The sequence below is a fragment of the Lactuca saligna genome, chromosome 5 (assembly GCF_052625555.1).
Source record: "Lactuca saligna cultivar CGN05327 chromosome 5, ASM5262555v1, whole genome shotgun sequence".
NCBI lineage: Eukaryota > Viridiplantae > Streptophyta > Magnoliopsida > Asterales > Asteraceae > Lactuca > Lactuca saligna.
The window spans coordinates 188,369,888-188,441,976 of record NC_136421.1 but is presented as its reverse complement, the minus strand read 5'-3'; the positions used below and the strand labels follow the sequence as shown (position 1 = coordinate 188,441,976).

At 37.2% G+C, this 72,089-nt stretch overlaps 4 protein-coding genes across 4 annotated transcripts; 2 read left to right on the top strand and 2 right to left on the bottom strand.

The window, feature by feature from the left end:
- Positions 1-27,060: 27,060 nt before the first annotated feature.
- Positions 27,061-27,465, bottom strand: LOC145046052 (uncharacterized). The gene has a single exon (XM_078994340.1). It carries the CDS (start codon positions 27,463-27,465, stop codon positions 27,061-27,063), a length of 405 nt encoding a protein of 134 aa, XP_078850466.1.
- A 2,308-nt stretch (positions 27,466-29,773) lies between these two features.
- On the top strand, positions 29,774-33,445 carry LOC144998015 (uncharacterized). Its single transcript, XM_078957857.1, has one exon. The coding sequence runs from the start codon at positions 29,829-29,831 to the stop codon at positions 33,183-33,185; it is 3,357 nt and encodes a 1,118-aa protein (XP_078813983.1). The 5' UTR covers positions 29,774-29,828; the 3' UTR covers positions 33,186-33,445.
- An 11,047-nt stretch (positions 33,446-44,492) lies between these two features.
- On the bottom strand, positions 44,493-46,395 carry LOC145046051 (uncharacterized). Its single transcript, XM_078994339.1, has 6 exons — positions 46,180-46,395; positions 45,959-46,085; positions 45,520-45,873; positions 45,328-45,432; positions 44,926-45,111; positions 44,493-44,697 (listed from the first exon to the last, which is right to left on the bottom strand). Exons 1-6 carry the CDS (start codon positions 46,377-46,379, stop codon positions 44,497-44,499), a joined length of 1,173 nt encoding a protein of 390 aa, XP_078850465.1. The 5' UTR covers positions 46,380-46,395; the 3' UTR covers positions 44,493-44,496.
- Positions 46,396-58,293: 11,898 nt separating this feature from the next.
- LOC145046050 (uncharacterized) lies at positions 58,294-59,145 on the top strand. Its single transcript, XM_078994338.1, has one exon. The coding sequence runs from the start codon at positions 58,294-58,296 to the stop codon at positions 59,143-59,145; it is 852 nt and encodes a 283-aa protein (XP_078850464.1).
- The last annotated feature ends 12,944 nt before the right edge of the window (positions 59,146-72,089 follow it).

The window sequence follows — 72,089 nt, the reverse complement described above, 5'->3', positions numbered from 1 at the left end:
ATTGTGCACACGCATCAAGCATATTCGTTTCAGCGGTTTGTAAACTTAACTCTGTTAATGGATGGTTTCATTCAATCAAATGTTATTCAATGGTTTTTTGGAAACAAAGGTTTAATTTGTTAATCGATTTTAAAAGTGAAAAATCATGTTACAAGTTGATATCAGAGCCTTGGTTTGAGGGATTCAGGTGCACCTTGCAGTGTTTCTAGACTCAAATTGAGGAATGAGAGATTTTCTAGACAAGGTTTTTAAAGAAAATTATTTTATTCAAGGAAAATGATTTTCTAAAATGGTTTTACAATGATTAGAGGATGTGATGTGTACATTCAATTAGAGCTCGGGAAGTACGTTATTCCTAATATACCCATATGATCTTGCATTTGTGTTATGAATTGTTATGCATGCTATAATGCATGTCGGATATCTGTTCGGGAATTGCATTATATAATTTCCTGACATCTTCCATGCCTTATTTCCTAGAGAATTGTTTGTTATGTGCTGCCTGAAGTGTAGATTAATAATGTTAATTTTTAGGAGTATGTTTTATAGTTGTACACAATTAGGATTATATAGTCTTAAATTGATTAATTTAGCCTTATTTCCTGTTCCTTGTTTGGTTGTGGGACTAGGGTAGAATCACTTATTTGACAGTCTATTTGATCATGTATTGTCTATAACTTACATGCATAGGGAAACCAGCAGTGTTGGTAGTGATTTATAGCAAGGCAAGCGAGAGTGGGAAGGGAAGAATCCTAGCGGGAGATTCTAGAAAGTGTAGTTTTATGCATATGGTTAGACATATGCATATGTGTTAGGAGTTTAGTAAAGTGTTGCTAAGTAACTTGGGAGTCTTGGAATAGTCCTTGGAACAAGTACGGATAGTTGCAGAAGGTAGTATTGGCCCATACTATTGAAAACCCAAGATCCATACACCGGTCGGGGTGTGTTTCAGGAATACCGAGGAGCTTGTAGGTGGGTATGCATAGTGTAGGTTTGTGCTCTGTATTAATCCTGATGTGTTCCTGTTATTTTTCAGATTCAAGAGGAAATCTCCCGTGTTGAGGATGAAAGTCTGAGTGAGAGGGATGTCCATGACATCACAGCTGGAGAGATTTTGAGGTTCATAAGAGAGGATTTTCCTAGTTTGATCAACTTTGTAAGAGCTAAGTTGATTTAATAGATGGAGGGGCGCTTTAGGATTCTTCGAGCTGATTTGGAGGCCGGTCGACTCAGGACTATGGAGGTTTCCTTTAGGGAGTTTGATGCTTGTGGAGCTCTTCTTTTCTTTGAGAAATGGGGGCCTATCACCAATATGCATTGGATTGCTAATGTGGAGAGTGCCTTTCATGCTAGCTTTTTCCTGGAAAAGTCTAAGGTCAGAATTACAGAGTGTCTCCTATGAGATTGAGCTAGGGATTGGTGGTGTGAGGTTGTCTAGGGCCTCAAGTATGTGGTTGAGTCTATGTCATGGGAGGATTTTGTCACCAGATTCAAGAGAGAGTTTGTTCGGACAATTCAGATCCAACAGTTGGCTCGAGTGTATTTGGAACTTGAGCAGACTTCAGATTCAGTGGCTGAGAACACAACCCAATTTAGATATAGAGCACTATTTTACCCTTAGTATGCAGTGACAAAGGCAGCCAGGGAGAGAGAGCTAGACTTGGAGACCCAACAGTGGAAGAGGAAGGATCAGATTCATACATCAGTAGTCCTAGTTAGAAAGGCCAAGGTGACTAATGTTCGACCTAGAGATTGAGAGACTCATGGATTTTGCATCAGGTGTAGTCTAGCTTATTAGGCTACTTATGTTCCTCTGAAAAGCTAGAGCAAAGGACGTAATGGATTAAGTCTTTAATGAGAGAAAAAAGATTTCTAGAGGTGGCCACAATGTGGCTAAAGATTTAACAGGACGTGGTGGATTCTTGTTTTGCATTTTTTGGTCTTGACATTCCCACGATATGGCCAAGGAAGGCCCATGAAGTGGCAATGTCCTGCATGTCAACTCTTTTTGTATAGACAAACCCATGTTGTGGCCTAGAGGTCACCACTTTGTGGTGGCTGATGACCTAGTTGGCCGTTGAATTTTGTTGATTATTGACCTTTGACCAGTTTGACATGGGTTCAAACTTGGAGGATTTGAAATTTTGATTGAGGAATTTATCTTTTTTTGGTGCTAGTCGGTTCACGGGATTAAGCAATGCAAGGTGTGAGAGTGTTACGGTGCTTCTCTGGTTCTTTAGTTCTAGGGAGTTTCTCACTATGCCACATATCCCATTTTATATCCTTTTCCTGGTAGCATAATGGTACTGTTAGAGTACAAGTACGCTAGTTCAGTAGGTTAGCTTCTTATAATGCTTTTGTAGTATATTACACTTGGTGTCTTGATATGCTAGACAAGCAGTGTAACGTCCCAAAATATGAAGGTAAAAATTTCATTTTCAATTAAACAAAAGACTCATTTATCATTTCTTCAAACTCTTAAAGGTAATTTATAACAAAAGTAGTTATCAAAGTACAATCCCAAAATCTCAAGGTTGCAGAAAATATGGGTGTATGCACTGCGATCAAGTCGGACCCTTCCCTTTGGAACCGAAATTACCTAAAAACCATAAACCACAAATGTAAACACAAAGCTTATAGAGTTCCCCTAATACCACATACCATACATAACATATAATTTTGTGGTGATTTGTGATTTCCATTTGAGGCATCCACACTATTGGTGCTAGGCTCTAAAACTCCAAGCAATCAACTACAACTACAAGGTAAGTAATTTTACTAGTTTTATTTGATTCGAGTTTCCCATGCCATGCTAGATAGGATAAGAACCTTGGAAAATAGTTATTTGCATGTATCTTAGTCAAACATAGATCCAAGGTTTCTAGGGTTGCATGTACACCATAGGAGTGTTAGAATGCTCAAAACCCATCAGTTTTAATATTTTAGATTCATATATGTTAATTTTTATTGGTTATATTCAACAATAAGCGTAGATCCAGAAGATGTAAGTCTTAGATATCACCGTGCCTCAATTTATGTTGAGCTTGAAAACTATCACAAGGCTGGTGAATCATATGAGCAAATCTTGCAACTTCGTTCTAAGAATCTTGAAGCATTGAAGACAGCAGCAATGGTTTCGACTTTGGACTTAGAAATCTATATATAATATATGCTATTTTCCAATTTCAATGAATGGGTATTAATTAACTTTTTTGGTATTCATAGATGTACAAAGATGTAGTCAGCATGAACGCATTGTCAGCATTCCTGACGATTATTTGAGAAAGAACTCAAAGATGTTGATCTGAGTATGGTTCATTTATTGGCTTCAATGCATATGTTGGGAAATGTACATGACAAAGCTCTTCACCATATTGAGTATGTACAACAAAATTATTCTACTGCTAAAGACTTACATATTGAGTTGTTGGTTCAAGTAGGGATATGCCATGTTCATCTTAGAAACACGGAAAAAGCACCTATATTTTTTTTTTAAAATGGACTTCTTTATATATCATGGATTCGGATAAGAAAAAATGGAAGTATAACGCTATAATATATTTTTTTGTGGAGTGAACATTACTATTTCATATAGTTAGCCCTTGAGTGACTTGTTTCTCTTTGAAACTAACCTTGTTCTCTTTTGTTAGAAAATGTTTGTAGGCTTTCTTCAGTGTATTCACATATCAGACTGTAAATGATTATTCTCACTTAATTATTTAAGTTGATGACTCACTAATGACTGTAAAGAACCATGCATGAATCTGCATTGAAGTACACTTTATGTTAGAAGGGAATGGTGGTGTCAATAAAGTAAGTAAATAATCACAACCATGAAGGGTAATTATTATCATTATGTATTGCTTTTCAATTCATGAACTGGTTTTAAACAAACCTTCTTTATGCAAACTTGGCTTATATTAATAATTAATATGATACTATTTAAAATAAGATTTGGAAAATTTGTGCATTGTGCTAGAACGCCACAAGAAAAGAAGTTGAGACAAGAGGATTTCCCTGCAGCAAACTTTGAAGAATTATTGGTTGAAATGACATATGGAATGAGAAGACAAAAGAAAGGTATACCATCATCTAGACTTTCTTTTCAGTCTTGATTCTTAGTCCTACTATTAGTGTGCGTGTGTGTGTGTATATATATATATATATATATATATATATATATATATTTATTTATTTAATGAATGCATAGTTGTAACATTCATAGTCAGTCTCTTGTTGCTACCTATATAAATTATAGTGAAGTTATGATTTTTGAAGAATATGATTTCTGGTAGGAGGAAGGGGTCAAAGAGGAAAGTTAGTATAGAAATTACACGAAAATTAGGTGATGCATGGTTGTAACATTCATAGTTAGTCTCTTGTTGCTATGTATATATATATATATATATATATATATATATATATATATATATATATATATATATATATATATATATATATATATATATATATATATATATGCTTTTCATCAACATAATTGCTTCTTCTTTGTATGGCTAGTTCGCCTCTATTAAACATGGAGTAAGCAAGTTGTCTCTTCTGTCAAAGGTTAGAATCGTAAATTACAATCAAGACTTGTGATTAGTTGTATATGTCGGATAGTATATTATTTGACATTTTTTGCAACAGCTTTTCAGAGGAACATGCTTGGTGCGTCGTAAAAGGTTGTTTTACTAGCAGTGGGTATTTTAGTCTTTTTAGTTTTGCAAGGGACCAAAACTACAAGTAATTTGACTCAAAAGACCACCGATCCAAAAGAAAATATTGTCGTTTGGACCCAATCCCAGAAAAAATGCATACTACATAGACTATTTTTGTATTTTACTCTATATATAATTTGTTTGTTTGTTAAAGTTCTGGAATAAAAAAGTTTTCTATGCCTAATAAACTTGAAAATATGGTTTTTGGAATAATATCGCATTTAATTGAAATGGTGAATGACGACTGGAAAAGAGAACTCGGTAAGAATTATGATCTTTTATGTTTTAAATTGCTATTTTAACGGATGGTTGGACTTCTTCTGTGTTTTATTGTAACTAGACAGTAAGTTAAATATTATACCTCAAAATTGGCAATTATTTTTTTTTATTTTTTATTTTTTTATTTTTTTTATTTTTTTTTTGTATAATGGTGTTGTTTTTGTTTAACGGTGCATTTTTGTTTATTTGTGCATTGTTGTTAAATATCGTATTTTATGGAACCGGAAAATTTTATTAAGGAAAAAAGAAAACCCTGCCTCACATATCAAGGCAGGGATACAGAAAAATAATTGTCACCACAATATAGAATATCAAGTTCCCCTATACTTCTTTACATAAGTGGATTAATACACCAATCTATCCATTTATAAACATTCTTATTGCTTCTATGCTTAAACCCCATGAACATCGATGACTGAACCATGTCCACAACCTTTGTAGATGCAATCCTTGATTGATAGAAGGTTCTATCATTTCTCGCTTTCCACAGACACCACATCGTATAATAGCATATACCCACCAAGACCTTTTTTTTGGACAGTTCTCCCATGTCGCCGCAAATTCTAGAAGTTCAGATACCTTATCAAATGAGGGAATTGAAATACCGCACCATCTAAATATCCATTCCCAGGTAGTTTTGGCAAAGTCACTTACACACAGTAGGTGGTCAGTTGACTCCTCTGCTAAATTACATTCACCGCACGTAACCTATGAAATATTGATTCCCTGATTCTTGAGAGCCAGTGTAGAGAGGATACGATTTTGAACTATCTTCCAAACAAAACATGAAACTTTTGTAGGAACTTCTTTCAGCCACATAAAGGAATTACCATCTGAACCAATGTTAGCATTTTCAGCCTCCTTCTTCATGTTGTAATAGAGAATTGCCCATTTGAATCTAATTCACATGACCATGAATCACTACTTGAGTTTAGGTAGGTTGATTGAAGTATTTGCCTTAGTTGGTTCACATGAGGTGAATCGGGTTGGCTAGACAAGGACCATGGAAGCCCACCATCATTTATTAGATCGAAGATCTTTCTTTTCTTATGCGACTCTATACAATATAAATCGGGAAAAACAAGTTGTAGTGGTTTGTCACCAATCCATTCATCCTTGTAAAATAGCGTACCCTCTCCAAAATTAACCTTTCTTTAGATAATAGTTGTTATTGGAATGCCACGTTTAGCAAACACAAACTTCATTCTAGCAATATTGTTCCATACTCCTGTTGTTAATTTATCAGATAGTGTAACATCCTGGAATAGCAAGAGTAGAGTTGGAAGACTAAAAATGTAAATTTTGAAGGGCAACTCGGCGAGTCCATGGATGGACTCGGTGAGTAGGGTCGCGACTTGGTCGCGAGTCAGGTGGCCTACTCGGTGAGTCCAAAGATGGACTCGGCGAGTAGGTGCTGAGTGGAGAAAACCCTAAATCCAGGGAATGAGCCCTATTTAAAGAACATTATGTCCTCTCCCTAGCCTCTTTGACCCCCCTTGAAGTCCAAAAACCCTAGAAATCGTGGTTGTGAAAGATTGGAGTGCATTTGGAGCTTGGGGAGGTGTTTGTTGAAGAAATCTTTAATGAGAAGAGGCTTGGATCATAGGGCTTTGCTTGGATTCGAGTTTTATTGCAGTTGGGGCATTCTTTTGAGGTAATATCTCGTTCTTGGGTTGTGTTCTTCTAGATTCTTCATTTTTGGGTTGTGTGGGAAGCTTAGATTTGTGGCATCTTGAGTTTGAAGGATAGATCTGAGGTTGCTACCTCAGATCTGGAGTGGAGAAGGTCTTAAGAGCATTAAAGTCCATGTTCGCTTCGGAGCAGGCTTAGATTTCCTGATATCTGAGTATGCTAAAGAGGGACATCAGGCAGTTTGTGTCCGCGCAGAGGTGCGAGACCTTGTTGGAGTTGCAGGAGGCCGCCAGGTGGCGTGAGTTAGAGATTGAGTTGCAGATGCGTGAGCTGAGCCAAGCTCCGGTTCAGTCGCAGCCGGCGACGAAACGGTCTAAGACCGTTGATTCCAGGATGGGAGATCAGGGCAGCCACATTTGTGGAAAGTGTGGGAGGGGTCACGCCGGAGTTTGTCGGTCCGGTGGTGCATGCCGTAAGTGCGGAAAGGAGGGGCGCTATGCGAGGGATTGTCGGTAGTCAGTGCTGGTTTGGAATTTGAGGATCTATTATCATTGTCATCAGGTTGGTTGAGGATCAACTGCCCACAGCTTGTTGCAGGACCGGTGCAGGCTCCAGCACCGGCTACTCTGAGGATCACAGGTGGAGGTCAGGGTGGAGCGAAGCGCCCAAGGGCTTAGGTTCGTGCTTTTTAGCTTGCAACGGAGGAGGTTAGTGTTGGGTTTTGAGCATTCTAACACTTCCTAAGTGTACATGCAACCCTAATAAACCTTGGATCTATCTTTGTCTAAGATACATGCATATAATTAATTTTTCCAAGGTTTATATCCTAGCTAGCATGGCATGGGCAACATGAATCAAATAAAGCTAGGAGAAATACTTACCTTGAAGTTGTAGTTGATTGCTTGGAGTTTTTGAGCCTAGAACCAATAGTGTGGATGCCTCAAGTGGAAATCACAAATCACCACAAACTTGGAACTTTGAGAGAATAGTCACTACTATCATGAAATTTGCCCTCACCTCAACAGGTGTCAACTAGTATCATTTCAAGAACCAAAGCCTCCTTTATATAGTGTGAAGGATTAGGGTTACATACCTAAAACCCATGTCTCTTCATTTCTATGAGATCCATGGGTTAAAGCTCCATGGTGTATCCATGGACTTTTCCATGCAAGCCTAGCCCATTCCAAATAAGCCTTAGCCCACACAATAAACATAGAAGCCCATATTTAATTAGTAATATCTTTGATCTCTAAATTAATCCTAGATTAATTATAGATCACTACTAATTAAATAATATGATCTTATATTAATATATTAGAACTTATATATATATTAATAAATCATAACTTGTACTATTCTCAAATATTATCCATAAATTGTTCGGGTGAAGTGCAACCCAAATGGACCATGCCGGGTCGGGTCAAGTACATTCCAAATATAGTTATGAACTTAGACACTATATCCAACAGTCTCCTACTTGGATAAGTCTAATAACTATAGTTGCAAGTATGACTTCAGGAACCGATCAGCAATCGTAGCTCTTTAAACTCTGTTGAACTAGAACGCACCATTTAAGATAAGTGATCATATAATCCTCTGTTCTAGATATCAGCCGGACAAATACCTGGAACATGGTCTTGCTGATTGTCCAGCATTTGTTTCCCGATTTCCGATTTGTTTGACATAGAACTTAACTGAACACATCAGTTTACTTCTGACCGGGCCCGGTACATAGGTCAAAACATAATCATCGAGGGGCCTAGATATCAACTTCTAATCCAAGAAGGAACAGATAAACTTTGACTCATATGTTTGTTCAACCACTCACTGAATTACACACAAAGGCACGTTTTATAACATCGAGTTACCAATGCGTTTTCGTACAATCAATGCATAACCAACTTGTAAGTAACAAATCATATCTCTAGGTTTGAAGACTTATATGATATTACCTTTTCACGATCACTCGAGATAGGATTCCATGAAGTGAGTCCAGTGAGCGTGGGTTGAGTCCAATGCTTAGAACTTATGAGCACTCATGATTGTTGTAGCCATGTCCAACACCTTAGACCTCTGCAACCAATCATGACAGTCTTGATTCATACCTACTTTCGACATATGACAGACTGTGGAGGTTTGAATAATATGATATACCAAACATAATTATTTTGGAAGTCAAAACATGCAAAAAGAAATAAAGTAAACGATTGACAAGAGATAGCAACACTTTACTCATAAATAAAACACCTTTTATTCACCATCAAATGTCAATTACATTTTACAAATTTTATAATTTATCTAACTACTAAAAACTTATATCATCCTTCAGCCCTATGCTCCGAGCATGCTAAAGATGCTTAACCCTACTTAGTCCCTTCGTGAGGGGATCTGCTGGGTTCTCATCCGATGATACCCTCTTCGCTATGAGGATTCCTTCTTCTATTCGATGTCTGATGAAGTGATATTTTCTGTCAATGTGTCTGGATCTCCCATGATCTCTTGGTTCCTTGGCTAAGGCAACCGCACTATTGCTGTCACAGAAAATCTCCATCGGCTCTTTTATAGTTGGTATAACTCCAAGGTCTCCGATGAAGTTTTTTAGCCATATGGCCTCCTTTGCTGCCTCGCTTGCTGCTATATACTCTGATTCACAAGTTGAATCAGCCACTGTCTGCTACTTGGAACTCTTCCAAGTGATTGCTCCTCCATTTAAGGTAAAGACCCAGCCCGACTGAGAGCGGAAATTATCCCTATCAGTCTGGAAGCTAGCATCACTATACCCTACAACTCTCAAGTCATCACTCCCACCGAAGGTAAGGACCCAGTCCTTAGTCCTTCGCAAGTACTTGGGGATATTCTTTACCGCAGTCCAGTGTTCCTTGCCAGGGTTCCCCTGATACCTGCTAACCATGCTCAAAGCAAAGGCTATATGAGGTCGAGTACACATCATAGCATACATGATCGATCCTACAGCAGAAGCATAAGGTAGTCGACTCATTTCTACTATCTCAGCCTCAGTACTAGGGCTTTGTGTCTTACTCAATCTGGCATTACTCTGAATGGGTAACTCACCTTTCTTGGAGTTATGCATGTTGAATCTTTTCAACACTTTGTCCACATAGGTGCTTTGACTAAGTCCAATTAGTCTTTTACTCCGGTCTCTCAAGATCCTTATCCCTAGGATATAGGCAGCTTCACCAAGGTCCTTCATAGCGAAACACTTCCCAAGCAAGGACTTTACTTCCTGCAAAGTTGGGATGTCATTTCATATGAGTAGTATGTCATCCACATACAATACCAAGAAGCTGACTATACTCCCACTAGCCTTGACAAAAACACAAGATTCATCTTCACTCCTAGAAAATCCAAATTCCCTGACCTTTTCATCAAAGCAAAGATTCCATCTGCGAGGTGCTTGCTTCAATCCATAAATGGATTTCTCAAGCTTACACACTTTATTAGGGTACTCGTTGCTGACAAAACCTTCTGGCTGACTCATGTAAACATCTTCAGCCAACTTTCCATTAAGGAAAGCAGTTTTGACATCCATTTGCCATATTTCATAGTCATGAAATGCAGCTATGGCTAACAGAACCTGAATAGACTTAATCTTGGCTACTGGAGAAAAGGTCTCATCATAGTCCACTCCAGGAATTTGAGAGAAGCCCTTTGCAACCAGTCTAGCCTTATAAGTGTGTACTTTAGCATCCATGTCGGTCTTCTTCTTGAAGACCCATTTGCACCCTACAGTCTTACGACCTGGTACATTCTCAACCAAGTTCCAAACTTGATTGTCATACATGGATTGTATCTCGCTATCCATAGCCTCTTTCCATTTCGCAGACTCGGGGCCTGCCATGGCTTCCACGTAACTGTTAGGTTCATCCATACCTACTAGTGTCTCACCTTCCGTAGTAATATGAAAACCATAGTAGTGCTCAGGCGCATTCCTAACTCTCGTGGAACGTCTCAGAGGTACAAAATCGTCAATTAGCTCAACAGGAGTTTCCTCCTCAAGTTGAGGGCTAGGGTTTGAAGTTCCTTCACCACTTGACTCTTGAAGTTCTTCAAGGTCAATTTGCCTCCCACTGTCTCCTTGGCTTATAAATTCTCTCTCTCGAAAGACTCCTCTTCTTGCTACAAAGACCACATTATAACTAGGTCTGTAAAAGAGGTAACCAAAGGATCTTTGTGGGTAGCTGATGAAAATACACCTCTCGCTTCAGGGTTCTAGCTTATCATGAGACTCGCGCCTCACAAAAGCTTCGCAACCCCAAATCTTGATGTGGTCTAGTTTGGGTACTTTACCAGTCCACATCTCGTGAGGAGTTTTGGAAACTTTTTTTGTAGGGACTAGATTAAGGATATGGGTGGCGGTCTCTAAGGCATACCCCCAGAATGAGATTGGTAGCGAAGCTCGACTCATCATGGAACGAACCATGTCTAACAAGGTTCGATTACGCCTCTCAGCCACACCATTCAACTGCGGTGTCCTGGGAGGTGTCAATTGTGAGACAATCCCACATTCCCTTAGATAGTCGAGGAACTCTCAACTAAGATACTTACCACCACGATCGGATCGAAGCATCTTAATGTTCCTGCCCAACTGATTCTCGACTTCCTGTTTAAATTCCTTAAACCTTTCGAAAGTCTCTGACTTATGCTTGATTAAGTAGACATATCCATATCTACTGTAATCATCGGTAAAAGTCAAATAATAACGATTAGCATCCCTTGTGGTATGTTTGAATGGTCCACACACATCTGTGTGTACAAGGTACAACAAACCTTCACCTCTCTCACAAGAATCTGTGAAGGGTGACTTTGTCATTTTTCCAAGTAAGCATGATTCGCAACTATCATCTGACTTTAGGTCAAACGACTCCAATACTCCATCTCCTTGGAGTTGGCCTATGCGCTTCTTGCTTATATGTCCAAGTCGACAATGCCATAATGATGCTTTATCCAAGTTATTATTATTAATAGAATCAATACACATCACATTATTTCCTAAGTTATCAACCAAAGATACTGTTTCATACACGCCATCACAAGGTAATGCTTTAAAATAAAGAACATTATTAAAGAAAGCATCAATAGAACCAACTTCATTATTAAATGAAAAGGTAAAACCTTGTTTATACAATGCATGAAAGGAAATAATATTTCTTGCCATTTCTGGCGAATAACAACATTTATTCAAATCTAAACTAAACCCACTATTTAGCGATAAAGTATAAACTCCAATCTTGGTGACAGGTGTAACATTCCTATTCCCCATGATTAAGTTTATTCTTCCTTGCTCCATATTCTCACTTCTTCTTAGTCCCTGCAAGTCACAACAAATATGAATACCACAACCGGTATCAAGGACCCAAGATTTAGAATGGGGTGAGTTATTAGAAATGATAGTGTAAATACCTGCATGGTTGGGTTTAACTTTCCCATCCTTTACATCTTGCTGGTAGTTTGGGCAGTTTCGCTTCCAATGTGCCTTTTCATGGCAATAGAAGCATTCAACCTCTTTTGGGTCAGAAGAAGGAGTGATGAAACTTTTCTTGGTTCCACTTGAAGAAGAGCCATCAAGGGTCCTAACCTTGGTAACCTTCGAAGAACTCTTTCTCTTCTTCCCTCGTCCTTTCCCGATTGCCAAGACAGGGGCGGAGGTTGTGGAAGTAGGAGTAGTAACAACCGCCTTACCCTTAAGACCACTTTTTGCGGTCTTTAAGAGTCCTTGAAGTTTGCTGAGTGTGACTCTTCCTTGTTCATGTGGTATGTCATGCGGAGTTGATCATAACATGAAGGTAAGGAGTGGAAAATGATATCTATTGCAAGCTCCTCAGGGAAGTTCACATTTAGCTTCATCAAACGGTCCACAAATCTTTGCATTTTCTGCATGTGGCCCGTGATGGGTTCACCATCCTTCATGCAAGTTGTTATCATGGAGGAGATGATTTCATACCTCTCTTGACGAGCACTTTGATGGTATCTTTCCATCAAGTCTTGGTGCATCTCATAGGGGTAGAAATCTTCATAGGATTTTTGGAGATCCGCGGTCATAGTGGCCATCATGATGCATGCCACTTTGGTGGCATCCCTTTCATGTGCCCTAAACTCAGCGATCTCTTGAGGAGTAGCAACTGTCTCATCAATCTCCTTAAGCTCCTTATCGAGGACATATTCCTTGTCCTCGTAGCGAGTAATCATTCTGATGTTTCTGATCCATTCATTAAAGTTGGATCCATCAAAAGTGACTTTCCCACATAAGTTCATAAGAGTAAAGGAGCCATTGGGATTAGAGCCAGAAGCAGTAGTGTTTGCAGACATCTGAAAATGAAGAAGGTTTTAGTTTAGATATAGAGATAGTCCTTAATAAAACACCCAAATGTAGTATTAAGGCTAGGATCCAATCACAATATATTATAACTTAGAAGAGGTATGCCATAGTCTAAGTAATAACATATTTGAAAGGTAGGTGAATGACGATTCACCAATTTCCACCAAAAAACGAAATAGTAAATATTAAGTTTTTTTTTTTGATTTGATACTTTGAAATTCCTAGATTCTTTTGAGATTCAATGAACTTTTCAAATGCATGTTTCAATCTCGAGTGTGCCCTCCAAGTTTTGTGATTGGGATGCCGAGGATCACAAAACGAGGTGTGAAGTAACCATGCAAACTACTTGGTACCCTTAATAAATTACCCCTCAATCGATGTGCCGGTTAACCACACACGCTCCATCGATACTATGATAAATATTAAGTCACCCTTTACCTACCTTGTTAAGTCCAAGTTAGTGTGCCGGTTAACCACACACGCTCCACTAACGACTTAGACAAAGTGTAAAGTGTAATTTCATGGATTAGCACCTTATTCACATTTTTCCTAAAGTAACTAAGATTGGGAATTTAATAAAACATTTAGTTACTTTATAATATTCATCATACTTTTAACGAGAATTTATAAGTCCTTGTCTTACCCGTTCGGCTAACGACCCTCAACCGGTCAAGCAAGCGGTGGGTGAGAGTGGACACCCATTAAGTTGCCATTTTATAGACAACAACCTTATACCCACCTTATAGACCGGCTTCGTGAATGAGGCGTACTAGCGGTAAGACGACTTTGTTCTTATACATATATATATATATATATATATATATATATATATATATATATATATATATATATATATATATATATAATTATTAAATCATAATAATATAAGTATAAGGGTTGAATTTTAACTTTTAAAATTCTAAGGTTTGGAACTAAAGTTTTTAATATGACTTTACTTGTTCCAAAACTTGAGGGCAAGTTTTGTAAACTTTCAAAACTTTTCATTTCTTGTAACTTATGAGTTTAATAGAGTAATAAAATGAAGACTCTTCATTTTTCTAACTCTTGTGTTCTTTTAATGGTTTTTTTTTTAATCCAAGTGACTTTTGGTTTTCCATAACTTGAGGACAAGTTATAGACTCCATTAAAACACATTATGATCAAAATTAATCTACCACATAGGTTACAAATAATTCCTATGATCATCTAAACATCATAAGAACAAGAACATGAATATGAACACTTTCATGAATCAAAATCACACTTAAACTTTGTAATTTTGATAACTAGTTGTTGTAAATGAATTAGCAATGACATTACACCATCTAAAACAAGTTTTCAAGTACCAAAACAGTCTAGGGTAATATTTCTAATCCATTTCCAGCAACTAAAGTCGAAAATCTGCACTCTGTCGACCCTACTCGCCGAGTGCATGAACCTACTCGACGAGTAGGTTGAAGATACAAGTGAACTCGACGAGTCCCCCCCCCCCCATGGACTCGACGAGTCCAGCAGTCAGACAGCAAGTTTTTCGACTTTTTCAACTATATTGCATCAAGTATCAAACAAACAAGCCTAGGCTCTGATACCACTGTTGGGTTTTGAGCATTCTAACACTTCCTAAGTGTACATGCAACCCTAATAAACCTTGGATCTATGTTTTTCTAAGATACATGCATATAATTAATTTTTCCAAGGTTTATATCCTAGCTAGCATGGCGTGGGGAACATGAATCAAATAAAGCTAGGAGAAATACTTACCTTGAAGTTGTAGTTGATTGCTTGGAGTTTTTGAGCCTAGCACCAATAGTGTGGATGCCTCAAGTGGAAATCACAAATCACCACAAACTTGGAACTTTGAGAGAATAGTCACTACTATCTTGAAATTTTCCCTCACCTCAACAAGTGTCAACTAGTATCATTTCAAGAACCAAAGCCTCCTTTATATAGTGTGAAGGATTAGGGTTACATCCCTAAAACCCATGTCTCTTCATTTCCATGAGATCCATGGGTTAAAGCTCCATGGATTATCCATGGACTTTTCCATGCAAGCCTAGCCCATTCCAAATAAGCCTTAGCCCACACTATAAACATAGAAGCCCATATTTAATTAGTAATATCTTTGATCTCTAAATTAATCCTAGATTAATTATAGATCACTACTAATTAAATAATATGATCTTATATTAATATATTAGAACTTATAATATATTAATAAATCATAACTTGTACTATTCTCAAATATTATCCATAAATTGTTCGGGTGAAGTGCAACCCAAATGGACCATGCCGGGTCGGGTCAAGTACATACCAAATATAGTTATGAACTTAGACACTATATCCAACAGTTAGAGCAGTGCCGCTTGCAGTTACGGGTATGTTTCTTCCTTGTTGTCTTGTTTACTTATGATTATTGTGGAGTATCGTTTATCTGCGAGTCTCGTTGGGTGGTTTTCGTTTTGGTATTCCTTGTTCCTTTAGAGTTTGGCATGGTTATGGGGTAGTGCTTCGAGTTTTCGTTTTGGTATCCGTTGTTCCTTGAAGGTTTAGTATGGATATGGATTAGTGTTTCGGGCTATCATTGGTTATCATTCGTGAAGGTTATTAGTGGAGATGCGGCGTTGGTTTGAATGTCGGGTAGCATCGGCAGTCTGAGGAGTGGTTAGCTGAGTATTGAGTACTTTTGGGAGGAAAAATCAGTGTGGGAATGCGTTTTGCGAAGGTTGCTAAGGCTAGTGGGAATCAGTCTGCATGTAAGCGTTGGAATTTGTGCAAGGTTAATTTTTGGGAGGTCGGTGATGGTGATCGGTGGTTGATAGTCAGTGTCTTAAATGGGGGAGAATTGGAAATTCTCCGGATGATTAATAGATTGGAGAGTTCTTCGGAGGATCAACGAGTATGAAAGGTTGTTTACCTGCATGGAATTCAGTAGTGTCTCGGTCAGCCAACGACATTGGTTGGTATGAGTAAATGGCAGGCGTGCGGGGTGGGATACAGACCAAGAGCTTGATTGTGCAGGGTCTGGGATCAGGTCGGGTTCGAGTATGTATGATGGAGATAGAGTTCGGAACCCCTGGGGGGCTAGAACAGTATGCATGGGAGGATTTCCCGAAGAGGTAACTCGGAATGTTGATTGCTAGTTGAGCGGTCCGGATAGACTGAAGCCCAATAGGCGTACCAGTCAGGCCGAAGGCTCGGTGAACGGTCAAGCTAGACTGAAGGCCCTGGAGGGCGGTCCAGGTCTGCTGAAGGTTATGAGAGTGGTCCAGTTGGCTGAAGGCCTGATAAGGCGGTCCAGTCATGCTGAAGACTTTGTGGGTGTCATTATATCGGTGCGAGGTAATGCATTGAGTATATTGCGATGTGTTAGAATCAAAAGGTCTGGCCCCGGGTATTGACCTTGATTAGTGGAGATGGTGCATGGACTCGAGAGTCCTTGCAAGCAGATTCAGGGCATGTGTGTTGCATGGATAGCGGTTATGCTATAAAGAGGTGGTGTAGCGTTAGGTGAGCACCGTGGCTCTTGTCATGGTGACGAGGCGGTCAAGTGGTTTTCCTTGGTAAGGAAAGAGGGAGGAATGTAATTCTGAAGGGGAGTGCAAATTCACGGAAGTGAAAGCGGCAGTGTAGAGTTATGATCGGAGTGGTCCAACGGTGGTCACCGAGCAGCATGATTGCGGTGGTGGTATGGAATGACATCATGATGCGGTATCTGTTGAGGACGTGGAAGGGATTCCGCGGGTGTAGAGTTAAGAGGCTCGTAAGGGATGCAGATATGGAGTTTTGGGTTCCCAGTTTGAGTTCGGTAAAGGATTTATGTATCAGTGGTTCATCCTGAGCGATGTTTTGAGGGTCGTCAGAGTGATGGGTTTCCTAACCCGAGGGTGCTAGAGCTAGTTCAGCATGTGCATTCGATTGCAAGAAGAGAACTCATGGGAGTTGCTCTGAAGAGTGTGTCTTTCTGTCAGCATGGAATGGATAGAGTTGGACTCGGATCAGGAATCAGGTTTTGCATAGTTATTATAGCTCATATGGGTCGAGTAATGGTTGTGATTTGGAGCTGTGATGCATCATGGGTGGTACTCAGTTGTTGTGTGTGGTTATCAGAGGGTAAAGTCGGTGCCCGGTTTGAGTTGGTGGTCAAGACACCGTTAGGAAGGAAAAAGTGAGTTCGAGTTTCAATGGGTATGACTTGAGGGACCTAGTCCGGTTAAGGCCAGGTGGCGTGTTGTGGGAATATTTTTGGAGATGAGTTGCCGTAGGCTTCGAGGACGAAGCCTAATTTAAGTGGGGGAGAATTGTAACATCCCGGAATAGCAAGAGTAGAGTTGAAGGACTAAAAATGTAAATTTTGAAAGGCAACTCGGCGAGTCCATGGATGGACTCGGCGAGTAGGGTCGCGATTTGGTCGCGAGTCAAGTGGCCTACTCGGCGAGTCCAAAGATGGACTCAGCGAGTAGGTGCTGAGTGGAGAAAACCCTAAATCCGGGGAATGAGCCCTATTTAAAGAACATTATGTCCTCTCCCCAGCCTCTTTGATCCCCCTTAAAGTCCAGAAACCCTATAAATCATGGTTGTGAAATATTGGAGTGCATTTGGAGCTTGGGGAGTTGTTTGTTGAAGAAATCTTGAAGGAGAAGAGGCTTGGATCAGAGGGCTTTGCTTGGATTCGAGTTTTATTGCAGTTAGGGCATTCTTTTGAGGTAATATCTTGTTATTGGGCTGTGTTCTTCTAGATTCTTCATTTTTGGGTTGTGTGGGAAGCTTAGATTTGTGGCATCTTGAGTTTGAAGGATAGATCTGAGGTTGCTACCTCAGATCTGGAGCGGAGAAGGTCTTAAGAGCATTAATGTCCCTATTCTTGTGTTGTTGATGGAGCTATCTTGTCCCAAACCCCAAACCCTAGAGTAAAAAGGCCTAGATCTCTTTGGATTCACGTAAAGTTTGCCACTTTACATGATGGATGGGTTGTAGGAGGATAGATCTATGTTTTGGATCAATTGCATGGCCTGGAATACTTCTGTTTGGATTCAGACCGGTTGTACTCGGCGAGTCACAAGGGTGGACTCGACGAGTTGCTTGAAGATGAGCTGGAACTCGACGAGTTGGATGAACAACTCGGCGAGTAGGTTGAAGATAGCCTTAGACTCGGCGAGTCTGTTCTTGGACTCGGCGAGTCTTGTCGAAGAATCCCAATATTTTCTGGTTGAGTCGAGAATCGGTGAGTCAAGGGATGACTCGGTGAGTTTGGTGTGAGTGGACTCAGAGTTGTTGGACTCGGCGAGTCTCGGGGTGACTCGACGAGTTAGGTCGCGGGTTGAGGGAAGTTCTGAGCTTGGGGACTCGGCGAGTCATCGGGTTGACTTGGCGAGTAGAGTCAGTCGGGGGTTGACTTTGACTTTGTCCAAGGTTGACTAGTTGTCTTCCGGGGGTATTTTGGTAATTAAGGGTATATATTGAGTTGAGTGTTTTGGTGTTCAGTGGAGGAGTTCGTATTGGAGTTCGGAGCAGCGGGATCTTATCCTTTCAGCCGGCAGTTTCGAGGTGAGTTATCCTCACTATATCGACAGGGTCTAAGGCACCAAGGCCGGCCCTATATTGGATTGTGATTCGGATATGGTTGTTATGTTATTTCTTGACATGTTTGCATCCTGGTAGCTAGGATGGTATATGCTAGAGACCTGATTAAGGTCAGTTTCCCGATATGTAGAGTGATGCTATGCTAGTGACCGGTTAGGTCGGTAAACTGGTTGGGGTAATGATATGTTATGTGATATGCTTGATCGGTTTGTTGACTATGACTGTTATATGATTGTATGTTATATGCACATGGACTAGAGATGGGTTGAGGCGGGTCCTGCTTTGTGCTGTAGGCCAAGATACCCAGGGCGAACCGGTTGTTCCGAAGGCCCAGCGAGCGGTCCGGATAGGCTGTAGGCCCCACGAGGGCGGACCAGATGTGCCGAGGCTCGGAGAGTGGACCAGGCCGACTGAAGGCCCGATGCGGGTGAACCAGTCATACTGTAGACTCAGAGAGTGGACCAGGTGGGTTGAAGGCCCGGTGCGGGCGGACCAACCACACTGTAGACTCGAAGGACATGACTAGACTCGGAGGGTGGATCCGGTGGACTGAAGGCCTGATACGGCGGACCAGTCACATAGTAAACCCGATATGCATGGTTGTTCTATGTTCTGTTATGTTATGTATGCTTTTTATACTATAGGCCGGAAGGCAATATGTTATGGGCCGGAAGGCAATATGTTTTGGACCAGAAGGTCGTAGCCTGGAAGGGCATATATGTGGTCGGTATTTTGGGGGTATCACACTAAGCTTTCGGGCTTACAGTTGCTGTTTAATGTTATTCAGGTTCTTCAGGAGACTATGGCAAGGCAAAGGCGTGATCGTACCGTTCCTCGCGTTTATGAAATGGACCTGGGAATACTCTGATAAATAATGTATTGAAAACCTTTTTGTAATACTGTTATTAAAATGAATTGTTTTGAAAATTTTAAATTGGTTGGATTTTTCGGTCGTTACAGATAGCTTATATGTTGATCTCATTCCCAAGTTTTGGATGCTTGAGATAGCTTTGTTCTATAGAGACCCTTTCTCCATCTTCAGTCTCCACCACCATTTGCAAATTAGAGATATATTGAGATCTTTTTATCGCACCTACACCAAGGCCTCCATCCTCCTTAGCCTTAGTGATCTTACTCCACGACACCCAACTGATTTCCTTGTTATCTTCCGATCCTCCCCATAAGAATCTACGTCTAAGCTTCTCCAATTGTGAAATCACACCTGAAGGGGCAACAAAAACAGAAAGATTGTAAGTGGGTAGATTGCCCAACAACGATTGAATCAGTGTCAGGCGCCCTCCAAGAGAAAGATTTTTGGCTTTCCAGTCCAAGAGATTTGCTTGAAATCTCTTAGTTATAGGTTTCAAGTATGACTTTATATTCATATTTTCTCCAACAAGAACGCCCAAATAATTGAAAAGTAGGGAAGAAGTCTCACATCCAAGTAGATGTGCCCATATAGATGTTTCTTGTGATGAAACTCCAATCCCAAAGACTTTAGACTTATGAGAATTTACCTTTAGACCAGAGGTAGCATGAAAGCATCCAAGAATCAGAGCTAAATTTCTGATGTTTCTTTTAGACCATTCATAAATGAATACCGCATCATCCGTATGGAATAAATGTGAAATCATTGGTCCATTGTTAGGAAGTTGTACTCCATCAAAAATACCTTTTTCACACGCAGTTTTCGTGACCGCGTTCAATCGTTCCATAGCCAAAATAAACAAAAAATGAGAGAGCGGATTCCCTTGTCGCACGCCTTTAGTAATATCAAATTCGTCAGTCGGGGACCCGTTCACGATTACAGAAGATCTCGAAGCCCACAAGCAACCTTTAATCGAAGTTATCCACTTCTGACCAAAATTCATTTGTGCTAGAGTCGATTCAATATATTCCCAACTCACCGAATCGAAGGCTTTATCAAAATTGACTTTAAATCGTAATGTTTTCCTCTTTGACTTGTTAGACCATGAGCATGTTTCATTCACTATAAGACGACAATCAAAAATGTTTCATCCTTCCACATATGTTGTTTGTTCTTCTCCAATGACACCACCTATAACCACTTTGAGTCGCATTGCCAGAACTTTAGAGATTATTTTGTATAGACAACCAATCAATCTTATGGGTCCATCATTCAATTTCAAAGGATCTTTGTTCTTCGGAGCCAACGTGATGAGACAGGCGAAACAACCTTTAGCTAGAACTCCATGCCGCTCGAAATGTTTAACGAATTCAATTATATCCTTCTTTAGCAAATCCCAATAAGTTTTAGTGAATTTGAACAAGAACCCATCGAGACTATGGGACTTTTTACTGCCACAAGACCAAACAACTGTTTTAATTTCTTCATCTGAGAAGGGGGCCTCTAATGTGACATCCCCAAAATCTCGGCCAGAAAAGAACGATTTCATTTATGCTTTTTAAAATAATTTTCAGAGTAAATCCTTTTAATTTTAAAAGAGATGCGGAATTTGTTCCCAAAAACAAAACATGATAAAATAGATATTTATCAAAACATTTCATAAAGAAATATGATTTCATTGCATAATCAAAAGTCGGGATGTCATGTTCCGATACAGATCATAAAGCATAAACGATAGCATTACAAGTCATTCAACAAATATATACATATACAGACTTGTAAACAAAACAACTTGATGTTCGCCCATCTTAAGCTATTGCGCCACTTCCTGTAAAATAAATCAACTGAGTGGGTCAGGCTTGGGAGCCTGGTGAGCATATAGGGTTTTCAACCCACAATAATTATATTTAATTTCAACAATCAACAATAAACCCGATTACCCATTCTCGTTATCCTCACCTTACGTTCCTAAAAATAACGTCTATTATAAGGAACCTATTTCAGGATTTTTCATCGGGACGGACATCATTGCAGAGGGGCTTCCTCAACAATAAGTGTCCTAAAGGCAACCATGTGGGGGATAGAGTACACCGGTGAACACGTCGTTCACAACACCTACAGGTAATGAGCCTGCTAGTGTTCCACAGGACAGTCTAGAATAGTCCGTGGTCGTCATCCATACTCTGCTGAATGACTAGAATAACACCAATAACACCGAGGCCTCTCATCTGTTTATTACACACCAATTATCTACCCATGTTCTACCCTAACATATTAGTAGATAAAAATATACATCTTTATACATAGTTTAAAAACCTGTATAACATGCTTTAAGCAATACATATTCCACATAACAGATGAGGCATACACACATAACACGTATTTCATAAAGAATACATTAACCAAAAACTCATAGTGTCCTGTGGAACGTATCAAGGAACGGATTACAAACCCTGTTCATTAAATCTATGAATGTTGCTGGAGCATTGGTTAGTCCAAACGACATAACCAAAAACTCATAGTGTCCATATCGGGTTCTGAATGCAGTCTTCTCTATATCCTGCTCTCTTACTTTTAGCTGATGATATCCTGACCTCAAGTCGATCTTTGAGAAATAACTTGAACCTTGTAGCTGATCGAATAGGTCATCAATCCTCGGCAACGGATATCTATTCTTTATTGTTGCCTTATTCAGCTCTCGGTAATCAATGCACATCCTCATGCTTCCATCTTTCTTCTTTACGAATAACACCGGAGCTCCCCAGGGTGATGAACTAGGTCTAATGAAACCTTTGTCCAATAACTCCTGAAGTTGCATCATTAACTCCTTCATCTCCGTCGGTGCTAATCGATAAGGTGCTTTTGCAATTGGCGTTGTTCCGGGCAACAAGTCAATACGAAATTCTACTTGTCGATCGGGCGGTAATCCAGGAAGATCTTCGGGAAATACTTCCGGATAATTACACACAACAGGAATATTTTGCATCACCTTCTTTTCCTTCTTAGCATCGATCACGAATGCTAAATATGATGTACATCCCTTGGTCAAACACTTTCTGGCTTTCATTAGAGAAATGATTCCAGAATTTACTCTGCGTTTATCTCCATACACCATAAACGATTCCTTTCCAGGCGGATTCACTTTCACTATTTTCTTCTTGCATAAAATTCCGGCATCATTGGCACTAAGCCAATCCATTCCCAAAACGATGTCGAAACCATTAAGTTCGATAGGCAATAATTCCTCGTGGAACTTATTCCCATTCAAGTCGATTAAGATGTTTTTCATACGATGGCTAATAGGTACAAACTTGCCACTAGCAACTTCGATTAATAAAGCATTATCTAGTCTATCAACAGGCAAAGCTAGTTTTCTACCAAATTCATGCGATATAAAGGAGTAGTTGGCTCCAGAATCAAATAAAATTTGGGCAGGCAAATTGTTAACGAGAAAGGTACCTGAAGCGACATCAGCTTCATCTTTAGCAGCTTCCAGTGTCATCTGGAATGCTCTCGCCTTTGGCTTTGGCGGAATGTTGGGTCTTGCTGCCTCCTTCTTCTTTGGACAATCCCTTGAGATGTGCCCCTCCTCACCGCAACCATAACAAACATTCTTGGTGAAGGTGCATTCGTTGGCATAATGCCCTGGCTTTCCATATTTGTAGCATGTGGTTTCCCCGCCACACTTCCCATGATGCTTCTTCTTGCACTTGTCGCACCATTTCGCCTCTACCTTTCCTCCACTTCCTCTCGAACTAGACTTCGAGAATTTATTTTTCTTGCTGGACCCTGAAAATCCATCGATTTTCCTTTTCTCACCAACCTCTGACCTTTCCAGACCTTTTTCCCTGATCTGGGTCTCAACATTTCTAGCAGCCCAGATGGCAGCTTTCAATGTGGTTGCTTGCTTAACCATTGGACCATAGTCCACTGGTAGTCCAAGGGCAAACTTGTTGACCTTAGAGAGTTCTGTAGGCACCAAATATGGGATAAACTTCATCTTTTCCGTGAAACTTGTAGCGTATTCAGTAACGCTCAATTTCCCTTTCTTCAAATTCTGAAACTCATTACTGATTTCCAGAAGGTCCTGCTCGGAGCAGTATTGTAGCTTTAGTTGTTCCACAAAGTCTTCCCAAGACATTTTGCTTGCTTCTCCCTTGGGCATAGAGTCAGCTAACAGCTTCCACCAACTCAACACACCAGATTTTAGCAGAGGGATCGCAAGAGCGGTCTTCTGCCTGTTGCTGCATTCGCAACTTTCAAACATAGTCTCCATTTCGGAGACCCAGTTCATAACTTGCACCGGCGTCGGGCTTCCGGATAGGCATGGTGGTTTGGATGCCATGAAATCCTTATACTTGCACCCACGACCATCATTTCCTCCATACTGGTTATTGCGTCTAACCACTGGTTGTTCGTCTTGACCAATGATCCCACTAAAGTTTTCTCCTTCAGACTGCCCTCCATTCTCCTCGGGCTCTTCCGCTTGAATTGACGGTTCTTCACGATTCTGCCTAAGCAGGCGTCTTGTTTCTTCCATCTGACGATCCAACATCATTTGAATCATCATTTGTACACCAGCCATTGTTATCGGCTCAGGTGCAGCAGCTACGACAGGTACTTGCTCGATTACAGGCGGTTGATTCCTGTTTTCATTATCATTTCCAACTCCGCTTCTTGTTCTCACCATTTTGATCTATACACCGAATAATTTCACCTTATTACTCCAAACGATTACATGCTAGTTCTAATATCGTACATATACGCTTAGAATCCTAAACACATAAACCTTCAGATCCGGTTGGCAATAAACCGTAGATCCGAACAAATAATATCATATATGGCAACATATAACATTTAGCACATAAAAGCATTTTAGGCAACTTTCCTAAAATAAACTAGTGCTTGTTCTAAAATCCAACAGACACACACCTCGCAATTTCCACTTAGCATCCTAAGTTTAAGTCTAGAAATCCTACAAATTCCTAGTTCGCTTAAACTAATGCTCTGATACCAACTGTGACATCCCCAAAATCTCGGCCAGAAAAGACCGATTTCATTTATGCTTTTTAAAATAATTTTCAGAGTAAATCCTTTTAATTTTAAAAGAGATGCGGAATTTGTTCCCAAAAACAAAACATGATAAAATAGATATATATCAAAACATTTCATAAAGAAATATGATTTCATTTCATAATCAAAAGTCGGGATGTCATGTTCCGATACAGATCATAAAGCATAAACGATAGCATTACAAGTCATTCAACAAATATATACATATACAGACGTGTAAACAAAACAACTTGATGTTCGCCCATCTTAAGCTCTTGCGCCACTTCCTGTAAAATAAATCAACTGAGTGGGTCAGGCTTGGGAGCCTGGTGAGCATATAGAGTTTTCAACCCACAATAATTATATTTAATTTCAACAATCAACAATAAACCCGATTACCCATTCCCGTTATCCTCACCTTACGTTCCTAAAAATAACGTCTATTATAAGGAACCTATTTCAGGATTTTTCATCGGGACGGACATCACTGCAGAGGGGCTTCCTCAACAATAAGTGTCCTAAAGGCAACCATGTGGGGGATAGAGTACACCGGTGAACACGTCGTTCACAACACCTACAGGTAATGAGCCTGCTAGTGTTCCACAGGACAGTCTAGAATAGTTCGTGGTCGTCATCCATACTCTGCTGAATGACTAGAATAACACCAATAACACCGAGGCCTCTCATATGTTTATTACACACCAATTATCTACCCATGTTCAACCCTAACATATTAGTAGATAAAAATATACATTTTTATACATAGTTTAAAAACCTGTATAACATGCTTTAAGCAATACATATTCCACATAACAGATGAGGCATACACACATAACACGTATTTTATAAAGAATACATCAGATCTATAAGATAGAAGAGAGTGAATATACACTCACTCGTATAACAACCAAATATATACACATAACACGTGTTTGATAGGAAATACTTCATAATATTGCGTTGGAATGAAAATAACTACACACTCACTTGATCAAAAGATGATCGGGCAGCACTACGGCTTGCAGAAGAGGTGTTTCTCCGTAGATCTGGAAGATCTTCACAAAACCGGGCTCCTCGCGGGCAGCGTTTCGGCTCGGGAATAACGCTCTTCGGGATCCTCGGGGCTTCGGATCTTACTTCGGGGCTCGGGAATATTACCGGGGCTTTGGGGTATAAACAGCATGCAAAACGAGGCAAAACTTAGAGAGAGGGAAGAGTTTGAACAAGAGAAAATGGCTGAATTCGAGTTCTATTTATAGGCTGTTGGGTCTGGGATTACGCGAGGCGTACTCAAATTACGCGGGGCGTACTCGGGTTACGCGGGGCGTACTTTGACGTCACTGCGTGCGTCGACTGGTGGCACTCGAGTATCGGTCAGACAAGTTGCAACCGACTGAGTACGCGGGGCGTACTCAAATTACGCGGGGCGTAATTGACTTGTCAAACTTCTAAATTGCGTAAGTTTCGCATACGAGCTCCGTTTTCGACGTTCTTTATATCCACGCGAAGGTCAGACTATACTCTACAAATTTCATTTAGACTCCGTCGGCTAATTTTTTACTTTTATTTTTATTATTTATTTTTAGAAGGCCGGGACAGAAAAACTTCATTTTAAATTCATAACTTCTTCGTCTGACGTCCGTTCTCGCCTAACTTTTCATTGTTTCGCCACTAACAACACGATCTTCGACTCTCATTTAGATTGTTTCGGCTAAAAACCGCTCGATCTCAAATCGAGTATTCGGGCTGCATACTGCCACGTCGAAACTTCAGAAAATCATAACTTCCTCATACGAAGTCAGATTTGGGCGTTCCTTTTATGCACGCTCTCGGTTTAATGAAATCTACGACTTTCGTTTAGATCGCTAAGGCTAAATATCGCTCTATCTCAAATTCATATTTTACGTCACTCGGCGTCGTGCCGGTTCTGTCTTGAAACTTCGACAGGTCATAACTTCTTCGTTATAACTCGGATTTTGGCATTCCTTATATCTCCGGAATCCTTGTTTCAACCACTACAACTTTATGCAAAGATATCGGGCGTATCTCGCACTTTAATTTTGATGCTTATTTTATTCTTAATTCGTTAAATTATAAAAATCAAGAAAATAAACACATAATTCACATAGTTCACAAATAATACATTTTTATTATTTCAAATTTAGTTAGAAAGGTTAACCTAGAGTATTACATTGCTAAAAATGGCAAGCCCAGAAACACGGGCGTTACATCTAACAAACTAACGTTAGTGGATGATATGGATTTGAGGTTTTCATTCGTTGGTTTAGGTCTTAGATACCATCGTTCAGAAAACTTGTTTTCGAAGAATAGGAAGACCTCGCGCAGTTTATCGCATTTGGTTCTATTTTCCACTCACCATTTATTAGCAGCCCATTTATTATGTTTTTCCTTTTTTTTATTATCGACAAAGGTGTGAAAGAATTTAGAACTTTCATCCCGATCCACAATCGATTTTATTCTAGATTTTTGCTTCAAGTCCTGGGCATTATTTTTTTCCGTCTCAGATTTTTTTGGAATAGGTTTCTACTCTCCGAGATTTCATCATCACTAAGAACTCTAGATTCAACACTTTAGTCTAGCTCTTGTAAACGATCTTTAAACTTTTTAAGATCAGATAGTTCCTTAGGGTAATCCAGTCTCCTCCATGCCTTAATCTCATTTTTCAGATGTTTTAACTTAACCGCCAAATAGGAGTCAGGAGTACCGTAACCTCTAAATTCCAACCATGCTTGTGTGATTGTCTCATTAAAACCATCTTTCTGAAACCAAGAGTTGAATAGTTTGAACGGAGGAGGACCAAATTCCACCACTTCAGTAGTCAACAAAACCGGACAATGATCTGAATTTTCTCTAGGTAGAGCAGTGACTATTGAGGAGGGGAAAGCATCAGTGAAGTTTGAACATAAAAGTATACGGTCTAACTTGCTAAGATTGAGTTCACCACTACAAAAGTAAGTGAATTTGTTCCCATCCATTCTATGATCCGTAAGACGAGTTTCGAATATAATCTATTGAACTTAAAGGTAGATTTAGCTCAAAATTGAGAGTAAACTCTTTCCTCTGGTCTTCTGAAGATGTTAAAGTCTCCCATGAAGATCCATATGCCTTGTTTATCATGCTTGATTTGAACAAGGTCACTCCACAGTTTCTCTTTGTCTACGACCAACTGTGGACCATATATATTTGCTTTTTCTATTTTGTCTCTCAATCCTCTCCAGTTCCCAATTGTAATAAGAAAATAATGGGATTTTATGGTTTCAAAGCAATGGAATAGAGAATTATCCCAAATACTTACCAACCCACCAGATCTACCATGAGATCCAACACCATCGAAGTCGAAGTTACCATTACCCCGACATCCTTCCACATTAACATCCTCCAAGTTAACCAATTGGGTCTCTTGGATGCAGATAAACGATAAACTATGTTGATTTTTAAGATGTCTTACCCAACTTACTTTATAGTGCTAACCAATACCTCTGATGTTTAGTGTCAAGCAATTCATTAGACACCAGCATGCTCACATGATTCACCCATAATTTCAGCAAGAACTAGGCTATCTACCTCAACATCAAACCCTAATTCATACCTTATGGCGACTGTTTGGATCTTCTCTTTGGTAGCTGTAGACTCTTTTGTGATTTCATGAGTTTGTCCTAGCATATGATGTCTACCTAAGCTATGATTGAGGTCTGGAAGAGGAGTGGCACCTAAAATTGTTTCACCACCAAACAACGGGGGGATAGAGCAGAAATAGGCTTGGTTTTTTTCGAAGGATCTATTATTGAAGTCCAAAGGTCTAATCCTAACTGAGAATGAGAAGGGCCCAAAACAGCCTTCCTGGCTAGGGATTTTAATGGCCCAATTGGCATTGACACTGGCCAAACATTTAGCACACCAGATTCAAGGATTGGATCAACACATATATCAAAATTGTGCTCAATATATTGTCGTCGTTTCCTTGATTCTATCGACGACGATTCCCTAGGCAACAATTCGACTACTACCTCCAAGTTGTTAGTCGTTGAGTCCACGTTTTCCCGAGCCGACGGCGGCGACGGAGGAGATGGAGGCGGGGACGACACCATCGAAGAAGACGTATTAGAATCTTTTTGTTTTTCTCGTTCACCTGACGCACACTTTTGTGTTCTGAATGATTCGGAGGATCGAACTCGAACGAGTACCAGTACTGATCCTCAAATTCGACAATAGCCACATCGAAGGTTTTACCATATGCTGAAATCTTAACAGCATCATTGATCTTTAAATGGTACTCAGTGAGTATACCAATTTTAATATAAGAGTAGTCCACCCTAGAAGAAATATCATTGAAGTTCGAGATAATGCGACCAAAATTTTTTAATATTTGACTGAAATTGTCTTCACTCCATAGATTTATTGGTAGTCCATTGATCCTGATCCAAGCTACTCTATTAGTGTTTCGTTCGTCCATATACCTTTATCTCATCCAGTTAAAGCAATACACCCATTTGTTCTTGTGTTTAAGAAAGGCATCAGCTTCGACTGATATGGGAAAATGATGCACAACCTTTAGACCACCCATGTACTTGATTTCAAAGTCTTCATCATTTCACATCTTCAGCAAGGATTGGATATGTCCAAGATGATCGAATGATTTTGCTTCGCCAATGAGAGTTCCTTTCTTCAACCAATTCGGCATATGATGTACCGACTGTAGTTTAATTGGATTCTGTACCCAAGGATTTTGACACCGGTTACGGTTGGCATCACCACTTACTAGTGACACTTATAACACTACGAATTTTTCAAAGTGCAGTTTGCACCATTTTCACCATTTTCTAGTGTGGTGGGGAACCTAACCAACAAATAATGATATTTTTGATGTGGTATTTGATGGTGCAGTTCGTTACCCGCACCAATTAATAATATTGGTGCGTCTTATTAACTCACTTGTGTACTAGTGACACTTATAACACTAATATCTCGAGGAAAACAACCCCACTGGCCCACAATTTGCAAATAACTATTAGTGAGCCAGACTTTTATTGTTAAGCTCTATGAATTAATTAATAATTATGACCCGATGGTTACATTACAACATGCTTGAATATATTCGGATCTGCTGGACCGCTACTGTTTTTGTGCGTCTGTGTAAAGATATTTTAGAAAAGATGTTTCTTTACGTGGTAACATGTAATAGATCCATGATGTGTAAAGTGTACTTTTTTCAAGATAAGGGTTAGTGGATGCTTTAGGCAAAAGCAGAATTTGAATATTACGTGTTCTGTGCATGGAAATGGCATATATCTATAAATCTTGACCTCATCATTGGTGTCTTCATGAAGAAACAGTAATCATGAGTAAACTATGGATGGGTGGGCTCTTTCTCCTCTTCACTTTTGCAACCACAAACCTCACTTCTGGATGCTTCGAACACGAGAGGGCAGCTCTTCTTCGATTCAAACACAACCTGTCGGACCCTTCTGGTCGACTATCATCTTGGAATGGAAACAACTGTTGCAACTGGCAAGGCGTTGACTGCAATAATGCAACAGGATATGTTACAAGGCTTGACCTCGGAACCGATTCTTCTGATGAGAAGTTAGAGGGAAATGAGTTGAATTCGTCTTTGGCCGAGTTGAGTCATCTGAGTTACATTGATTTCAGTGGGAATTATTTTGGTGGCAGCCCCATTCCTGAGTTCATCGGATCGCTGACAAAACTCAGGTATCTGAATCTTTCTTCCATGGGCTTTTCTGGCATCGTTCCTCACTCTATTGGAAATCTATCGAATTTGCGGGTACTTGATCTGAGTAATATGGAACTAGTTGTTGATGAATTCTCATGGTTCTCGAGTCTTTTATCACTCAAATCTCTTGATCTGAGTGGGCTGAGCGTTGTTAATGCTCCAAACTTACACAAAGTGCTGTTGTGTATGATTTCTTCTTTACGAGAGTTGAGCTTGTCCGGGTGCAATCTTTCTAATTCTCATTTCCATCGCATGCATCTTGAATTGAATCTTACGCGCTCTACCATTCAAACACTTGATCTTCATTCCAATTTCCTCCAAGGCCAGTTCCCTCTGTTTTTACGAAACTTGAGCTCTTTACAAGTTCTTGATCTTTCATTCAACCAACTGAATTCTTCAATCCCGTTCATGAACAACGTTCAAGATACTGGGATCTGTGGGTTGAAGCGGTTGGATCTTTCGTACAATTCTATGGGAGGGAGGTTCACGGGGCCATCAACCAATGTATCCGAATGCGCTCAATTTTCTCTGGAGACACTGAATTTAAATGACAACATGTTACTTGGTGAAGTCCCATCCTCACTGGGTAGACTTAAAGCCTTGAGAGAGTTGAATCTTGGAGGGAACGAGTTAACAGGAAACATCCCTGAAGTTGTAGGAACTTTAACAAGTTTGCGGGAATTACGTCTGGATGATAACCATTTAACAGGTTCGATTCCGATTTCTATCAGAAACCTGCTGCGGTTACAAAAACTAGATTTATCTGTAAACCTTTTAAATGGGACGATTACATTCCTTCCGGGAGAACTGTCAAATCTAGAAATCCTGTCTGTCAGAAACCACCATTTTCGGAGTATCCAAGATTCTGGGCTCTGGAGACTTTGTCAGTTAAAACACTTGGATCTTTCATTTAATTTTATAGAAGGGGAATTGACTGGGCCATCAACAAATGGATCCGAATGTGTCCAATTTGATCTGGAGACACTGGATCTACATTACAACAAGTTTGGTGGAAAAATCCCGACATCACTAGGAAGGCTTACGTCCTTGAGAAAGTTGAATCTTGGATGGAACGAGTTAACAGGAACCATCCCGGAATCTTTAGGAAATTTAACAAGTTTGCGGGAATTATATCTACCTTGGAACAAATTAACAGGTTCGATTCCTACATCAATTGGAAACCTGCTGTTGTTACAAGAACTACATTTATCTTGGAACCTGTTGAACGGGACCATACCATTCTCACTAGGACAGCTATCCAATATAGAATTTGTGTATCTCTACTACAATTGGTTGTCTGCACTTCCATTATCGCTTGGAAACCTCTCAGAACTCAGGCATCTTGATATATCAAATAACCATTTACAAGGGCCTCTTCCTACCATTGGACGACTTTCCAAACTTGAATATCTAGATATATCGAACAATTCTTTATCAGGTATAGTCACTGAAGCCCACTTCACAAACACATCAATGTTAGAATTCTTTGATGCAACCTCAAACTACAGGTTGAGGTTCAAGATTTCGCCCAATTGGAAGCCTCCTTTCCAAATATCAAGCCTTCGACTTGGATCTTGCAAAATTGAATCAGAATTTCCAGAATGGATTCGAGCACAAACATGTCTTGAATATCTAGACCTTTCCAATACTAGTATTTCTGGACCTCTTCCAGATTGGCTTGGCGATTGGCTTGTCGAGCTTCCTCTCTCGTTCCTGGCTCTCTCCAATAACTTTCTCAACGGTCCATTGACAAACCTTGTATCCAGCCACAGCCCAAACTGTTCTATAGTGTTAGATATATTGCTTCTTAAGAACAACCTCTTCAATGGATCAATTCCAGATTTATTGTGTAATATGATGTCATATATAATGGTTCTTGATCTTTCTAGAAATATGCTTTCTGGGACTCTTCCAAAGTGCTTCGGACTTCTTCCAAACCTGCAGGTTCTGATATTAAGTTCTAACCAGCTCTCGGGTGTCATTCCAAGCTCTCTCGGGAATCTTGGGTCATCGCTACAATGGTTATCTCTAAACAACAATAGTTTCCAAGGTGAACTTCCAAAAACTCTAGCAAATTGCACAAGTTTAGCTTTGTTGGATTTGGGTGAAAACAGATTCTCTGGAAGTGTACCAAAATGGATTGGTGAAAATATGAAGGAGCTTGTTGTCCTCAGGCTACATAAAAACAGCTTCACAGGTCCAATTCCTGTAGAGTTGTGTGAAAGATCCACCCTCCAAATCATGGATCTTGGAGAAAACAAATTAACAGGAACCATCCCTCGCTGTTTCAAGAACTTAAGTGGAATGATCACAGGAGGCCACATCAGTATTTCTTTTTCACGCTCATACGAACTGAGTTTAACCCAAGTAATGCAAGGAGTTGTGCTAGAGTATACAACGACATTGAGTTACGTTGTCAACATGGACCTTTCGTGCAATAAACTGGTGGGGGAAATACCCAAGGAGTTGGTACTTCTTACCGGATTGCTTGGTCTTAACCTGTCAAAAAATCAACTCACTGGTCATATTCCGGAAAGAATTGGTGATATGAAATCGTTAATGTCTCTTGATCTTTCCATAAACCATCTTTCAGGGATGATCCCACAAAGTCTGTCGGCATTGACGTTTCTTAGCCATCTGAATTTGTCACACAATAACTTATCAGGAAGAATTCCAACAGGAAGTCAGCTCCAGACACTCATTGATCCATCCATATATGCTGGTAATAATGAGCTTTGTGGTAGTCCGTTGCCGATCAAGTGCAGCCATGATGATGTCTCAGAAATTGGAAGAAGTTCTGAGGAAGATGAAGCCGATGATGGCGATGAGAACATATGGATTTATGGTGCAACAGGTGGTTTCACAACCGGGTTTATGGGAATTGTCGCAATTCTGGTGCTTAAGAACAGATGGAGACTTGCTTTCTTCAATCTTGTGGGTTATTGCATCAGCAAGAAACTGTGAAACTTAGAGGAAAATTACAATGCTTGATCAAATTTTCAGATTTCGTTTCATGTCTTGAACAAGGCCTTGAACACAAAATAAAGTGGAGTTAAAGTGGAGTAGATCGAGCAACTCGTCTAAAAGTTCATGGTCCGATGGGAACTTATGTAAGTTTTTTTGTTGTTGTTCTATGTAAATGTTAAATGCTTTCTATGTGGTGTCAAGTTTGCCTAATTAAGGTTATGTTTGAGTTAGTTATAATAAAAAAGGCATTTGGACAATTTTCTTGACATTTATTTTTTTATTTTTCCCAAAGATTTCCTACCAACATGTTTGAGACAACATTCTAACGAACATAGTCATTTAGTGATAGTGATAGATTTTCAAACAATTTTTGACAAATTTCGTGGTTAATCAGGCTGTAAATAGTGCAGATTTAAAACAAAACATTTAAAATCCAATTTAAAAAAAAAAAAAAAAAAAAAACATGCAGAAAAATCTAATACAAAAGTTGACTAGTCATCACAATTGTGCATCTGAGTTTCTAGAACAATACCCAACAAACTTACAACTAATGCCCAAGTCCGCCCACATAGCTCTCTGCATAAGCCACTATTGAACATCATTTATAGCGATTATACCCTATCAAAGATATGTTGTGTAATGCTTATGAGTGAAATTAAGAAAAGTAGACCACGTAAAATCTAGGAGTTTTGTTCTTACCACTGCTTTGTGTAAGCAACTCTTGTATTCAAGAGGTGGTGAATCTCAATCCATCCAAACTTGTATTCTCTGAGGTTTCTCTTGTACACTACCATTTGTAGACCTCGTGGGGGTACCTTTCAATGTTTCGAGCGCTCTGCCTTAGAGAATTGAATCAATATCTGCATTAAGATATAAGATTAATTAAACAACTGCAACAGGATTTGAATGTTCCAAAAACAAGTACGCATGCTCAAGAAAACAGTAAATAAAATGGTGAAAGTACATCATGTTTTCTATGTTCTTACCTGAAAAGACTTCAATGGCTGGCCAATGTCGTATTCTTAATGAGGAAAGTTCTTTGCGTGTGTGTGTATATATATATATATATATATATATATATATATATATATATATATATATATATATATATATATATATATATATATATATATATATATATATATATATATAGTGTATTACAACATTCTACTTAATAAAGATGTTAGCTAATCTGCCAAATTAGAGTTTTGGTTTGTTTAGGATGCGTCGAGTATTTTGATCGCATTTATATGCCAATAGATAGGTATAAGAAGTAGAATAGGGTTATCTCTACTTTAGTTAAAAATACAATGTATCAACCAATTTAACACATAAAAAAATCATGAAATATGTTTAATACTGAATATTGTTCATCTTCCTCGTCTTCAATTCCTTTATGGTATCAGAGTCTTGGTTTTGCTTCTCAAACTTTCTACTCTTCAATAGTTTTCTCCTTTTTTTTTTCAAATTCCTAACAGCCTTTAGACAGCATCAATCTTCTTTTCCTCTTCAAGAATCAAGAAGCAAATTACAGTCAGAATCAACTTCAGCATCATACAAAAATTACAACCAAAGGCTTCTTCTCATCACCCAAAATAAAGAAGCAAATTCAGCAGTCAATCATCAATCATGAAAATACATACAAAATTTTTTTACTTTTTTCACTACAAGAAAAGTCCTTATTAGTGACCAATTGTTTAGTGACGATCTAAAATTTTATCACTAACAGCATCATTTAGTCACCAGGCATTAAGTCATCATTGAATTTTGGTAATCCTACAAATTTAATGACCAATTCCATGTGGTGGTCACTAAATCGGTCACTAAAACGTGAAAAGAATTAAAATGTTTTTTTTTCATATCGTAACAACTATTAGTGAATAAAAATAATGGTCATTATGTTAGAGGCTTAGTGACAAAAAATAGTGAATTATAAAATGAAAACAATTATAGTGACCACAAAATAGTAGTCACAATTTTCAATTAAGAATTAAACAATATATGATTTGGGTGTTGTACGTTATGCAAACACAAAAATACAATGGGGTGGTAAATTGCAACAAGCATCAGGCAAGAAACGTCTTATGCACTTCCAAATAAATGTGCATTACCTAGTTGTACTTGTTGCATAACAAGATATAACTTCGGTAGGATTTAGCAACTTTAGATATGTAAAGGAAATATTCTTGACAGCTCATAAATATGGAATTTGTGTGTCTGAACTTATGGGATATGTACGTTGGTGCACATGATTGCTTTAAAGGACACATGCAATAAGGGCTTATAAGCATTTCATGTTCATGGAGTCTGGTAACCATTTGACTGTCAACGAGTACCAAACAATCGACTAACCTAAACCCTTTTACCAAACATATTTACTATACTACCCGGAAAAAGTTGAGATCATTTTTTCATCGTAACGTTCAAACTCAGTGGAAGGGCATCTCGCTTCTCGTCAACAGATCAATCATCATAGTTTACCCTAAATCGACATACTAACATCCAGCGTCGCCGGTCCATCATCGTCTACCTATCGTCGTCGGTCCATCAGTGACTGCCTATCGCCATCGGTCCATCGTCGCTCCATACCCTCCCATCAAAGCACCTCTATTCTCCACTTGAAGTCAAATAGGTAATCTTTTCTCCACTCTAACCATCGATGTAGCTACATCTATTACTCTCATGTTACATACATCACTTTCCTGCTAATCATTTGTTCAATTTTGATAGGAATTAGATGGTTAAATACTATAAGGGGTAAATTAGGAAATTCATCTATGTTGGGCTAGGATTATAATAAATGGAGAGAAAGATCATAGTAGGGGATGTCGAGAAATTTGATAGTGTAATACTTTGTATTGGCTCACAAGCTTTCGGCTTAGAGAGAGGGAGATTCCCTGGGCAATCTTTTAGATTGTGTTATCGTTTAATCAATTAGTTCTATTTCATCATCTTCTTTCTTTTCAATTTTTCTCAGTTTGATCCTATTTCATCAAACCCTAATTTATGTTCTTCATCAGATTTCTAATCAATCGGCTCCCCAATTCCATTCTAGCAAATACTAATAGTAGCTAAAATCAACACAACTAGTAACATGAATTTCTCAACAAACAAAAAAACTTGATTTCCTATCATTAAATTAGCACATAGTTTACAATCAGCTGCATTTTTGTTTATTCATCCATTCTACCAAACTGTTGAATTCGAGCCATGCTATGAGGTTGTCTCCATACCTCTCTTTCAACCGTCACATGGGAAATCCAAATTCCGTTCATTATCAACACATATCTCTTAAATTATAAATCTTATCAAGGTTTTTTTATTTGGTTGTTCTGGATGATATAAAGCAAAACGTTCTAAAGAAGATTATCTCTTCCAACTCTATAACATCTTGATATTTTTTCATTACATGAGATAATGTTATTAGGGTTTCCCCTTGAACCTAACGAGCTTTTGGCAATATATGGACTAGTTAATTGGACAATGTAATCATGTGCTTTTGTTTCTTATATTGAAGATCCTAAAACTACTCTAAACTATCAATTTGGATTGAAGATGCAAAATTTGCAACATGATTTACTGATCATGAATGATTTTGGATGGCTATAGGTACTTTACTTGTTTTTGGTGCAATCAATTTGTAGAGTTCAAACCTTCCACTACAAGGAAAACGATTATTAGCGGCGAAAAAAGTCGCCGGTAATAAGTGGGGTTGTCGCCGGTAATAGCAATAGTGGCGACGCGTCACCGGTAATAAGTCGCCGCTACTGTTTCGTCGCTATTGATGAAATTGTCGCCGCTAATGATGCCTGTCACCAGTATTAATGTGTGTCGCCGGTAATAGTGTCACCGGTAATAACAATTTTTTTTTATTTTTTTAATTAAATATTTTGGTTGCCGGTAATAATATCGTCGGTAATTATATAACAACATTCGATTAAATATCAAAAATAATATTGTCGACGCTAATTACATAACAAACATCCGATTATAATTAATTGAATATCAAAAGTGATAATATCCGATTAAATATTAAAAGTAATAATGTCGCCCTGTATTAGTGTCACCGGTAATTACAAAAAACAACCAAAGTTTTACAATCTATGAAGTAGCAAAGGGTGACAACGTATGCAAATAAAACTCATCCCTACGTACCATCATCTTCATTCCCATCATTTTCTTGATTATTTTGGGATTGAAAAAACGAGTAAAGCTCATCCCTACATGTCGGGTCGTTGAGCATCGCACGAAGATTTTCCAACTACATATTTAATAACAACATATATAAACTTATAAGTTAAATTATCAAACGTAAACAAAAACTACCAAAATACATTGTTATTTTTAAACTAAGACAAAAAAAAAAAAAAAAAAAAAAAAAAAAAAAAAACCCGAAGTATGTTGTTATTTTTTGCACTTGGGACAAAAACCTAATTACCAAACTTTTTAGCCAATAATCACCACAAAACCAATATTACCAAATCAACATGCATTTTACGATGCTAAAGTAGATTGCTAATTCTAAACTAAGACAAAAAACCAAAGTACGTTGTTATTTTTTGCACTTGGGACAATAACATAATTACGAAACTTTTTAGCAAATAATCACCACAAAACCAAAGTAGATTGTTTTACCTGTGATGGTTGTGATGGTTGTGGTGGTGGTTGCGAAGGCTGTGGAATCGGTGGGAAAGCAGAAGGTTTACGACCAATGCCTCTAATATGCCACATCGCTCTCCTAATACTTTTTCAAACGCAACTCTTTCTTGAGTGGGTGTTAACTGACTTTCACCTTGAGTTTGTTCTAACAGCTCTTCAAGTAACCGATTCCGTAACTCCCAAAAGTGAGTAACAATTAAGTATAAATAAATATTTAATTATATGATAAAATTATAATTAAATACTTACATATTGTTGTTCCGCCTCAGCAGTAACAAATAGACCATTATTATCGGTATGAGTTCTGTGAAACGTTTCCACTCTCTTAAAGTTCTGTTTAACTTTAAAAATTAGATTATATTTTAAATAAATAATTACATGTATCGTACGCTACCTTCTTAACACTTTGCCATAATAAAATATCGAATTCAAAGTTCAAACCCCCCCAAAAAAATATCCAATTCAAACATGAATATGTGTATAGTACCCTAACAATTTTATAACATTTACATAATACATAAGAATATGAAATTCACATATTTTTACATACATATACCACATATACACAAAATACAAATACATTCACATACACACAAAATAGCATCCTACTTAAACCAAATACACATAATTTCACATATATAGATAATAACATCTTAATTATACCAAATACAAAAACTTCACAATTATATACCACATTTACAACAAACATACATACATTCACATACACACAATAACATCCTACTTATAACAAATACATATAATTTCACATATATATAGATAATAACATCATATATATATATATATATATATATATATATATATATATATATATATATATATATATATATATATATATTCTACCAAATATTGATATACCACATACATCAAATATCATATATACACAAAATTTTCACATACAAATATCAAATATACACACAATTTTCACATACAAATACCAAATTCACAAAAAAATTGAAATACTAGAACCCGTAGTGGCAGAAATCAACTGGTAATAGATGTAAAAACTGTTATTCACCCGATGAAGCTACAAATCCAAAACCTGGGAGCCATCCAAAATGTCACAAATCACTTCAACAATATTTGCAAGGGTAACATACAAATTAAATTACCAAAACTTAGAAATTTAATCAACATTTTTTCAGTGTTAATATACAAATTAACAAGGAAATTATCAAAGAAATTTTCAAATCAAATTACCTTAATTTCTTCAAGAACTTGACTTAGAAATTGGTCCCAAATCACACCTTAATCCCTAATACCCTTAATATGCACAATGTATGGAGAAATCAAGATGGAAGAAGAAAATTGAAGATGAACTCGGTAGAAGGTATAAGGGGCGAAGGAGAAAAGGGCAGCAAACAGAAAGCAATTAAGAAGAATGAAGTTTCTGCGTGCGTTTTTTTTTTTTATCTGCGTGAAGCTTTACCAACGACGCCTTTAGCGGCAACTAGTAGGTTATTATCGGCGACTCTTATCAATAGCGGCGACAATCTGGAGGGAAGGATACCACGTCAATTTTTAGTGAACTATTAGCGGCGACAATTTCAACCTTTAGCGGTGACACATATGTCGCCGGTATTAGGTTAGTTCGGATAAGGGACCCTAACCGTTGGATTTGATATTGATCGAATGGTCTAGATGTAATGGAAGGGGAAGACACGGATTCGGGTGATTACTCTTTAGCGGCGATGCTATTACCGGCGACAAGGGGTTTTAGCAGGCGACACTCTCTAGAGTCGCCGCTAAAAGCCCCTGTCGCCGGTAATAGCATCACCGCTAAAGAGTGATTTTCTTGTAGTGTTCCCTCTTGGTTGATTTCTTTATAATTTGTGGATTGCAGGTGACTTTACTTGTTTTTGTTCAAATATGGTTTTGCCATCTCTATTCGTTATTGTTGTAAGCATTTCTGATTGATCATGAAAATAGGTGATTTGCTTATTTTCAAATATTACTAATCTTCGTTTTACTTGATAAAAGAGGTTTAACTAACCAATGATTTTGGGTAAATGTATTCTTAGCGGTTGGAACAAGAAACTTGAAGAAGCTAATCAATGATCTTTCTTTGGATATTGGCAACAATGCAATCTGTAATGGCAGGTTCATACTAACTTATCCATCAAATCTTATCATCTGTGCTCAGTGCTCAAGTAAACAATTTCTTATAGTTGCATCTTCTTCTTTGTATGATAATTTAATGGAACATTTTGTTTATGCAGCCCAATCTTGTTTAGTTGGAGTTAAAGATAACATAGGAATTGGTAAATTCCTACACCTCATGTCTCATTTATTATCAAGAACATTTTAATAAAAAAAAAAGTATTAATTTCTCTATAGGGAATGATGCTTTGTCATATACAACGTTGGATTTTGCAACTACAAAAATGTTGTATGAGAATGTATTCAAATGGATTGCAGAAATTAAAGATTATAGTGATTCCATTGGCAACAACTTGTGCTTTAGGACAACTTAAGTCACACATGGGGTAATACATGTATTTCAGATTACTGCTTTCTCTTTTTCTCCATTAAGAGTCTCTTTCTTTTTGTCCCCATGAAGCCAAAAACAAACAATTCCTTACCCTAGAATGCTTTTTACTCAAAACCTATGGTTACATTACATGAGTTGTGTTTTGTGATTCAAGAACTTTAGTGAGTGATGCTGAAGAGATACTAACAAGGCTCTTGATAATGACTAATGAATGGTCATGCTTTTTGGCATCTATTTATTACATATGCTTTTTGGATATTAATTATTCGTTGAAGAATGCCTTCCATTCACTTGTAACTTCTTATGAGAACCTTTAACTTATTATTACAACCTTCATCATTTTGGGAACTTTTATAAAAACATTTAAAGCGTCATTCTCGCCTTTGTTTGATGAGATGTCCTCATATTTGATACTTATGTGGGTAAGTTCTTTTTGCCGAAGTTTTTTATTCACTTATTCAAGTTATATTTTTTTAATATATAATAATGACTCCCTCTTTTATCAATATAAGGGCAAGGGAAAAAACAGGTGAAGAAAAAAGGATTGTTATTTTCATCTTTGATGATGTGGCTGAACAGTGTCGTGAAGCAGTTCTAAATCATAAAAATATCCATTTTTGTACTTGATCATGTCTACTAATCTATCATTTTTAATTAAATTTTTTTATATGTAAATATGTATTACAATACATATCTTCCTTTCCTTCTAGAAGCTTGCAATGATGAGAATCCTGATGTCTGCCAGGTCAGCACGGTTATCAATTACTGATTCAGGTTGTGTGTTCTTATAATTTTATTTTTTTATTTTTTTAGACAACTATATATGGACTTGGAGTGTGTGCAGAGTAATATGGTTATGTTATAAAACCATAATTTAGAGGTACATAATATAATACACAACATTTGTTTTATTTTATATTTACTTGAACTTTTTATATTTTATTTACTCAAACTTTTATACTTTATTTTTTTTTATTTACAGAGGCAATAAGACACCCTAATGCTCTCCACCCTCGGAATGTGATGGCATATGATAATGCAGTTACTGCTTTAGGGAAAATATGTCATTTTCATCATGATAGTACTGAATCAACTCAGGTATGTTCATGATTTATTTATGAAATGTGATACTTGTTTTTTCAATAAAGTACATATATAATTTAAAGTTTGCACAAATTATTCATGCATGGTTAAGCTCTTTGCAATTAAAGGAGATCTTATTGAGGCTAAAGTAGTCCATGAGCTACTTTGTTCAATGGACGAAAGGTATGGGGGTGTATATAATACGCTTTGATAACGATATTGCTATTTATTTGACTCAATCAATATGCTTTGAATTTCTTAATTTAAGTTGAATTATTGATTGAATGATTGATTAATTTCAGGAGGGAACAATGCTGATGGACAGGAAGTCAAAGTTTCTTGAATCTGAATATGAGAAGGTGATTGACTTCTAAATATGTTTATAGATTGATATAATATTTTTATATTTTCATGGTAAAGAAGAGGCTGAATTTATCTTCTTTAAATATCATTGTATAATCCTACTTTTATACAATTCATATGTATATTTACCTTTTCGTCATTTATGTATTATATATTATGGATTTTTTTTTAAGTTTGAGAATAGTTTATGCTTGTCATTTACTTTTTAGTGATTTATGTATTTTATATATATGCGATTATTTGTGTTTTAACCTTTTAGTCATTTATATATTTCTATGCTAATTATTTAAATGGGTTAAATGTAATAAATAACAACCTAAATTAGTAACGACTTTTTATGGTCACTGATTTGGTAAATCAGTGACCACTTTTATGGTCACTGATTTGACAAAACAGTGACGACTTTTATTGGTCACTGATTAGATAAAATAGTGACGGTCATCATTGATTAGTGACAACATTTAGTGACGACATGGGCTGTCACAGAATTAGTGACCAGAATATTTTAGTCACTATTTAGTGACAAATTTTATATTTTAGTCACTAATCAACTTTTGTGACGGACCTATAGTGACGAAAAGTGACCACCAGAAGTTTGGTCACTAAAGCACTTAGTGACGACTTCTTCCATTGTTAATGACCATTTTGTTTTCATCACTAATTGACATTTTTTTTTGTAGTGTTTCTTACTGAAACAAAAGAATCCAAGAAATCAATTATTTACTTCTATTAGAGATTAGAAACGTAGTTACTACAAATCTACTAACAAAAGCGTCGTCACAGAACCGTCGCACCCTGGCTTTGGAACCAGAGGTGTTGAATCGGGCAATCGTATTGTTTTTTTTTTTTTTTTTTTGTGTGTGTGTGTGTGGCACGACACGACACAGTTATATGTAATAGGATGCCATATTTTTATTTACTAACATGAAAATTACCTAATTATAACATGACAAGCAAAACAAAGAACCAAAGATAACATAAAATAATAATTAGTTTATTTAATTCATACTTAATCATATAAAACACAATAAACACGACAAGCACATGTTTATATCGTGTCAAAATTTGAACACGAACACAACCCGATGCAGTTTTTTTTACATTGGACACAAACAAAAATTTGTTGAAGTTTGAGGGAACCCTTATGTAGTTTAAAGGTTGCTTGTCCAATATGAGAAATTTTTATTCTGCCTCAATACTGGATTAATTCTATAAGAGTTAGCCGAAGGTGAGGCCGACCCATATGCGGTTGTTGGCTGTAGATTTGGACCTTGAGGCCCATAAGTGGGAAATATGTTTCCTGTCCAGTAGATATATATTGGTTGTGAATTTTGATATCTTGAAACCCATAACTGAGAACTACAATCAATGTCTCGTAGACATCCCCAAGCACTTGGACAAGCAACCCTTAAATTAAAAATCTCTTGTCCATTTTCCAACTTCTACAAAGCCAAACCCATTCAATTTTCAATAAAGCTAAAGATCTGAAACGAGTAAAATGCAGAGTTGAACTACAACTTGTTAAAGACAACTACCATCCGGAAATATTCGATTAGACCCAAATACAAAGAATAAGTAACTTCTAGGTTTGAGTAAAATTTTGGAATTAACACAAATTAAAAGAATAACTTTATCATTTTAAATCCCTAGACACATGGAGATCATAAAGCGCATACATAAACAAATAATTGAGTACCAACAGCACATGATTTGAGAAAGAAAAATGTTTTATGTTTTCTTTGGATGGGAAACGTAGATACCTTGAGGGCTCCAACACTACTAGAAACATAGGTTTTAGCGACGGAAAAATCCGTCGCTATTCCGTCGCTAAATGCTGTTTGCAATGGATCGGCCACAGATTCACTCCATAGGTAATAAAAAGGTGGCTAATTTCTCAGCTAGGGTTTTAGCGACGGATCGGGTTTTTCCTTGCGACAAAGGTAGCGATAGAATATCTGTCGCTAAATGTCACTAAATGTCACTCAATGCATTCCGTCGCTAATCTGTCGCAAATTTCCATGAACATATTTTTTTTCCGTAGCTATTCCCTTGCAAAATTCATATACTATTTTTTTTTCCGTTGCTTATCTATCGCAAACTTTAGACATGAATTTTTTTCATCACTAATCCCTTGCAAAGTTCATACATTAAATTTTTTTCCTTTCCGTCGCACACTTTAGACATGATTTTTTTTTTCCGTAGCTAATCCTTCGCAAAATTCATGCATTAAAATACTTTTTATTTTCTCACCACGAACTTGTAATATTATTTTTTTATTATGATTCTAAAAGAAAAGCAATACTACAATCATCAAATTATTATACTAAAGAACATCAAATAATGATACAACCAAGCATTACAATACCAAAACTATCAAAGTTTACCAAAGTGTCATTCAAGAAACATCCAAAAACGAAACTATCCACATAACATCAAACTCCCAACGGTTTAACTTCAAAATAACATTTTAGAACCAAGAAATCCAAAGTATGCAAAAGAGGTACAAACAGAAAAAAGTTTAACCTTCAAAATAACATTTTAGCTGCTATCTTCGTTTCATGTCCATCCAATCATCGTCGGTTTTCATTCCTATAAAACATTATTCAAAACAATCAAAAACATCAAATACAAAAGGTTAACAAGTCAATCAAAAACATCAAATACTAATGGTTAACATCATATTACCTCTACTTTTCAATTTCCCATCATATTTTGCAAGGCTGCATACATCTTCTCCATTGCTTCATATTTTGCATCAATTTGTTGTTGTTTGGCATCTATTGCTGCAGCTTTGGCATCCATTTCCTCACGCATTTGTTGATGTTTAGCTTCCATTTCTGCAGCTTTAGCATCCATTTCGCCACGCATCTCGTTTCGTACACGTTCATAGACAACCTAAAGTACAATACCATGATAGGAAACTTTGTAAGTATAATGCCATGATAGGAAACTTTGTAAGTACAATGCCATGATAGGAAACTTTGTAAGTATAATACCATGATAGAAAACTTTGTAAGTACAATGCCATGATAGGAAACTTTGCAAGTACAATGCCATGATAGGAAACTTTGTAAGTACAATGCTATGATAGGAAATTTTTATAAAGTACAAAATTAAACGAACCTCTTGGGATGTTATTGTACTAGATGTTCCTTCCAAAAAGCTCGCTGGATCAGACACAGATCCGAATCCATATATTCTTCCTTTCTTGACTCCTCCGGAAACATCACACCATGTTTCATTATCCAAGAGGGGGTGGCAACTAGTATCATCACCAAACTTAGCCACCATAGCACTTTCATAAGCCTCCTATTATAGCAAAAAAAAAATTAAAAAATAGTAACATGAATTAAGGAATAGAATGGTTCATTCCATCCCATTAAATTCATAACACTCAAACCTTGCATAAAGTTGATTACTACTTACAAAACACTTAATTACAACTAGGCAGAGGATCAAACATTTAACAAATTCATTCACCCGAGTAGTAGGAAGTTTTGTTTCCTACAAAAGAATTGAAAATACCTTAACTTTAGCTGCCTTTGGTGTAATGTACTCTTGAGTAGACCGTTTAGTGTGCAACCTTGCATAAAGTTCAACTCCTGTAGGAGGGCGTTTAAGCATTGCTTGCTACAAAATCCATTAGTAATACATTAAAAAACAAAACAAAAACTCAACAATCTCAGTGGATACTAACGTGAGATGCAAACATCTTACCATTCTTTTCTTATGTTGACGAATAGATATAGAACCCCCGGTATGTTTGGAAACATATCCATCTTCTAATTTATTTCTGTTATTTTTCCCTGATTGTGATAAACGTTTCCATTTGGATGTGGTCCACACTTCATTGATCATTTTTTCCCAATACTCATTTTTTATCCAATTTAGGCGATAGTCCTTTAGCAAACTTAAATCACCTTCTAGTGAGGCATTCACATTTGCAGCTTTGGCAAGTTTTAAAGATGCTTCACGTGCTCTTCGCATTACGTCAGGAAATCGTTTCTTCATACAGTCTTCCCATACCTTGCGAGCAAGAACATCAGTCTCTTCGGGCCAAACATACAAACCCTACATGTACATCACGCATACAATTATCTTTTTCACTTTATACCAATTTTTACTTTGATAAATCATAAAAATAATAAGTACAAACCTTGAAGTGTTCCCACATTGCATCACGATGTTCTTTGTCAACCTTCTTCCATGAGGTCCATGGGCCGTCAAACATCGTCTTCAGTATACATGTGATGGCTCTGATCACTGAAATCTGATCCGTAAATCTTGCAAAAAATTAAAAATTAAAAAATTAGCATTAGTATTATCATTAACAAGTAAATTCATTTTCATAAACAATGGTAAAATTAACTTTAGTACTCCTTTTCAGAATCGACTTCAATGAACTTCCTTTTTGATGGGTTACTTGGAACTTGTTCTAAGATGTTTGATCCTCTAACTGAAGAAGAAGGTTGACTTTCTGCATCATTGTATGATTGGGATGCATTTCTATCTCCAGCATCACGACCACTAATGTGACTACCACTGCGACCACCACCACGGGCTCCTCGTTGCGCCATTAGTCAAAAAATAACCCTTAAAATCAAGAATTAATAAACTATTGGTTAGAACAAGTATGTATTATAATAGAAAATTATAGAAGTAAGAGAAGGTAACATGCTATAATACACAAATAAATGAAAGTGCAATGTATATAGAAAAAGAAAACGATCATTTTAGCTAAAAAGTTATTTATAAGGTCCATTAGGCAAAATATATAGTTCCAAGTACATTGTTTCATTCTACATTTTTAGTAATTACTCATCATCAGAATTATCATCACATATGTTTTCATCTTCAATATCATCTTCGGATGAATCATCCAAGTTATCATCAACTTCTTCATCCTCTTCTCTCTCAATGTCATTGTCATTAACTTCTTCTATTTCTCTTTCAATTACATGAGAAAGGGGTCCTGCCACCTCATTTGCACCGCTACTTGTAGAAGGTAAAGTCGCTTCACTTTCTTGAAAGAATTGGTCCTCTTCATCCTCATCATCATCTTCTTCAGTAACACATTGTCGTAGATCATATACACCCCTTGGTTTCGTCTTGACGACAGCCCACCAATCTTTCAAATCCTTCATTGCAGGATATGGTGCATAATACACTTGTTCTGCTTGTGACGCTAGGATAAACGGATCTTCATTTCTTAGCCTTGATTTGTATTTAATATCAACCAAATTATGCTTTCGATCCACACGTACCCCTTCAGTAGGGTTAAACCATGTACACTTGAACAATACTACGACACAACGCCCTATGCCTTGATATTCTACTTCCAAGACCTCATCCAACAACCCATAATAGTCACACTCAGTCTCATTGTAACAAGTACCTCTTACACATACACCACTATTGTGTGTGACCCGTCCATCACCATATTTTTCAGTATGAAACTTGTAACCATTGACAAAGTATCCTTTATAGGACCTAACATGTCGTAATGGTCCTCGTGCAAGGCATTTCAAATGTTGATTGATATAATTTGATTGTTGAAAAACCTACATTGATAAATTCATTTGTTAACTAATTCACAGGGGAAGACACTTTGGTAATACAAAATTTTCTCGTATCATACTCACATGATCTTTAAACCACTTAGCAAAATGTTGATCCCTAAACCTTTCAAATGCTCCACCATCCATATCAGGTTGGCTTTGGATCACATAATTTTCAAACAACCTTAAAAAATAACAAAAATTTTAGAGTTTCACGAAATCAAGGAAAAATAGATAACTTGACATACCTTAAAAAAGGTAGAACCTCAACACAATTGATCAAGATGTAATTATGAGCAATATGCATCTCATCATCTGTCAAAGGCCTCCGTTGACCACTTTTTTCGACTAATCTTCGAGATGGAACTTTGAAAATGCTTAATCGAGAGTCGACCATGGTATAACTAGGAATGTCTGGGGCAAAATTACGCGACTCACGATTCAACCGGGTTTCAATTGTAGGCAAAAAGTATTGTGAGCAAAAAGTCGATATTTCTCCAATCATGTAAGCCTCAACAATGGACCCCTCAACCTTTGCATGGTTTTTTATCTTTCTTTTCATTGATCCCAATTTCCTAAAAAGATGTTGGAAAAGACTTATTAGAAATTCCATAGGTTTTATGGTAGAATATTTTGTATGGTAAAAAATATACCTTTCATAAAGATACATCCACCTATATTGAACCGGACCACCAAGCATAGCTTCTCGAGCTAAGTGGATAACAAGATGCTCCATTGAATCAAAGAATACAGGTGGAAATACTTTTTTCTAACTTGCAAATGGTTTCAACAATACTAGTTTGCAACCGTTGTAAGTCATCTACGCGTAACACCCTTGAACATATTACACGAAAGAATGTACACAACTCTGTAATTGCATCCCATGTTGAGTTTGGCACCAACCTCTTAGAGAAATAGGCAACAATCTTTGAAGAAATACATGGCACTCGTGACTCTTGAATTTGTAAAAGCTATTATCATCTACATTAACGCACCCCCCCCCCCCAAGTTTGAGGCGTATCCGTCCGGGAATTTAAGTTTAATCAACCATTGGCATATTTTAGCTACTTGTTCTTTGCTCAAAGAAAACGATGCTCTATTTTTCATATCCTTATTTCCCTTCTTCCATGTATGCCATTGCACTCGATTACAATACATTTCTATATCTTTTCTTGCATTCATGTTGTCTTTGCTTTTCGGAGTGTCCATCACGGTGTTGAAAAGATTTTCAAACACATTTGTCTCAATGTGCATGGGATCAAGGTTGTGTCGTATTAACAACTTCCGCCAATATGGTAGCTCCCAAAAGATGCTCCTCTTAACCCAATTATGAGTAATCCCAAAACCAGGCAATTTTGCATTCTTCGCTCTAAAAGGTTTGCCTTCATAAACAGTTGGAAAGTGTCGTACTTGCTCCCAAATCTGATCACCGGTTAATATTGGTGGGGGGCTAGATCGCTCAACCTTATTAGCCAGAAATCCTGTTTTGTCACCCCGATATGTGTGTTGTTCAGGTAAAAACTTTCGATGGCAGTCAAACCAACATGGTTTACTACCATGGTGTAACCGAAACGACCCCGACTCACCCATACAATACGGACATGCTAACTTGCCATGTGTGCTCCATCCCGATAACATTGCATAAGCAGGAAAGTCACTAACTGTCCAAAGAAGTATAGCTTTCATTGTGAAATTGCATTTAGTCGAAGCATCATAAGTGACAACACCGTCTGTATATAGCATCTTTAACTCGTCAATTAGCGGCCTGAGAAACACATCTATATTTTGACCTGGGCTCTTTTTTCCAGGAATAACTATGCTTAATTGAACATATGGTTCTTTTAAGCACATCCAAGGAGGCAAGTTATAAATTGAAAGGAAAACAAGCCAACATGAATACGGGGTTGTATTTGAGTTATTTGGACTGAACCCATCGGTGCATAGCCCAAGGCGAACATTCCGTGGTTCACTTGAAAACTCTTGATGCATTGAGTCGAAATGCTTCCAAGCCTCACCATCACTTGGATGGACCATCAAACCCGGTTCCGTTTGATGTTCATAGTGCCATGTCATTTGCTTTGCCGTCTTTTTTGTTAAATACAACCTTTGGAGTCTAGGAGCAATTGGCAAGTACCTCATAACCAAATAAGGCAGTTTGCCACTCTTGTACCGATCATGATCACACACTCGACACTTAGTCAAATCAGAATCTGCCCCATAGAATATCATGCAATGGTTTTTGCAAGCATGGATCTTTTTTTTCTGGGAGTCTAATTATTTTCAAAAGCTTCTTCGTCTCATAGAAGTTCTCAACTAGTTTCTCACCTTTGGGTAGCATCCGCTTAATTATAGGAAGTATGTGATCATAAGCAGCCTCAGATATATTGTATTCTGACTTCCAATGCAACAACTCTGTTGCAGCTTGTAATTTTGAATAATTTTCACATCCATCCCACAAAGGTTCATCAGCGTCTTCCAACATATCATAGAACCCCTTAGCATTTGGATTCGGGAGTTCCTCCATTACATCCATCAACATTTGTGTACACCCATTAACATCATCATCATCATCATCATCATCTTCCATCGGATCCTGCATCGGATTAGAAGATGCTTCCTCATGCTGAGATATCGTATTTCTTTCACCATGTGCCCACCAAGTTGTGTAATTAGGAGTGAAACCGTTTTGTAACAAGTGAAGCTCTACATCACCTCTTGTTTTATAATACATGTTCTTGCATTTAAAACAAGGACATCTAATATAATCCCCATCAACAGTTGCTTCATTAGAAAAAGTAACATCCAAAAATCCTTTGACGGATGCATGATATGCTGTGCTAAGATACCCATGATCTAACCTTTTGTACATCCAATCTCTATCACTACGTGTTGACATAATGACTAGCTACAAACAAATATATAACTATTATTTAGAAATTAGATAATGCAATCATATCCACATTACTAAAAGCATCCTTGGAAACTACAGTTATACTATATGAAATACTTATTTTTATTAAAAGCATCACCAAAAAGATAATTATGGAAAACTAGAACTATAGGGACCAAAAGTGTCTTGCTTATTTCTAAGCTTATGTATAGATTTGATACAAATTGAAAACATGGTTTTGACAGTGAATTACTTTTTTCTATTTATTTTAAAGGTTGAAGGGATCATATGCTAGTTGTCTCTTCCATTTGATTATTAATATCTTTAATCTATTACCCACATGATCATATATGAAATCGTTGAATGAGTTCAGTAAGAAATGAGTTAAGAAGAAGATGAAAAATCCATTATTTATGATATGTGATAAGGGATCTGAGAAATCTAAGGGTCCTGAGAAAGCTATTGATTTTGGCATATCTATCTTCTTCAAGCCAGGTGACTATATCTCTCCTTCCAGAATTACCATAAATTAAGGATTACAGCTTCTAGTCAGGAAATTAGTAGACAATTAAGGTTCCTAATCATTGTATCTATTGGATACACACAATCTACTGTCTTATTCTACTTAGCTGCCTTATCTTAAGACAAATTCAATTCAATGATCTATATTAGAAAACATTGCTTAACATGAAGATTGAGTATAGTTGGAATAGTTAGAAATCTTTATATTTGAATGTTGGTAAAGATTTTTTTACTGATTTGTCCTTCAGCTGCCTCTCATATGTAAAAATTCCCTAAACATAAAGCCTGAATGTTAGACACTTTGTTACAACTAACATACATAAAACACAGATCCAAATACAGAAAAAAGATAAAGTCTGGTGTATTATTCTACACAAAGAAACAATCTAATGGGCAACAAGAGCATCTGGTTACTACTATGATGCTGCTTCTTGATAGGAATCCTCACCAGGTAATTAATTAAATAAATAAATCTATTCTATTCTTATTCTACTCTCACACAACTTTATTTATATATATAAATGCTGGTCTGTATTATGCCATTTCTCACTATAGTTTTAGTATTTTATTTTAGGGGTTATTTCTTTTTGACTTAATGACCTTAATAGGTTAAGCACTTAATCTGGACAGCTATACATATTTGTTGAAATTGATTAATATTGTAAAACTTGTTTTTTTTTTATAACAATTACTATTACTATTAATATCTTGTCTCTTGACACTTACTCTTTACTTGTGAACTTGTTTTTATTAATGATTCAGGTGACTTTGACTGGATATAGTCACAAGTTGAAGATCTTACTCGAGACTGTAATTAAGAAATTTACAACTTTTGAACTTTGTGAGGTTGTTTAGAAAAGTTCATGAAGAAAACTATAAACAGGCTAAACTAGATAAGAAGAAAGCTCAGAAAGAGGTTGAAATGGAGAGGGCAAAGGGTATTAACTTAACAAAAAAAACAAATATAATAAAATTACAAGAATATGCAAAGCATGTTGATACCCACACACCCAGAAAGAAAGTCAAAGGGTGTTTGTTGACTAAAGGAACCTGAAAAGGGTATGGTTGTCCATGCACATACACATACACATACACCCACAGTTCCTGCATCTGTTAGTTACACTTCACAGGGGTGATGTTGAAGTTCCAGTGTTAGAAAAAGTTAGTGATCATGACTTTTGATCCACCAGAGCTAACATGAAGAAATGAGATTTTAAGAGAATCAATGGGGAAACACATTAATGTTAGAAGCATGTTGCTTGAAATGCTAATTGATCTAGTAGTGACCATTACATAAAATAGCTTCTTGAACAATGGCATAAGATTGCCTCCTCCAAGTTTATAACTTACTTTTTTGATGAAGCAGTTCATCCTATAACTATGAGATAGGTGATGAACCTTCTCCATTCAAACAATGATTGCCTAAGAAACTGGTGTTGTTGGGCTTGCTGCAGAGCATATGGATGCATGTACAAAGATGACAGGAGAGCTTCAGGGTGAGGCTTTGATGCACAAAACTTATGCTACCAGGCTTATATAGGACTAAAGCAACCAATTATCTAAGTATCTATTCTAATAAGATTGAAAACAGGATTTATGGCTAATAAGAGGAATGACGACTGTAAAGAGTAAGAAATTAAACCCCGATATGTGTATTGTTCAGGCTACAGACTTTACATATTTGAGCCGATCAGTAGCAAAGAGTAAGAAATTAAACCCTAACGCAATCAATATAAGAGGAATGACGATTGTAAAAGGAAAAAAAACGGAGAAATTAAACCCTAACATAATATATTGTGCAATTGAACCAAACCTAACCTAATATATGACTAAAGCAAATAAAATCAAGAGGTTTACCTGAATCAGAAGTTAAGGAAGAATAGGCTGCGGGAATCGGAAGCTGCAATGGTCCATGGTGTCGTCATCTGTTTGAACGGAGATGGTGAGATTAGGTTAAGCTGCAACTCGAGAGTCAAACTTACACAAACTTCGCGTTCAATTCGAGTGATAAAGCAGATTTGGGAAGGAAGGAGACTTACACAAACTTCGTGAAACTGGACTTGGATTCGTCAATTTCAGCGAGAGATCTTCAATTAAAAAAACATAGCGTGTGTATGCTCCCTCGGCCTTCTATCGCTAAATACATACCAGATGGCAACAAGTCGATGATTTTTTTTCCCTCGTTGAACCCTCGCCAAATGCCTTCGTTTTCCACCGATTACCGAGGAATAAAGGCGCGTCGATAAAGACTTGTAAGATCCATAACTTATCCCTCGCTAAACCCTCTCTAATACGCTATATGTTGAATAAATAAAATACTTGTTTAAACCATCGCAGATCTCTCGTAATTCCCTCTCTATAAGCCAAAATTTTGCTACATAATAGATCCCTCTCTAAATCCGTAGCTGAAAGTCAACTTTCTAGTAGTGCAATCAGGCAACGCCGGCAACTGGGAAATAGTTAACCACCAGGAGTCCTACTTTTTTTTTACTGTGACTCCGTTTGGAGTCAACTGGCTACCAGGAAATATGTCATCGAGTGAGAACGGAGGACCAGTGAAGAAAAGATGGTATTATTCTGCAATTCTTTTGTTGTGTAATGAAGCAAATTTAGGTCAAAATCAGAGTACACAATTTTCAGGCTTAAGTTTCCCGCTTCCACCTTTTGTTTTGTATTTTTGACATGCTTTTAGCTTTTTGCTAATCATGGTCTTTTAATATATATCTTATTTATTTTATTTTAATATATATCTTACTAGGTTATAGTCCGTGTAAACAACGGTAATAAAAATAATTATATTTTTACGGTAAAAACTCATAATTATTAATAGATTGTTTTAAATAGGTTATTAATTAAAGGATTTATGTTTTTTATTTATAAAAAATTATAATCATTGATTTAGATAAATATATAAAATTATTTTTCAAGATATATGAGTTTTTGTTTTCTGAATTAATAAAAAAATAATGATATTGCTTAATGAAATGTTAAATTGACTATTCAAAAACAACCACAATAAATAAAGTAAAGTAAAATTCGTATATGGAAAATCAGAAAATTAAGTTTTTGAAATAAACATATATGAAAAAATATAATAAATTACAGATGAAAACTAACAATAAGATTTTATTACAGATAATAATAAAAGATATTATAATCCATCAACCCATAAGTTGAACCAAAAAACCGAAGAAACCGACCAATGAACCAAAAAACCGAACCCATTCAAAAAGCGAACGCAATGGGTTTCAAAACCCAAAAGGAAATTACCAATTTGGGTTCAATTTCACCTCAAAACCGACTTGGACAGGCCCTATTTTTTTTATAATAGATAGACAATAGATTTCATTATCCACCTTAATAACAGTATACCTACTAATGTTTAATGACATGCATGTAAACTGAATAACTAAGAATTTTAGGTGACTCATACAAAAAAATGTGATTCTCACAAGTTATAACAAAAGTCTTATGTCTAGTATACATGTTGGTTACCAAATGACAACGATTTTTAAAATTTTTACTCAAAAACTAATATGAAGGCATACTTGATGCTGATAGAGTATCAACTACAAACTCCTATAGAATGGGAAAAAAGTGTAAAATAAACAATCATAACTACATAAATTAAGACAAGAAAAACAAACTTAACTATATCTAAAAATATAACGTTTAACAATTTGTATTTTCCAACTATTTCTTTTAATTAACTACTACTACTACTACTAAAAAAAAAAAAACACTTTTCCGTTCATTTTCACCATTACAACGCACCTTAGACTAAAATTTGGTTCCAAAAAAGTATAATATGAATAAGTTTATGAATGTTAGCACAAAAAGGGGCATAAAAGAAGATTCTGGACACAAAATATGCATGCTATACATTATAGAATTATTGCTAATTTACCTGAACAACATGATAATCAATGTGATGGGTTTATATACAACAGCAAGTATACAAATACCACAAAAATCCAACAAATACGTATACATTCGCTTATATATGTATATCCATGGAAATAATAAGTAACAAAGTAATAGGCTCTTAGAAATTATATCAACCATGGAAAAGTAAATATGTAATGATTCATCTATCAATTAGACTACTGATCAACATAAAACTGTGTTTAAGATATACATTCAAATGGAAAAAAAGGAAATCTTACCGGATGAAAACTGTTTAAAAAAAAATCCAATCTTTCACCATTAACTATATGTGTATATTCATCGACTTAGCCACAAAAGGGACGTATTTGCAGAAAATTAAAAGATAAAATAATTAACATTTCATATTTGTCTTTACCAAATAGAAGAATTTATCAACTAATATAAGTATGAAGTTAACAAAAAAACCCTTTTGAACAACCACAACCATAAAAGGATAAAGGCAACACTATAGATTCTAAAACCATAAAAATGAGGATGAGGATAACAATTTTTTTAACATATACAACAAAATGGAGATGAGAATTTCTCTTCAAATCAAGAAACCATCTCCATCAAGTTTGTTTTCATATATATTATTATCAAATACTGGGCACACCTTTCTCCAACCGATAATTTATCACATAATTATTTTTTACCTACCCATAAAATCTACTTGGAAATTCTGAGGATATAATTTAATTCCATGATTACTCTATCAAATAAGCTTACTTAACCCATATTGTTTTGCAAAACTTGAAACAACATACACAAAAAGAATCTAAAACCAATAACTGACAGTGATAAATATTTTTTACCTACGCATAAAATTTACTAGAAAATTCAGTGAATATAATTTGATTCCATAATTACTTTATCAAATAAACTTAATTGACCCATATTGTTTTGCAAAACCTGAAACAACATACACATAAAGAATCTAAAATCAATAATTGACCTGTTCGAGCAAATTTTACATTTCTTTCAGCGACAACCCTTCGGATATGACAACATTGTGGCCATCATAGTCTCTAGTGAGCTTCGATTGAGGCATTGAGCCAACTTCACCTACATTTTCTATTAACAATGACAGAGAATAATGATCAACATAACTTTTCCAATGAATAAAGTTGTTACCTTAAAAGATCCAAATGCCACCTTTTCCTTGCACATTTTATAATTTGAGAATAATAAATATGTTATCATTGATGAGAAGCTTGGATATGTATAGTATCAGTCAAAAGTAAGTATGATATGCTTCCGATACCTTATATCTACATGAAGTGTAATATAATAAGAACATTTGAAGCATGAATGTATGCAAATTCCATCTTTGTACATAAATACATAAAATTTCACCACAACAAATGATAAAATTAAACCAAATTGTGGAACAAAACTTGAAATTGAAAAGGTCAAACACAAATATTTAAAGCATTGAAATCTTTCAAAATGGAAGAACTTATATATCCAAAATCGTTCCATAGAAATGTTCAAAATTGAATTAGTGCTACAAATTTGAATTTAAAATTAGTAGGATGAAATCAATCGATGATCACCAAACTATTTTGAGATGATGTTTCACGAACACATATAAACTTATCTGACTCCATCGTTACATTGGTAAATATAATGACCTGTGGGTTGATCCCTATACTTGGCAACTACAGCAACATCATACAATTCAAAATCAATGCAATTATTAAGTGCACAACTAGATAACTATGAACTACGATTTCAGAAACATATCAATTCTTTAATCTCCATAGATCTGGAAATATACAACACCAAAGTTCCTGTCAAGGTATCTAAGATGCAATAAAAGAGATAGAGAAACAGAGAGGAGGAAAGGTCTATTTCATTGCATAACTGGTAAGAAGAAAACGAATACATTACAAAGGAGCAGAAATTGAGGAAACTACCCACGATCTCCTGATGTCGGGGGTTAAGTACAACTGAAATAAACAACATTAAAAAATACTAAAATGACGATAATGACCTTTCCAAATAAATTATCATAACAATACCCTCCCCATAACAAACACCTTGACCTCAAGGTGTGAAATCTGGAAAGCGTAAGGTGAACTCATCAGCAAATTCCCACGTAGCATCTTAGATGGGAATGTTCTTCCAATGGATCAGGTACTTAACAGCGGCTCGGTTGTGTCTTTTCACCAGCTTCCTATCAGGGATGCGGTGTGGTTGCAGCAAGAAGCGTGAGTCAGTTGGCAGCAGAATAACCGTGGTAGGCGGGTCAGCTGCTTGTTTCAGCAGGGAAACATGAAAGGTGGGATGGATCAACACATTGGATGGTAAATCGAGCCGATAAGCAACCTGACCAACCTTCTCCACAATTAGAAATGGACCATAGTATTTAGGAGAGAGCTTTCCCTGGTGAAAGGAACGGATTGTTTGCTGGCAGTAGGGTTGCACCTTCAAAAATACCCAAGAACCAACTACAAATGATCGTTGGTCTGCAAATTACTTCATCCGATTGCGAGCTTTATGCAAGGATTGTTTCAAGAGGCTCATGAGACGTTGACGTTCCTGCATATGATCATCCAGTGCAGCTACCCGTGTCTCGTGTGGAATGTGTATGGGAGGATGGAACCCATAGAGAGCCTGAAACAGGGTCATACCAAGAGATAAGTGAAAGTCCGTGTTGTACCACCACTCAACAAGTGATAACCAACTGAACCAGTGTTGGAGTAATCGTTTATTGGATGGTTCATGGGTCAAGTTTTGGTTTAAGTCACAGGTTGTTATGGTTGTTATTAGTGAGGTCTTGATTATTTTGGTTTTGAGTTTGCATGGAATAACTTTGGGTATCACAGTGATGCATGGCTGCAATTAATTAGTATTTGTGGCTTTAGATGTTATGATTTAAGTTGTTTTAGTTGAAGGTTGAATAACGAAGAGTGGGTAGTGGATTTGACTGATTCACAAAGTGTACGTTAGAGTTGTTAGAGTTGTACACGTTGGGTATTAGAAGAAGTCACCCACTTAGCTGTTTTTTAGGATAGACCAAGTATTTTGTTATTTTCATTTTTGTTTCCACGTTGGTAATTCTGTAAGGCTATATATAGCCTCTTTTCCCCATGAATAAACTGTGAGTTTTGGTTTTTACTTTTCAAAGCTCATTTAATTTATCGCTCTAGAAAAAGCTTTTTTTCCCTGTCTTCATATTTACGTGACCAGTGTGTTGCGTGTGTGTGTGTGTGTTTTGTGGAGCCTGAACCAAGATTTGGTATCAGAGCGGAGATAGATTGAAGAGGGGCTAATTTCAGATTAGTACGTTGTTTTCTTTTCTGCTCTAGGGATCAAAAGGGTAGCGGAGACGAGTCGTGATTCCGGCCAAAATCAGCGGGCTTGTTAACCCAGTTTGATCGAAGAACAACATAGGAGGATCAAGAGAAACCAGAAGGTGTTAATCAAAGGGTGAAAAACAGTAGGTGAAAGGCAGAAAAAGGTGTTTGCAGGTAGCTCTTTCAAGCAGTGGGTTTTTTAGTTGATTATATAACATTGGTAGTGTAGTAAATCGCAAGAGTGGCTCCACCGAAGGATCAAACAACGGCTGTTGTCAAGGAGAGCAACACCATGACTCTTCAATGTCCGGTATTGTCATCAACAAATTACACAGTATGGGCTATGAGAATGCGGGCCATCTTCAATGTTCATGGGGTGTGGGAGGCAATCGATCCGGGAGTCAATGGGGATGCCAAGAAGAATAACATAGCAATTGCACTTTTGTTCCATGCCATACCCGAGGAGCAGACACTATTAATAGGGAATCTCACAACCGCAAAGGAGATGTGGGAGGTTCCCAAAACTCGTCATTTGGGTTCGGATCGAATCCGGGAGGTGAGACTTCAAACTCTAATGGGAGAGTTTGAAAATATGAAGATGAAGGACCAAGAGGTGATAGATAACTTTGCTAATGAGTTGTCTGAATATGCTTCTCGAGCCGCCTCACTTGGATCGGTTATGGAAGAAACAAAATTGGTTAAGAAATTTCTTAACGGGTTACCGAAACGTTTCATTCATATGGTAGCTTCTATAGAACAGGTTGTAGACTTGAAGACCATCAGTTATTATGATGTTGTGGGCCGACTTAAAGCTTATGAAGAAAGGATCAAAGTTGAGGAGATCCAACCCGAGCAAAATCAGCTTTTATTTGCAAATTCGGCTGAAAATGCAAAAGAAAAAGAGCATAGGTGTGAGCATTGTGGTTGTGGAAACTCGAATCGGGAAGACTATAGGCGTGGCCAAGGTGGAGGTCGGGTGTCCGGGAAAAGTCGAGGAGATGGTCGAGTACAATGGGACAAGAGTCACGTGAAATGCTACAAATGTAATGAGTTCGGGCATTACATTTCGGAGTGTCCAATGTGGGAGAAAAAGGATGAGCTCAACTTGAATCGGTGTGAGGATGATGAACCAACACTGCTGTGAACAACGAAATAAACGATTAAGGGGGTGAATGTTGGAGTTCATTTATTGGATGGGTCATGGGTCAAGTTTTGGTTTACGTCACAGGTTGTTATGGTTGTTATTAGTGAGGTCTTGATTATTTTGGTTTTGAGTTTGCATGGAATAACTTTGGGTATCACAGTGATGCATGGATGCAATTAATTAGTATTTGTGGCTTTAGATGTTATGATTTAAGTTGTTTAGTTGAAGGTTGAATAAGGAAGAGTGGGTAGTGGATTTGACTGATTCACAAAGTGTACGTTAGAGTTGTTAGAGTTGCACACGTTGGGTATTAGAAGATGTCACCCACTTAGCTGTTTTTTAGGATAGACCAAGTATTTTGTTATTTTCCTTTGTGTTTCCACGTTGGTAATTCTGTAAGGCTATATATAACCTCTTTTCCCCATGAATAAACTATGAGTTTTGGTCTTTACTTTTTAGAGCTCATTTAATTTATCACTCTAGAAAAAGCTTTTTCTCCCTATCTTCATATTTACGTGACCAATGTGTTGTGTGTGTGTGTGTTTTGTGGAGCCTGAACCAACAACCAGGTGGTAGGGCGCTCAAAAACCATGCCACGTAAATAATTTTTTAAGCACCGATTGATGACTTCGGTTTGACCGTCCGTCTGCGGGTGATAGGCTATGGATAAGGCGAGAGAAACCCCATGCAACTTCATAAAATCGGTCCAGAAAGCACTCAAGAAAATAGCATCACGATCCGAAACAATAGTAGTTGGGCAACCATGTAATTTATAAACCTGATCAGAGAAAACTTGAGCGACATTGGCAGCTACGTATGGGTGGCTTAATGCGAGATGATCAACAACAACAAATATGGTATCCTTGCCTTTGGACTTGGGTAAACCGCCTATGAATTCCATGGAAATGTCTAAGAATACGTGTTGAGGAATTGGCAATGGATTAAGTAGTCCTCGAGGAGCCACAGTCTCATTTTTAGAGCGTTGACAAGTATCACAATGACGAATAAATTGGCGTACATCCTTGGTTTGCCCCTTCCAGTAAAAATAAGATTTAAGTCATTGGAGAGTCGCTGACACCCACCTATAGGAGAGTTGTGGAATAATGTGAGCAATTCAGATCGTAAGGTTGCATCTCTTCCCACGACCAACTTATTGTTTCGTTTAAGAAATTCACCATCCCATGTAAAGCGACCCGAGTATTGAGGATCTTGATTTCGTTGGATCAAGTGTTGGATGTCAAATTCTTCTTCCCAACTTGTTTTAAGTTTATCTAGTAGGAGAGGATCAAAAGTAGACAAGGCGAGGGCCCAAAGAGTACCACCATGAACACGAGAGAGGGCATCTGCTGCTATGTTTTCTTTTCCTTGTTTGTACAATATTTCAAAATCACAAACCATCAGAAGAGATAACCAAACTTGTTGTAAAGGGGTGTTTACCTTTTGCTCCATGAGGTGTTTAAGGGACTTTTGGTCCGTCTTAATTATAAAACGAGCCACAATCAAATAATGATGCCAACTTTTGACCGCTAGTAGAATAGCCAATAATTCGCGTTCATAGACGGATAGGGCCTGTTGGCGAGCAGATAGGGATTTACTGATGAAGGCTAATGGGTGTTGTTGTTGCATCAAAACTGCCCCAATACCTATACCAGAAGCATCGGCTTCAATAAAAAAAAGGCTGAGAAAAATCTGGTAGGGCAAGGACTGGTGCCGAGCTCAATGCTTGTTTCAAATTATCAAATGCCTGTTGGGCTTCATCAGACCATTGATAAGCATTCTTTCTCAACAAATTACTGAGAGGTTTTGCTATGATTCCAAATGAACGAACGAAACATCGGTAATATCCGGCAAGCCCAAGAAATCCCCACAATTGTTTTGCATTGCTCAGTCTTGGCCACTTCAACACAGCCTCTACCTTTTGAGGGTCCATGCTCACACCATTCTTATTAATTATAAAACCCAGATAGTTAATCTCTAAGCCTCCAAAAGTGCACTTGATGCGTTTAGCAAAAAGTTTGTGTTGCCTCATAAGTGACAAAACATCTTGTAGATCCTGCATGTGGTGATCCATATCCTTGCTATAAACTAGAATATCATCAAAAAAACATGAGTACACACTAACATAACAGTTGCTGGAACGTATGGTTCATCAAAGATTGGAAAGTTGCTGGTGCATTAGTGAGGCCAAACAGCATCACCAAAAACTCAAAATGCCCTTGACGAGTTCTAAATGCGGTTTTCTGAATATCAGCCTGGTGCATTCGAACTTGATGATAGCCAGAGCGGAGGTCCAATTTAGAAAAAATGGTAGCACCATTTACTTCCTCTAACAGTTCGTCGATCAATGGAATAGGAAACTTATTTTTGATTGTTGCATCGTTGAGTCTCCTGTAATCGTTACACATACACCAAGTATTATCTCTTTTTTTTTTAACAAGAATGGCCAGAGAAGCAAATGGACTATAGTTGTCACGTATGAACCCGGTAGCCTGAAGTTCCCTAGTCATGCGTTCGAACACTTCTTTTTGAGCTATATGGTAGCGATAAGGCTTCTGATGAATAGGAGAAATACCCTCCTTGAGAGGGATTTGATGATCACAGTATCTTTGAGGAGGCAACCCTTGTGGGTCTTGAAAAACATCCTAAAACTCCATTAAAATTTGTTGCAACCCAGGGTGGGACAAACTTTTGTGACCTGTGATGTGTGTTGGAAATCACCCACAACATCATCATGAGAGAGTGGGGTTATATGCATGCTACATAATTGGAATGAGGCTAACTGATTTGGTTTGGATAGCAATGTGTTGAGTTTGTCCCCTGAACAAAACTGGAGTGAATTACTAACAAGCCCTTTTAATTCGAAAGACTTTCCCCCCACGTGAAACTGCATGGTAAGGTTTTTAAAATTCCATGTGATGTTGCCCAATGTGAGAAGCCATTGTACTCCAAGAACCATGTCATAATTATCTAATTGTAGAACCAATACGTTTGTAGAGAACCGTAAGCCTTGCATCAGCCATTTAAAATTGGGGCATACCTTCTTGCAAGGGACCTGATTGCCATTAGCCACCTTAACCCTTCTTTCTCTAATTTCTTGTAAAGGGTAGTTTAATTTGGTAGCTAGTTTCTCATCAAGGAAGTTATGGGTTGAGCTAGAGTCGACAAGGATATGAAGTGAACTAGTTCCGATAGCACCCCGCACCCGCATTGTGGAATAGGAGGGAACTCCCGTTAAAGCATGAATCGAGATTAGAGGCTCCTGTTCATCCTCCTGAACCTCTGTGTCTGGTATGGGTTCTTCATCACCCCCATCAAATTTGATCACCATAAGCTACTTGGATTTGCACCGATGCCCTGGGGTAAATCGTTTATTACACCAAAAACATTCTCCTTTTGGCTCGTTTTTCTTCCAATTCCTTACTTGTCAACCGTTTAGTACCTGAATTTCACGCCATAGGAACATTGTTCATAGGAGGGGTTGCAAGTAAGGGTAACTTGGTAGCATAAGAAGGTTGACCCCCTTTCGGGTTTGTGATTGTAGATGGAGTGGTGGCCTTGGGTGTTGATGTAGTAGCAACAGGAGAGAGTTTCAACCCTGAAAAGGCGTTTAGATTTGCATCCTATAGTCGGGCTAGAGCATAATTATCCCGGAGTGTCTTGGGTTTGAACATCTTAATGTGCCCCTTCATCTCTAGTTTGAGCCCCCTGAGGAAAATACTGATGGCATACTCTTCAGAAATGGTAACCTTGTTTAGCAAAAGGTCAAATGCATGACAATAATCATGAAGGGATGAAGTCTGGTACAAGGATGTTAACTATTCCATAGCATCATCATACATTGATGTGCCAAATCTACTGGTGATGGACCGAACATAATCAGGCCAGGGTAAATCTTGTATGGCGCAACCTCTTGTTTTCATGTAGCCTTGATGCCATTGCATAGCATCCCCCTCCAAGTGAATGACTGCATATTTCAATTTCATGTTGTCGGGAGTTACATCCACCTGAAAGAAGTGATCACAGTGAAGTAACCAACTCTCCACATCATCACCGTTAAAGCAAGGGAATTCAACCTTCCCGAAGCGGGTTGGTCGAAAGGAACCGTTCAAGAAGGAGCCATTGGAACCTGTCACACCCCGCTAAAGCAGAAACACAGGGCATGGCAGTACAAAGGGTTTCATAGCAAAAGTTAAAAGACAACACCAACCATAGTATTAAAAATCATTACAATTTTACAATGGGTTTGAATAACTTTTAAAAGAAATTACAATGTAAATTGAAATACAACACATGCGAATGCTCCTAAAAGTGAAGTGTCCCTAAGTGCCACTTACTCGATGATTCCTGAAAAAGCATGTAAAACGAGCGTCAACTATAAAAATAGTTGGTGAGTACTCACAAGTTTAACAAAATAATATTGGTTCATGAGTTGAAATCAAAGTTTTGATAAAAGTTTCCAATCATAAAAGTATATTGCTAAAAGGATTAAATAAGTTTGTAAAAACAGTTCGTTATCATCATGAGAAATAAAGTATGTTGCCCGAATAAGATGCAACATACATATTCTCATGAAAGATAAGGTTCGTTACTCCAACAAGTAAACAAGTTTCATTGCTAAAATGAGCAATCAATTTCGCTGCTACAATGAGCAAACAATTTCATTGCTAAAACATGTATATAAGTTTTCAGTAGTAAAAGTTCGTTGTTGTAATGAGAAACAAAGTTCATTGCTATAATTAACAATCAAGTTTATTGCTATAATGAGTAACGAGTTTCGTTGCTAAAATAAGTATTCAAGTTTCATTGCTAAAATAAGTATACAAGTGTCGTTGCTAACATGGGAATACAAGTTTCGTATGTGCATAAAGAATAGTACGTGCATGGAGTTTCCATTCATGAGTTCACGACCCAAGCCTAATGACCGAATCATGCCCTATTGACTACTATGTGTATCGCAAACATCGTGTATAAAATGGTAAAATGCACTCAAGCGAATCGTGCAAGTGAGGAGTTGTCTACCTCCTGATAGCGCTATCCATAATAACCATAGGCTCAAAAGAGTTAATGAGTTGTGTCTAGAGATTCCAGGGACTTAACTGCGATACTGTCCTCATGAATTAAAGTAACATACGCATACATACGAAATATAGCAACCAAGTTTCATACAAGTCAAAATAAATACAATAATCATAAAAATAGTTTAGAACATGCTTTTCCACCCCAAAACATTTAAAAACCGAAAATAGGGGAGTGCGTGAATACTCATAATGTGCAAAATATAGTAATCAAGTTTATACGAGTCAATTAAATATAACGAACATAAGTAGTTTAGGACATGATTTTCCACCCCAAAACATAAAAACCGAAAATAAGGGAGTGCGTGAATACTCACAATATGCATTGAGATGATGCAAATGGTGCCTTGACTATGCTCCACTCGTACCACTATCGATTCCTACAATAATGGTATTCGCTAGTGAGTCTCTAATCGAAATCTAACACTAGTATACTTACTACTACAATAGAATTATGCCAATAGTGTGCAAAAATTTAATATTCATAAGTTATAAACATTTTTCTGTTAAAATTAAATTCCAATGAATCAATTGTTATATAACAATTTAAGTGTAATTTCTCACTATTGAAATGTTAATATTTAACATTTTAAGAGGTGTTCCAATGATTAAATATTCAAAACTAAATCAATTTAGTTCTAAAATATCCCAAATTTTGCATTTCAGTTTTAATTGAAGTCAAAGACCTCAAGATAAATTCTCTTGAATTTTTGATTTGTCTAACTATTTTTCACAATTTTAGTTTCCTGAATAACCATAAATTCATGAAATATAGTAATGAGTTAAGAAAATTCTTCAAACTTTTTATATTACTGTTATTAAACATTACTAAGCTGGGAAAAATATAAAAATGGATTTCCAAGCTGATTAATTATATTTTATGATTTTTGAGCATTTATTCCAATAAAAATTGAAATAAATAGAAAATAGTTTCCAAAGTTACCCATACTTTTTATTTAACTTTTGTTATACATAAATAGTCTGTGAAAAATATAAAAGGTATTTTTCAGTGGGTATTTCTATTTTTCCTTGTTTTATCCCCTTAAATAATCATTAACTGAAGAATAAATAATAAACAGTTAAAATAAATTACCAAAATTTTTTGTAACATCATTTACAGTGTAAGTAATCTGGGAAAAATACCAAAAGTGGTTTTCATATTGTATAATCCAGTTTTGGGTATTTATGTGTATTTAAGTGTATTTAAGTGTACTTAACCTTAGAAAAAATAGTATACAGTAGAGAAAAATCATCAAAAATTTATATGTAACCTCCTACTATACAACATGATGTTCTTGTAAAATTTCATGAATTTTGGATGAGTAAAACTATTTTTCCTGTTTTTAATCCATTATAGACACAAAAATCATGGAAAAATAAATATACATTTTGAAAAACTCCCAAAAATATTTTTATGAGTCTTAAATATAGGGTAAAAGCTGCGAAAAATAAGAAATAATATTTTCACACTCCCTAAAGTGGTTTTGTGATTTATTATACCCAAACGAAAAGAAAATCCGAAATCATACCAAATAGCAACAAAAATTGATGAAACTTAGTGAGGGGTCATTATTCACCATAAGGGTCATCCATGAATTTATTCTGGATTTATTGACCTTTGGAAGTATTTTATGTGATTTATGCCCTTGGTTTCTAGCAATAATTTTAATAAATCAAAGAAATAATAAAAGCTTTTGGTATTTTACAGATTATGACATGCATGTGAGGGCTTTCAAAAGGAAAAATGTTAAAAATTTATTCAGAAGGGAAATAGGGGTATTGAACCCAAACAAGTTAAGAAATGTTGCATGCAATGATGCACGAGATGTAAATGTGGTTGAAGTTCATGAATTTGTATAGCCCATTCAGTGGGGTTTTAAGCCACTAAATTTCAGCCATCATTCACTGGATATGTTAAGTTTCTAAAGTATTTTTCCCCAGATTTATGGTTGGGTTTAAGGCCATTGATCATACAAGGAAAAAATGGTGATCACAGAAAAAGAGCTGTTTGCGCAACCATTTTGTAAAAATTGCCAAAATCGGATATTTAATATTTTATAGTGAGACCAGTTGGGTTTGAAAGTTAACTCAAAATATTATATTTCAGAAAGCGAATCACGAATTTTGGTTAAGAAATGAGTGAGATATGATAGTTTAAAGTCAGGTAAAGAAATCTGGCAGATTGCATGCATGATGATTGGTTAGAAAAGTGAGTTTTCATCATTTCCTTGAGTAAATCTTTTGAAATAATTTAAATATATCATGATAAATTCATATTTTAGTCATATTTCTAGAGATCAAAAGATTAAAACTTATCAAAATGTATACATGCATTTATGAACAAAATTTTGTTTCTCAAAAACTCTTAACTTCAGTTTGATGTTTTAGTCCTTAAAATCGATTTTTGCACTAAGATCATGAACATGCAACCTTGTTTATCATACATGCATGGTGTTAGAACACATCCATGATGTTCTAAAAACCATTTTAACAAAAAGAAAACAAGTTTGAAGAAGATGAAGAAGTAGAAGTCGGTTTTTGAAGTAAAATGCACATGCATAGCTTAAATCATTGTTGTGGATCTTCAAGAGATGTATGTTCTTTACCTTAAATTTATTTGTGGCTTGAAAAACCCTTATGAATCTCCATAATTTCGTGGTCAAGAGGTTGTGGTTGTGGTGTTTGGAGAAACAAAAATTAGAGAGAAGGTAGAAAGAGTTTTCTAGAGAGAGAAAGAAGAGAGATGTGTGTGTGTGTGTTGGAGAGTGAGAGTGTGAGAGAGATATATGGGAAGAGAGGGGTCCGAAATTTTGAGTATAATAAACCTTTCTCATTCATTTTGTTTTATAAAATTTAAGTTATTTTATAAAATATCTAAATTTTATATAAAATGTGCACTAAAATCAAGTTTTTATTCATGAAACCTTGATTTTTGACTTATAAATTAAGGATGAATGTTAATGACTTAATTATTTATTTTTCTTGATTATATTTCCTTGAATTTAATTGTCTTAAGATAATATTATAAGTTTCATAACTATTTTTATAGAATTCTTAGATGTCAAATTTTATAAAATTTAGGTTTTATGGCTTTTAGAGTTTTGGAGTTTAATAAACTTTGAATATAAAAATAAATTGAATATTTGAGACTTTAAATTATCTTATGGTATTATAAATCTTTTATAGTTATAAATAATGTTTATAATTTATTTTATCGGTTTATTGGCATTACATGTAGTGATTTCGAGATTCAAGCGAAATTGAGGAATCCAGTATACTAGTCCTAGTCTTCAACTTTGACTTCAGTTCCTACGAGACTCGGACCTAATTTATACCACTAGGTCAAGTGCATGATGTGTGTATATGATTCATAAAAAGGTGTTCGATTCAAAGAACGACCCGAATATGGATAGTCACTACAGTTAAGTAGTTGTAGAATTCACATATCAATGTGAAATCTAAGTACACCATCCATTGCTTCTATCTGTTTCCAAGTTTCTACTAGGTTATAACTTAGCTTCTAATTACTAAGTCTAATATGTGTTGTGACCATATGTGCAACTATGTCTAGTCAAATCTAGAACCGACTCGAATTTTGACTGTTGTCACAGAACCCTCCTTGTCGTCGCTGCCTGAGGATGAGCCGTGTTGTGATCCCTTTGTTAATTCAACCAATGACACCTTAATAGCCGCTAGGGTTCCTCTGGTTTTAGTGATAAAGGTTTTTAGTTAGGATAGTGATTGAGTATGTTCGCCTAAGGTTTTCTCGAGGTCTTGATTACGCGTCATGGTGAGATAGAGTCTGAAGCAAGGATGGGTAAGCCGAGGAAGGACAGGCTCTGATACCAATGTGAAGATATCTAGGATGCAATAAAAGAGATAGAGAAACAAAGAGGAGGAAAGGTTTATTTCATTGCATAACCGGTAAGAAGAAAACGAATACATTACAAAAGAGCAGAAAATTAAGGAAACTACCCACGATCTCCTGATGTCGGGGGTTAAGTACAACCGAAAAAAACAACCACTACTAGAAAAACAACCTTTCACGATGCTCATTGCGCGTCATAAAAGGCTCAGACGACGTGCAAATGCGCGTCAAGGAAGCCCTTGTCATAAAGAGAGACAGCGCGCTTTTGCGCGTCGTCTATAGACGACGTGCATTGATGACGCTCATTTACGACACATGTTTACGACACGCAATGCGTATCAAGGAAGGCCCTATCATAAAGGAAGATGACACACATCTGCGTGTCGTAACCTTACGACGCGCCTGTTAATGACACGCAACGCATATCAAGAAAGCCCCTGTCAAGAAAGGCCATGTCATAAATGAAGATGACACACATTTTTGCGTATCATAATTTTAAATGTTTAAAAAAAATATTATTTATAGATTTACTAATTTTCAAATTAAATAATACATTAAAATTCTCATAATACAAAATAATATACCATAAATAACAAAGATAATTCATTTCACTAATATGTCAAATACAAATAATTATTCCAAAAGTGAGTAAATGTTATAAAAAAATGAACTCATTTATATACAATTGCATCATCTAGCTTACTATGTGCCAACAACTCTCTCTGTATTTACTTTTGCTTAAGTCTCGTTTCCTCCAAAGCTTCTAGCCATGCCAAAATATGATATATTGAGTCACGTTTCAAGAACCAAAATCACCTTCAATCACTACTATTAAGGAATACCTTCTTGTTTCTACTTCTTATCGTATCCAGAATCCACAAGAATCGCCCCAGCTAGAGACTCTATCACATCTCCAAGTACCTATTTACAATAATTGTAGCACCTGGTTCCTGGTACGTACTCCTTGTAATTAACATTTTAAAATAATGCATTTTTGCCTTGGACTCGGCGAGTTGATGGACCAACTCGCCGAGTAGGAGTGGGATAAGACGCGGGGACTGAACTTTGGACTCGGCGAGTCGGTTCTCGGACTCAGCGAGTAGACCATGTTTGGGAAAAAACCCTAATCCAGGTGTTTGCACCCTATTTAAGCACTCTAACTTAGCCTCCCTTTCCCCTAACACTTCCAGAGAGCTGAAGAGCGAAACCCTAGCCCCTATTTTGTTCTTGAGAGTGATTTTGGCTTTGTGAAGAAGGTTTGGAGTTTAGAAGAAGAAGAAAGAGGTTGTAGTGTGCAAAGAGGGGAGGTAGATCCGGAATCTACACTGCGAAAGGCTTCCATTCAGGTAGAAAAGCCCCTACCTTGATCACTAGTTCTTTAGATCCCTTTTTGTCCCTAAAATGATGGTTTTCAAGCCCTAAACCACCATACTCCTTGTGTTTGTGCTTAATGATCCGAAGGACTTCAGATCTAGACCTTAGGGGCATCTTAGAAGTATAAAGTCTCTGTGGTTGAAGTTATGGAGGTCCCCATGGAGTGTATGGCCTCTTAAAGAGCTTGGAATTGCCTTTTGGAGCTTGTAGGGCCATGCATGCACGTAAAGTTTGCAACTTTACGTGATAATAATGCCCTAGGAACATAGATCTATGGTTTGGAAGCATTGCATGTCTCAGATTTGGTCTGTATGGGAAATGGGTCGGAGGGACTCGGCGAGTCCCAAAGTGGAACTCAACGAGTTCTATGAAGATGTCCTTAGATTCGGCGAGTTGGAGGAACAACTCGGCGAGTCCTATGAAGATTTCTTGGTACTCGACGAGTTGTTCTTCAAACTCGGCGAGTCATATGAACTGTTACTGAGTAAGAGGGCTTTAGGTGTCGAAAGTCTAACCCTTCATATCTGCATGTGGAATTAGCAATTTAACGTGTAGCAATTGTCCCAGAAACCCAAATCCTCAAAAAGGATGCTCTGGTGAGGATTTGGAAGCGAGTAGGAGATCTACACGTAGGGACTCGGTAAGTTGTTCTCGGACTCGGCGAGTCGGATCGCGAGTTGGTCCAATCTTCCCAAGTAATGAGTTAAGGATGACTCAGTGAGTGGGAAGAGTGTCTTGACGAGTAGGACCGGGTTAGTAGGATAGGGACTCGGCGAGTCCAGTCAACTAGAAGTTGACTTTGACCAAGGAGTTGACCTTGGACCAGGGGTGGGTCAGTCATTTGACCTAAGGGTATTTATGAGTGTCTAATCTATGTTTATGATTTATAGCCGACAGATTACCGGTTCAGAAGTCAGGCGCTTAGCAAGCAGACTTTCAGCAACTACTTTCGAGGTGAGTTACCTTCCAGTAGCAGTAGGTCTACGGACACAATGCTGACCCACCAGTAAGAGTTGTATGATTAGATGATTGTCTCTATGATATTCATCTAGGGTTGCTACTACCTGTGTTATGTTTATGTGCTAGTATGATATGATGCTATGTGCTAGTTACCAGTATGGGAGATAGTCCCCAGATTACCGGTCGATAGGGCTGAAGGGGCAGTGATGCCCAGCCATGCTAGATAGATTATGCGATATGAGCTATGTGGTAGTAGTAGGGGGTGAAATAGTCCCCGGTACCCAGTCGAGAGGACCGAAGGGGAGACCGGCACCCATATATGCTAGTTAGTATCCGGTCAGGAGGACCGAAGGGGATGCCATCACCCAGATATGCTAGTCAGTATCCGGTCGAGAGGACCGAAGGGGTAGGTCGGGCACCCAGATATGCCTGACAATATATGTATGTTATGTGGTTATATGGTATGTGGTACAGTGGGGGAACTCACTAAGCTTCGTGCTTACAGTTTTAGTTGTTGTTTCAGCTACCTCTTCAGTCAAGGGGAAGGAGCTGACGCGGTAGCGGCGCAACACACACGCTCTTTGTCTTCCGCACTATGAGACATTCTGGGATTTGTACTCTGACACTATTATGTTTTACATTTTGTTTTACAGACACGAGTCATGTTTTATTATATGATATGGTTGAATGATATTTTGTTACAATCGTTTTGCAAACCACTTAATTAAAAATGAAATTTTTGGCTGTATTTTTGGGACGTTACAAGTTGGTATCAGAGCCCTCGTTTGAGGGATTTGGACACACCTTCGGGGGTGTCTGGACTCAAATCAAGCGACTGAAGGATTTCGAAAAGGAAAAAGTTTTCTAAAAGGTTAAGTAAAGAGTTTTAAGAAAGAATGAAGTGTGTGATATGCGCGACCGGCGAAGCTTAAGTAAGTATTCCCCAAAGTACCCATACAAGTTTATGTTATGTTTAACAGTTTCAGTAGAACAACATGCTAGAATAGGACTAAGGATCTAGGAGTGATGCCTTATGTGCTTGCTTCATGTGCTTCAGCTTATGAGAATTGCATGTTAGTGATGAGTAGACAGTAGTAGGACAACCTATTTAGGTTATGCCTGGTAGTATGAGCATAGCATTATATGCTAGTTCAGCTTCTCACAATGAGGATAGATTTGCTTGAGTAGTTTTCCTGTGTCCAAATGTTGCTTGCTATATGCTTAGTGGGACTCTGAGTGATGGGAGTTAGTCATTAGGTGAATACGTCACGTCACATATGCTCAGGGTTGAATAACCACAGAGTGCTGGATTTGGCCATATTGCGCAGCTCTTGTTTGAGTCTAACCATTGTAGGGACGAGTATGTTACTCGAAGGATTATCTGAGCCTCATCACATGTGATGGTATTTAGGTAATGGCTAATTGGCATTACAAGGAAGCCTTTAGCAACTTAGGACCGGTTTGGGTGGAGTCAAAGATTTCCCTAAGGCAAGCCTAGAATGGGAATAGCAGTAATTAGTAGTAGTGAAAGGGATCTGGTGGAGTTGAGGCAGTCCTTAAAGAAGGTACGGATAGATGTGGAAGGTAGTATGGGCCCATACTTCTGAAAGCAGAGGATGCGTACCCGAACTAAGGAAGGCCGAGACAAGAGCAGGGAACTTGAAACA

Bases quoted from the DNA above. Each gene is read 5' to 3' on its own strand.
- LOC144998015 (XM_078957857.1), top strand. From the start codon at position 29,829: ATGAGTAAACTATGGATGGGTGGGCTCTTTCTCCTCTTCACTTTTGCA.
- LOC145046051 (XM_078994339.1), bottom strand. From the start codon at position 46,379: ATGGCGCAACGAGGAGCCCGTGGTGGTGGTCGCAGTGGTAGTCACATT. The intron at 46,086-46,179 runs GTACTAAAGTTA...ATTTTTTGCAAG, and splicing joins GAAGTCGATTCTGAAAAGGA to ATTTACGGATCAGATTTCAG. The intron at 45,112-45,327 runs GTATTTTCAATT...TTGCTATAATAG, and splicing joins CAAAGGCAGCTAAAGTTAAG to GAGGCTTATGAAAGTGCTAT.
- LOC145046050 (XM_078994338.1), top strand. From the start codon at position 58,294: ATGACTCTTCAATGTCCGGTATTGTCATCAACAAATTACACAGTATGG.
- LOC145046052 (XM_078994340.1), bottom strand. From the start codon at position 27,465: ATGGATGGGAACAAATTCACTTACTTTTGTAGTGGTGAACTCAATCTT.